The 71,807-nt window shown below is 35.3% G+C and overlaps 6 protein-coding genes across 7 annotated transcripts; 3 read left to right on the top strand and 3 right to left on the bottom strand.

The window, feature by feature from the left end:
- Positions 1-12,425: 12,425 nt before the first annotated feature.
- Positions 12,426-15,660, bottom strand: LOC125870310 (rho-N domain-containing protein 1, chloroplastic). Its single transcript, XM_049550712.1, has 2 exons — positions 15,505-15,660; positions 12,426-13,654 (listed from the first exon to the last, which is right to left on the bottom strand). Exons 1-2 carry the CDS (start codon positions 15,563-15,565, stop codon positions 12,570-12,572), a joined length of 1,146 nt encoding a protein of 381 aa, XP_049406669.1. The 5' UTR covers positions 15,566-15,660; the 3' UTR covers positions 12,426-12,569.
- A 1,635-nt stretch (positions 15,661-17,295) lies between these two features.
- On the bottom strand, positions 17,296-26,511 carry LOC125870324 (uncharacterized). Of its 2 annotated transcripts, none has more exons than XM_049550725.1 (5): positions 26,254-26,511; positions 22,124-22,296; positions 19,607-19,790; positions 17,782-17,891; positions 17,296-17,693 (listed from the first exon to the last, which is right to left on the bottom strand). In XM_049550725.1, exons 1-5 carry the CDS (start codon positions 26,323-26,325, stop codon positions 17,612-17,614), a joined length of 621 nt encoding a protein of 206 aa, XP_049406682.1. In that variant the 5' UTR covers positions 26,326-26,511; the 3' UTR covers positions 17,296-17,611. The 2 variants fall into 2 exon arrangements, with proteins under 2 accessions (XP_049406682.1, XP_049406683.1); XM_049550726.1 differs by having other exon boundaries at positions 17,782-17,888.
- Positions 26,512-28,015: 1,504 nt separating this feature from the next.
- On the top strand, positions 28,016-36,318 carry LOC125870309 (TOM1-like protein 2). The gene is made up of 3 exons (XM_049550711.1): positions 28,016-28,614; positions 30,133-30,354; positions 35,687-36,318. The coding sequence occupies exons 1-3, from the start codon at positions 28,114-28,116 to the stop codon at positions 36,113-36,115; spliced, it is 1,152 nt and encodes a 383-aa protein (XP_049406668.1). The 5' UTR covers positions 28,016-28,113; the 3' UTR covers positions 36,116-36,318.
- A 691-nt stretch (positions 36,319-37,009) lies between these two features.
- On the top strand, positions 37,010-39,005 carry LOC125870304 (patellin-4-like). Its single transcript, XM_049550706.1, has 4 exons — positions 37,010-37,877; positions 37,983-38,107; positions 38,440-38,581; positions 38,671-39,005. The coding sequence occupies exons 1-4, from the start codon at positions 37,071-37,073 to the stop codon at positions 38,932-38,934; spliced, it is 1,338 nt and encodes a 445-aa protein (XP_049406663.1). The 5' UTR covers positions 37,010-37,070; the 3' UTR covers positions 38,935-39,005.
- Positions 39,006-39,368: 363 nt separating this feature from the next.
- LOC125870296 (11S globulin seed storage protein 2-like) lies at positions 39,369-41,302 on the top strand. The gene is made up of 3 exons (XM_049550697.1): positions 39,369-40,178; positions 40,316-40,777; positions 40,865-41,302. The coding sequence occupies exons 1-3, from the start codon at positions 39,585-39,587 to the stop codon at positions 41,243-41,245; spliced, it is 1,437 nt and encodes a 478-aa protein (XP_049406654.1). The 5' UTR covers positions 39,369-39,584; the 3' UTR covers positions 41,246-41,302.
- A 1,080-nt stretch (positions 41,303-42,382) lies between these two features.
- On the bottom strand, positions 42,383-44,365 carry LOC125870300 (11S globulin seed storage protein Jug r 4-like). Its single transcript, XM_049550703.1, has 4 exons — positions 44,005-44,365; positions 43,620-43,879; positions 43,055-43,528; positions 42,383-42,967 (listed from the first exon to the last, which is right to left on the bottom strand). The coding sequence occupies exons 1-4, from the start codon at positions 44,291-44,293 to the stop codon at positions 42,566-42,568; spliced, it is 1,425 nt and encodes a 474-aa protein (XP_049406660.1). The 5' UTR covers positions 44,294-44,365; the 3' UTR covers positions 42,383-42,565.
- Positions 44,366-71,807: the final 27,442 nt, after the last annotated feature.

The raw sequence follows: 71,807 nt of genomic DNA, 5'->3' as shown, positions 1-71,807 counted from the left end.
AATCTCTCAACTAATTGTGTTACGATTAACTATGAAGTTTATAAATTACAATTTGATTTCTTATTTTGAAAGTGTAAAATTGATTGATTTTTTACCACGTGATAATATTATTCAAGCTACACTAGTTGTGGTCCAACCATTCAAGCTTAGCCACAACATAAGAAGTCAAACACTAAATGCACCAATTGCATCTTGTTAATTGTTATTTACTTTCATATGTCCTAATTATTTGTTGGTATTTCTTTTTTTAGTTGTTTTTAATTACTTGTTCATTTTGACAAATCAAGAAAGTATAATTTTTTTTTACTTATTATACCTTCAATTTATTACTTTGAAAAAGGTAGAACTTGAAAATCTTATAGTTTTAATTCATCTACTTCATAATTAATAGAGGTAAAATGGTAAATTAACTATGTTAATTATTGTTTTCTTAATAGGTGTGTCAAATTATAAGTAGACAAATAATTAGGGATTGAGGAAGTACTCTGCAATTCACTTTTAGTATTGGACTTTACCGGGGTGTTAAAAATTAATGAGTAATTTTTTAAAATAGGTTAAAAGTAACAAATAAAATGAAATTTATATTTAAAATAATGAATAAATAAAGTAAATAGAAAGAATACCTTTTTTTTAAAAAAAAAAGATTAAAAGGTTTAATTATGGTAAGTAATCATTGACAACAATATGTGGCTAAATAATAAAGTGTGGTCGCTTTAATCACGTTGCTTTAACAAATTGTCAAAAACCACAACATTCTCTCTATGACGAGTGACGACTTAAAAGGTCTCAAATCTTCTTCTTTTTTCCATCGAGTCAAAGCATCACTTATTTATTTATTTTATTTTCTTATCTGTTTAAAATTTCTGTATTATATAAATATTATAACTAAATATTTTACTTACTACATCATTCTTTAGAGGGACTAGGGCTAAATATGATTGGACTTTAAAAAAAGATTTATTTATGTCATTTGTTAAAAAAAATGGTTTATTTTTATTATTTTTATTTGAGAAAAGGTTCATTCATGCTATTATTTGTTAATTAAAATGACATAGATGAACCAAACTCTTAACGTAAGACATTAATGAGCCCTTTCTCAAAGTTTAATGACATAGTTGAGTCTTTTCTCTTTAAATGAAATAATTTAATTAATTGTTCGGTCAAATCATAATTGACCACATGATTTTGCAAAACTGAAATTATTTTTCAGTTAATAAATAATGACATGAATGAGACTTTTTTTTCAAACAGAAATGGACATAGATGAATCAAACTTTTAACAAATGACATAGCTAAAAAAAATTTCTCAAAATTCGATAACATAATATTTGAGTCTTTTCCCTTCCTTAAATTTTGTTTAAAATAATTTAAAATGTTCTATTAGTAATTTTATTCATTTATATTTCCCAAGTTTCAAGAATTTAAATCTAATATATAGAAGAAGAAAAAAAAAGTTAACATGAAATATCTTTTCTGTCAAGTTAATTTTTTTTATATATAATATTGAATCAGTCTATATTTTATACCACATTTATATTTTAATTTACATAAATAGAGTACTTTGTTGTTGAAGCTGAACGTGCAAGAGGGAAGTCAAAGTTTTGACAGATGTCAAAGTATATTTGTTGTAGGAGTTTATTTAATCTCAACCACAATAAATAAACTATAATAGTATAATAAAAGTTATATATATTTTAAACAAGGAGATGACAGGCTTTAATTATCTATTTTTAGTGGCTGACCATACCACAAACACCCTTTTTCCAAAAAAATAAAAATAAAAATTGTGGATATTAAATTTAGAGCAAGGACATATTGAGATTTACAGTAAACATCATAATTGGAGTATTAAATTTATGCACTTTACTAATATTACTACCAAATTAGAAACCCAATAATAACAAGTTGGCTTTTGCTAACGTCAAATCAAAACTACTCTAAAGTTGGCAGTAGGGACATAATAAAATTAAATAAAATTGATATCATATAGTATGGCCCCATATAATACGAATACGTCTATGACAAGGAAATCTGTTTGTCATAAATTTTCACCTTTTGGCAACCTGCATGTGTTTCAACAGTTTTTTTTTTTTTTCACATTTTAGAACCGACTAAAATTTTTACACTTTTATAATTTATATAATAATAAGAAGAATAAATTGAACATATAGTATGAGTTTATCATGATATGGGAAAAAAACTTGTCATCAAGCCAAAGGACAGGAAGCCAATACGGGTTTTTGTGTATTGAGTTTGTCTAAATTTAATATTTTTAATCGTTACGTAAAAAAATGTTAAAATTTCATGCAAATGGTGAATTCAGCTAACTATTTAATTTCTTGAGTGGTACTTAAGAATTTAGTTTGAACAAGAAGTTTTCTTTTTTCCTCTCTATTTAAACTTCAATATTCCCCCATCATGTCTTATAAATAACTTTTACATATCCAGTAAGATAGTAATTTAATACCATTAATTTTTACGTGAGTTATTTTACTAAAAGATCCTATAATATATGGATGGGAAAATATAAAGAAAATTCTAAAGGATTTCTTTAAATTTTTTAAAAATATTTATAAGATACAGGTAATTTTGAGTGGAAAAAAAATAGTACTTTCTTAATCTGTTAAAAATAATTACTCATTCCGAAACAAATTAATAAAGATTTGTCCCATGCATTTAAATGGTCAAAGGAATAAAATTACGCTTTTATCTTCATTTTGAAATAACCCTTTGTAAAAAAAGATATTTTTGAGCTACTTGAATAGTTGAAGGGCACATTTGAACTTATAATTGACTAATCAGGCAAGAATACTTTGTACCAAAAAAGTAATAAAAGGTAAAATTGATATATTTTGAATAATTCAAAAATAATTGTGATAAATAATTTATTTATTTATCTTAGAATAGAAGGGCCCTAATCAAGTTGCTTACCAACTTTGGGCAGTAGTAAACCATAGGTACTATAAATAGATTGTTTGATTTTGATTGTAGGGGCCTCCACTCTTTGTCTTTATTCCTATCTTTTTATTTAATTTTATTTTGATGAGCTGTGAGTAAGTGTTTTGATTTAACTCCTTGTCCAACTTTGGTCTCTAGTACAAATTCAGGGGTTACATGCAAAAGCAAAACCTCAAAAAGTAACATAAAATTCTAACTATTGCAATTTTACCTAAGATAAATATTAGTACTAATATATAAAATGGATACAAGCTTCACATTTAATGGTATAGTGAAATTTTGTGGAACTCTACGAGAGAGGTGTACAATTTTGATTAGGACTTTATAAGATGTATTTAATTTCAGTTAGAATTTTTTGAGGCTATTATATTCTAAAATAATTCAAGTCTTGTATTTGAGTTTCATCAAGTCTAATGTTCGACAAGTCTTGAAGTAGGGTGCATTTGTAGTCATTGAAATTTTGTAGGACTCTACTAAACGCGTACAATTCTAGTTAAGACTCTACGAGATGTATTCAATTCTATTTAGAATCCTTAGAGGCTACCTCACCCTCAGTGGTGGACCCATGATTTTTGTTCAGGGGGTTCGAAAAATAAAAATATAAACGTGTAAATAAGCCTTTAGAAATGGAAACCTTGAATTCTTTTGGGTTTAAAACCAAACTTTTAGCACATTTTTTAAAGTAAAAAAAAAACTAAAAAAAACTTGAAAAAAAGAACTGAAAATTTAAAAAAACTGAAACTGAATAAGTAAAAAATAAAACGTTTTCATTGGGATTTGAACCAATGACGTACAACATAATTTTGGAGGTACTTGCCACTGCGCCATCAGTTTCTCTTTGTTATTTAGGGGGTTCAAAATATATATATCTACAGAAATACAGAAAATTTACCTTATATATATTGTGTAATTTTTTGCCGAGGGGGTTCGGGTGAACCCCTGTATACAACGTGGGTCCGCCCCTGCTCACCCTAAACCCTAGTTCACCCTATATAAAGATTAGAGTATTATATTCCTTCCAAGAGACATCTCAAATATTTCGCAAATTCATGAAATATTCATAATGAGATCAAATTTAAATCATTCTAGTTCCAGAAATACACCACTAATGAATCTTATGAGAGAAGAGTCAAGTGAGGAACAGAAAATTGTACACATTGATTTATCAACAAAAATACTCTTATTTTTTCAGACTTTATTTATGGTTGATATATTCTTCATATATTTACAATTTGTTTCAAGCAAATAATTTTTTCAAAATTAGATAAAAATCATTATCTTTAAACAAATTAAATAGAAAATAGATCACATAAACTGAAATAAAAAGTTGTTGAGTATCCAAAACTTATCATCCGAAATCCTATTTTCTTAAAACGAGTTGAAGGGTTATGCTTTAGTAATAATTATTAGTTATTATTATATGGATAAGAAGGAGATATATCAATTTTAAAAATATTAAAATAATGATGATTAGGCGAAGTACTTGTGAATGAAACATTATCTAAATTATAAATTAAGGTTTTGACTTTTGAATACAGGATTTAGCATAGAGATAAAAGGGAAATTTGTCTCTGGCGGTCCCATATTAGGTCCAAATTATGCAATATTTTTTGTTAAATGTTGGTTAGGTAGGGGGAGAGATTAGACAGCAAAGAGATTATGGGAATCGTAACCACGCTTAAAAAACACCTAAACTAATACTAATACAACTATACTGACTTTGAATAATAATGACATACAAAAAACATATAAATAGATGTTTTAAAGTGATCAGAAAATAAATTACAATCGCAAATAAAATATGATGAAACATAGTTTTATTGATAAACAGTGAGGGTACAAATCCGTTCTTCCCTTTATTATTTCTCTCTTAAAATTTTTCCATGATTCAAAGGTCATTAATGACGTATTTTTTGAACTAGGATAATTTGGATTTTTCCATAATTCGAAGGTTGTTAACGTATTTCTCGAACGTATGAGGTCATATTTTGATCTATTTATGAATATTCCATGAATTTATGAATTTTTCGAGATGCCTCTTAAAGGAATATAATACCCTTTATATAGGCATAAACTAGGGTTTAGGGTAGAGTAGCCACCAAAAATCCTAAGTGGAATCGAACACATCTGGTAAAGTCCCACAAATTTTCAGTGTCTACAGATGTATTTAAGTTTAGTTAGCTAAGTAGAGGGGTGTTTGTTAGACTATCAATAGTGCAGAAATAAAACTAATAATTTACGTCAAGTTCATGAATATTTTCCATACTATCCTCTTTAAATTGAGATAGAAGGAATAGTAAGGAGCAAATGGAGGGTCTTTGACTATGAGAGCTCTACAATGGTGTTTCTTGATTAAATATCATGAAGATCCAGATGCCCTCTCTTCTGAGAGATGGCCTATTTATGAGCCAAAAAGTCAAGTCTATACTGGAGTATGAAAAAACTACACAAATAAGCTAAAAATGCTAGTATTCTACAACACTCAATTAGGTCCCTTTTAATGTATTTAAACTTTACCTTTTATATTTTGGGTATAGTTGGGACTTGGGGCCTTGTCATTGACATTTCCTCTCATGTTATTGTTATAGAGGTTCCATAAGCACTAGCCTAATAATATTAATTATGCCATAATCTTTTTCATTGATGTCTCATATTTCATACATGTATATATCCACTTATGCATGTAAGGACGATGTTGATTCACTCAGGCAGAGGCAGTCATAGCCATATTCACTGGATTACATCCATTGATTTTCTTACCTCAATTCATTACTTAATATGATATTGTGTGATTTAGTATAATTTAACATCAACCATGCATGAACCTTTTCTCTCATACTTTGTGAATATTCAAAACGAATATGTATATATTATATATCTATTTGTTAGTTTTTAGTACTAATATGTTAAAAAGAGTAGAAAGATATTCAAACATATTCAACACAAATGCGTCAAAAAGATTCGATAACAATTATGGACATGACAATATCCTATTATGTTTCAAGAAAAAAAGGAAGAAGAATCCCATCAAACTTTTAATTGAGTCAACAAATGCCAACTCACTTGCAGCTGCAATATTAACACGACAAAATAAAAACGTAATAATAATGTGAAGAAGAAAAATATTATGAAATTTGGGTTCGAATTATTGTTTGGTTATACCAACTTTATTGTCAGTATATATATATATATAAGTGCCTGTGCTAGTATTTATTATATTTTAGAAAAATTACTGAAATACACGTCTTATATTTCCCTTATTTCTAATATTCCCTTCTATTTCTAAAAATCTCTAAAATCCCTTATTTCTCTCCTAATTCTAAATTATTTTATAATGTATCCGAGCTAGTTTTTAATGTATCCGATCTACATATTATGTATTCGGTTTATTTTATAATGTATTCGAGCTAGTTTTTAATGTATCCGAGCTACATATTATGTATCCGGTTTGTTTTACTTTTTCAGGGATTAATGTAATTACAAACTAAATAGGGATAGATTGTAATTTCATATTAAAACTATGTGATTACTAAAATTTATACTTATATTCTTGTCTCACTTTATGCGACATAGATAAAATTTAGAGAGTCAATTAAATTTTGATATGATTATTAAATATTTTAAGTTGTTAATTATTGTAATTTCTACGTAATTTTTAAATAATATATGTTACTTTCCTTGTCCCAATATATGTAGCACAAAAAGAATTTCAAGAGTCAATCTGTTGTTAATTATTGAGATTTACAATACTTTTTACGTATTTTTCAAATTAAATAATACATGTTACTTCTTTTGTCCCATTTTGTGTGACACAAATATATTAATTTTAGTTGTCAATTATCATGATTTAGAATGCAATTTTTAAATATATAAAATCTTTTTACGTAGCTTTCAAATTAAATAATGCATGTTACTCTACTTCTTTTGTCCCATTTTATGTGACACAAATATATTAATTTTAGTTGTCAATTATCATGATTTATAATATGTTTTTATGCAATTTTTAAATATATAAATATTAAAAAATAAGATAAATAAATTAAAACAAAGAAAAAAATAAACAAATATAATATATATATATATATATATAAGTGTGGAAGCAGGCATGTTAACCGCTACCTATGTGGTTATCCACACTTATATATTAGTAGAAGTAGATAGAAGTAGAAGTAGAAGTAGACATATACTATAGGTTGAGCTCCTTCAAATTAATTTTGCACATCTTTATTTGGTAAGAGCTCAAATATTTTAGTTTGTATTGTAATCAAACTCTTTTCTTATTGTCATAAAAATAATTATTTGTTATCTGTAAAGGAAAAAAATAAAAAAATTGTTCTGTTATCAACATATATCTATGGACCTTAATAACCTTATTATACAAATAATTATAACCATGACGTAAACGGCGGTTCGCAAAAAAAAAACAAATGTTCTCCAAAAAAATAATATAAAAAAAAATTTAATGTTTTTTCCTTCCAAAACGGTGACTTTTTAACTCCATTAATTTTACTGCGTTCTAACTATAAAGTGATCTCGAATCAGGGATTTGCTATGATTTACTTATTGTAATTGAGTTTTTTTTTTAAAGAAAATTATAATTTTTTTATACTAGACTAAAAAAAATTGCTTTAGGAGGAAAATGATCTCTTTTATTGTTCGATTTATCGTTTTTAAAGTTTGCTTAATTAACTTTCATATGCACTTGATTATGATTTATCATTTTTAAAATTTACTTAATTAACTTTTATATGCACTTGATTATTTTGATTCTAACAAATCGTAGATAAAATTGACATTTTATTTTTAAAAAAATAAATCACATACTATATAGTATATATGAATTTCAGCTCCACCAAGAGTAGCTGCCAAATGTTAATCCTTTCTAGATTCTTTAACCACATGGGTTTTAGTGACATTATAGTTTTTAATAATAGCACAACAAATGTGTCGTTTAAGTTATGCTACCTTGTTTTCTAGGAAATAATATATTTGCGGAGTAAAATGTTGAATTATAATTAAATTTTACTAATTGTTTTGTGAATAAGAAGTGCGTCGCATTTGGGTACAAGAAAATAGATATTATTGCAGAACATATCTATGATTTTAAGTTTATAAGTTTTATATTGTATATTTTTTAATTCATTAGTTTTTTGATAGATTATTTATACCTATTAAATATAATTTTAGATTTGGATTAAAATTACTTGATTCTTCTGAATTCACAACTTATATGATAGATCAGTTAGTTCCTCAACAATAACATACTCAGTAAAATCACATTAAGTGGAGCCTTCATCAGACAACCCCTATTTGTCATTAATTAACAAACTTTGAGCGAGGACCAGGGGCAAACCCACCCTAAGCCGGTGTCAAGCGACACTCCTGAAAAATTACATAATTTTAATTTAATAAAGATATATACAAGTATTGACATTTCTTGACACAAGATAAATATTTAATCATTAGGAAAATTCCTAGATGTTGGCGAGGACGAATAATTTTCTAACGAAACAATAATTTATTTGTGTCTCACCGTGTACCAATTTTTCTATCAACCATGGTCTAACAGAAAGAATATTTTTCCAACAGCTTCTACGTTTTCAAATAGAGAAAATGGGCAAATGACCCCCCAATCTAGTACCGAATTTTTAACTACACACTTAAACTTCACAGGGGTCCTATTATCCTCCTGAGCAATTTTAAAGTGGAATTATTTCCCCCCTAAAATGTCATTACCAGACATGTGTCTTGTGGTGAAATACACGCTCTTGACACGTGTATTTCACCATTTAATAATTTCTTTTTTAAAAAAAGTTCCCCTCCTTCCTCTTCCTTTCTTTCCTAATCATTTCTTCAACTCTAACTTATAATAAACACCATTTTTTATCTCAATAAATTTCTATATCTCTAACAATTTGTAAAAACGAAATTTCAAGTCACTTTTTTATCTACTCTGAATCTATAGAGCCTAGAAGATAGCGGTCCTAATCAAATCTTTCATTCAACCAATTCAACAATTTTTCTAGATTTTTTTACATTTCGTTCGATTTTCTTACTTAGACAATTTCAGATATACATTAAATGGGTCATGAACATTCAAGATCAAATTCATCCCAAGATTCCGTCGACAGCTCAAAATCATCGCGGATGAGAAGACCAATTTGTGACACCAATTTGAGAAACCTCTCTCTTTCTCATTCTTTATTCTTTCTCCCTCTAAAATTTTCATGATTAATTTATAATTTGAGTTTTTGATTTTGATTCTTCATGGATTTTAGGAGAACATGTAGGATCCTTCTTTAAAAATGTAGAAGAAATTGTTTTGTTTTAGTTCCTTTTAATAAGTTTGAAAATATTTTTTAAAATATACAATTACTTCACTTTGATTTTGTTACTCTTGAGTCCATGACTTTAAAAAAAAATTAATTATGGGTATGTTTTTTTAAAAAATATACTTAATTTGTTAGATATGATCTAAATAAGTCTATTGAAAAATTATTTATTCATAAAATGCATTAGTTGTTGAGAATTTTTATACCAAACATCCATTAAAAAAGTTTCAACAATGATAATGGTGAAAAATGTATAGTTGTATAGATAAATAAGAAGAAAGAAAGAGAAAGAAAAAAGAAAATCAGAAAAAAATGGAAATTAAAAAAAATAGGCAACTCACTCTCTCAAAGAAACTGAAATACACTNATTTTCCCCCTAAAATGTCATTATCAGGCATGTGTCTTGTGGTGAAATACACGCTCTTGACACGTGTATTTCACCATTTAATAATTTCTTTTTTAAAAAAAGTTCCCTTCCTTCCTCTTCCTTTCTTCCCTAATCATTTCTTCAACTCTAACTTATAATAAACACCATTTTTTACCTCAATAAATTTCTATATCTCTAACAATTTGTAAAAACGAAAATTCAAGTCACTTTTTTATCTACTCTGAATCTATAGAGCCTAGAAGATAGCGGTCCTAATCAAATCTTTCATTCAATCAATTCAACAATTTTTCTAGATTTTTTTATATTTCGTTCGATTTTCTTACTTAGACAATTTCAGATATACATTAAATGGGTCATGAACATTCAAGATCAAATTCAGCCCAAGATTCCGTCGACAACTCAAAATCATCGCGGATGAGAAGACCAATTTGTGACACCAATTTGAGAAACCTCTCTCTCTTTCTCATTCTTTATTCTTTCTCCCTCTAAAATTTTCATGATTAATTTATAATTTGAGTTTTTGATTTTGATTATTCATGGATTTTAGGAGAACATGTAGGATCCTTCTTTAAAAATGTAGAAGAAATTGTTTTGTTTTAGTTCCTTTTAATAAGTTTGAAAATATTTTTTAAAATATACAATTACTTCACTTTGATTTTGTTACTCTTGAGTCCATGACTTTAAAAAAAAATAAAATTATGGGTATGTTTTTTTAAAAAATATACTTAATTTGTTAGATATGATCTAAATAAGTCTATTGAAAAATTATTTATTCATAAAATGCATTAGTTGTTGAGAATTTTTATACCAAACAATCATTAAAAAAGTTTCAACAATGATAATGGTGAAAAATGTATAGTTGTATAGATAAATAAGAAGAAAGAAAGAGAAAGAAAAAAGAAAATCAGAAAAAAATGGAAATTAAAAAAAATAGGTAACTCACTCTCTCAAAGAGACTGAAATACACTCTTTATGCCAACACATCACTTAAGGAGTTATTTATTCTATTTTAAAATATTTCAAGGGGATAATAGGACTCCCGTAAAAGATAAATGTATAGTTGGAAATCCGGTAATAGGCTGGGGTCATTTGGCCATTTTCTCTTTTCAAATAAATAGAGATCAAACAAGTTGACGATTTGACGTAGTATAGAGACATGCATACTCCACAATAATAATGTAATATAATTAAGCATTGAAAAGTTGTGATATCTAAAGAATTTGAAAATGAAATATATATATATATATATAATTGCTGCAAAGGAATTTAAAAAAAATGAAATTTAATTACTGCAATATATTCTTGTATATATATAAATATATGTACGAAAGGTTTAAAAGATTCCACGCATAGGTTCATGGGCAGTGTCCCCTTGTATGGTCTGAATCTGGCTCTTACACGACATATATAAAGCCAATCGTACGTGAACCAATCCAATGTAGATTCATATTTATTTTTCATGAAAGTTGTTTGCTCTACAAAAATGATGTCAAATGTCCCACGTTGTCGAGGAAATAGGTTGTTGTCTACTTCTATGGTTATAATTAAGCAACTTTTCATCAACTCGAGATTTAGATTTTGAGGTTAAGTTAAAAAGGCACAACTTTCATTCGTTTTGATATGATGTTAGACTAGTTCTCAATTTTAGTTATTTGTTTACTCGATGTCAGATCTCAATGTTATGTTATTCACGTTTTAAATATTAGTTCTTGATGTGCGGAAGGGTGTGAAGTGTTCTCAATTGATTTTTATGAAATAAAATGGTATCGGCTTACATGTGTTGTACATTGGGTAGAAACACACTCAATCAATCAAGATTTAACAAGTGGAGAGAAGCATAAAGTGCCTATATTGTATTTATAAGACTTTTCTATTCCCTCCGTTCACTTTTACTTTTCCTATTTGGACGAATAAGTAATGCTAAGGGTATGTAATTGTTTGAGTTTTCCCTTGATGACAACTTTATATTTAATATGAAAGTGTGTGTGTAATCAAAGAAATTTAGTACTATATACTGGAGATATATCAATGCGTTCAGAAGGGACATATATTTTTATATATATCAGAAAAGACTTGGATGTTGAATATATTTTTATCAATTAAAGGCACCATGAACAACAACCAGAAATAAAATCAACACAATCTTACAGTGTCAAATATATGTAACGTTCAGTTATATTCAATAGTATAACACTAGAGCATAAATAAATACATCATAGTCACCGAGGTGACACATGAACAGTTGGAAAGAGGAATAAGATGAAATAGGAGAACGAATACCCCTCCAGAAGTCATGAGCCACTTCACTCCCTTCCTGGTCCGGCAACACTAAAGATAGCACAAGTACACACACTTTACGGAGAGTTGAATCTTCATTTCAACACTGATGATGCAATAGTTGAGCATCAAGCTTGAGAGAAGTAAACAACACCAAGCAGCACATACATTTGGTTGAGCTGAATTGCCAGAATTACGAAAGGGAGGATATAACACCCCATTATAGTCATAGCAAGTATCTTAATCTCCAAAATGAAAAATTCAGAACAATAACATGCTCACTCATACTGCACTACTGCATGCGCGATGATGTCTCTCTACTTTTAACAGTCAAAAGAGTCCAAGATACGCTACTTTACAGTTATCAGAATCACCAATAAGTATGATGAACATAAGATAATGTGATACACAAAAAGGATTTTAAAAAGTTAGTCAAATATGTATATCAGGGGAAGTGATCACTACGTAGATGAAGTAAACAAAATTGTCCAATTCGACCACAGAAACCGCCATCCGGAGAAAAGTACTATGTAAGTTGAACATTATGCAAAACACAAACGAAAGAATGTGCAACAAAATTCTACATCATCTCTTCATTTTACTTGCAAACCATATCAGACTTGATCAGCACTAAGCAACTCAATGAGCTCTAGCTTTTTCAGTTTTGAGTATCCCCTCAAACCACGGGACTTTGCAATTGCTCGCAGTTCTGTTAGCTTCATTTCAGCTAATTCATCATGTCCAACTTGATTGTGTTCTTCATCATCACTAGCATCAACACTTTCATACATTTTGGCAGTATCATCATCAGCCATTTCATCAAACACATGCTTATCTGAGAAAATAGGCAGAGTGTCAGAATCAACCTTACTTCTGGGAATTTGCCCAAGTTCAGCATCCAGATGTATGTCTTCTTCCATCTTATCTGGAGCAGAAGAGGCAGCAGGGTAATCAGTACCTCCCTCATGATAAATAGGCTGAAATTTGATTCGCGGAACTGGAGATCTACGCTGGAAGTTTGACTTAGGTCGGTTAACAAATGGGGTGCCACTTTCTTGTGCCACATGGTTCACATTGCTATTTAGTTCAGTGAGATTGCTAGCTCTCTTTTCAGAGAATACATTGCTCTTATCTGGCTGGTCAAGGACAAAGTTGCTACTTCTACTGCTACTGGTTTTCTTCCCTTTCTGAACTGAGTGTTTCCTTAAAAGCTTGAGAAGGGAATCAACAGTTTCACTCTCTTTACCCTTTCCTTGCAACTCTTCAGACTTTTTCTCCTCCTTGATTGCAGCTTTTTCCCGAAGCTGAGCCTGGACCTTTCTAAATAGTTCAACAATCTCCTTTTCCCTTGGACCTGGAGTGGCTGTAGCTTGGAACTTCGAAGTGTTTGATGTAGTAAGCAGTGGCCCATTTCTTGAAGATAGCATTTCAGATTCTTCTATATTGTCATAACCATCTCTGTCTTCATTTTGCCTGTTCCGCCCCCTGGAGAACCCATGCTTGTTTTGCCTCGAAAAATCTGGATTTCTTTTATGATTGCTGAAGCTACTAGCATTACACATATAAGATGTGCTTTTGTAAGGAGATTTCAAGTTTAAAATCTTGACCTTGGAAAATTGCTGATATTCACCATGAGAAGTGACTGTCCTCCCTGACAGTCCTGAGCAGGGAAGACATCTGCCTTCTGGGGAACTAAACCCTGAAATAGTACAATAGCATATATAAGTGTTTAAATTCGATTTTACAGATACAAAAAAAAATTAACTTATGTATAAGAGAATGTTTCTAAATAGTCGTCTCTTTGTCAACGGAATGATCAACATGTAGGTCACGACTGATGCATTTACATTGCAGCTGAAGCTTAAAACTATGTTGGGCTCCATGTGGAAGGGTGACTAAAGAATAGGATCACAACTGTATAGGGATAAGATGCATAATCTCAGAAAAGTTACTTAATTTACATCTTCCAAGTAAGCATTTCCATTTACCAATTAAAGAGCACTCTTTGGGACAACTGTACAATGTTATATCTATCAGGTTCCCTCCTCTGCCTGACATTTTATGTATGACATGTCCTAAAGCTATCTAGAAATAAGAAGTTAAAAAAGTCATTAATTCTGCTTCTATAAGAAGCATTTGCATTTTAAAAATGATTTTTTTTTTTTGAGAAGGCAAGCATTTGCATTTTAAAAATGATATTAACTGTTATCACTACAAGAATTAGTAGTATTAAAAATAACAGAAACGACTATTGCGATGAAAATAACCTTGACGTCATCATGTCAATCGATACCAACGATGCACATATCATACACTAAAAAGAGAGGGGCAAAGACATCTAGAAACAGAATAAAGACAACGAAAAATGGGGCTTAAAGAAATTTATTGTGAACAAGACAAGATTTGTGCCACTGCTAGCACCTCACAGACAGAAAAAGAGGCTGGAAGAGTTCTAGGCATGACCAGGGAATCTATGAGATTTTCTTAATTTATGCTTACGTGTGATCAAGCTGATGTGTGAACTACTGACTTAAAGTAAAATTGGAAAGATCTGGAACCTAAAAAGAATCGGAAGAAAATATAAGTTCCACTAAATAGGAACTTGCAGAGTTTGAAAAAAAAAAAAATTTACTCCAAGAAGAGCCAATAAGTTGCCATACACACCAATAATCCTGCATATTTGCCACCTCAAAACCCCACACCACCCAGAAAAATCTTCACATTAAACTATTCCAAGAACAATGCAAATGAAACCACCTGCTCAAACTGTTCTAAAAAAGCTCCACCACTTTAGCCGAATCAAATGCAGCCAAAAATAAACCATCTTGACATTGGAACCCGCAAGGAATTCTAGCTTATGTATTTATTTATCAATAGCATCAATAATAAACATCATTAAATTCTTCTTTGTTAAATGAAAAATTACTAAGCATCATACTGAAAGCATCCAACTAGAGCCAAAATGGATGTAGAGAATTCAAATAGCCGACCTCAACTAGTTCTGTATGAAATAAAAGACTAGTTACCACCATTACCCTTGTGATTATTTCCAAACTATTCTCTTAAAAAATGTAAAGTAGTTCAAAACCTCATTACATAAAAGGTAAACATAGAAAAAGGTTTCAACTACTCCCTTAAACTTTGAAGGGATTCACTTATTTTAGACTATGATAAAAGTCCTAAAAATTCACTTAATTTGAACTAGAGGGATTAGTTTGCAGTAGTTATTAAGCTTGCTCTTATTAAATAGTGTTCTGACATAACTAGGCCGTTAATAAGAAGCAAACTAATTAAAGTAACCTCTTTTTTAACACAAACATTTCATCAAACACCTTGTAGACACCCAATAGGACATCAAAAAATAAGAAATCGAAAGGGAAAAGACAAATGAAAGCATTCTTGTATTCGCCCAATCAAAAGAAAAGAGTACATTAATGACATCTCTCTTTGAGAAATTAGCTCAAACAGTTAGTGTGCATGTTTGTACCCAACCCAACATAGAGCTCTTACATATTGAACATAAACAAACCCAAAAAAAAATAAAATTACCTGGAAGGTTCTTGAGAGTGAAATCAATGGCGCTTGACATTTTTGGAATTTGAGAGAACATAAGAAATAGTGTTGCAGTCTCAATCAAACTTTCGCATTCTCGATTTTAGCCTTTCGTCCAAGAAAAATAGTCTTGCACACTGATAAGGGGGAGTTTTATATATTCACCATTTTCGTGGGGTTGGAAAAGCAAAGTGTGAAATTTCAAAATCTAGTCAATTGCGGCCCGTTTTGGTTTTGAAATCTATCACTTTACCCCCTCATAGTTTTGATTTCTTACAATTTTACTTTACTCATATTGGTTTGGATTTTGGATTGGATCAAATCAGACCGTTTTAATTGACTTATTATTTATTACTCCCTCTACTTTAAATTAATTGAATGATTGATGTGTTTCAAACCCTTTAAGAAAAGAAGATTAAGACATAAATTAGACATAACTTTTCATTTTTATCCTTATTAATTATTATCATATTTATGATTAAAATAACTAAACATTAATTAATAACTAATTCTAATACTAACTAATGAAAGATAAAATTGGAAGAAAATTCTAAAAGTAGTCTTGAAAATTGTACGATTAAGTTAATTTGAAAAGTGAAAAATGTCTCAACAATTTAATTAATTTGAAATGGAGGGAGTAGATTTCTTTTAGAAAAAGATTTTTTTTTCCGATTTCCCACCCGATGTCCAATACCCACATTGAAGCCCGACTAAATCCAAATTCACGCCGAAAAGTCCCACATTGGGGGTAAAGCGCTCCCTAGAAAAAGAGTTCACATTGGAAAGTTTTAGCATTTTTCACCTTTGTGACTTTTTAGTTGGTATCTCAAAATTTAGTAGTAATTTTTATGTTTGAAAAAATAATTAGTGTTACGTATACGTGAAATTACCCTCCTTTTAACTCCTTACACCAGCTATTTATTGTTTTTTAAATACTTAAATTTGAGTTTCATATCGTATGTGATACAATTTACGAGTTGATCAGTTAGAGATAGTTGAATTTGTAGAAGTTGATATGGAAAGGCCAGGGAGCTAAAATTTGTTTTCATTGAATAATACCACAAAGAGTTGGTAAGGTAATTTTTCAGGTGGAGGGGTCGGCAATCAAACAAAACAAAAGGAAAGGTACACCTCTCGTAATCTCTTCCCATAGGGGCAGACTGACTTAAATGTTTTGAAAAACGTTTTACAAATCAACTTATTTTTCTCAAATTTAAGGAAATGACTTTCCTTGAAAAAAATAAATAAGAAAAACATTTTTCAAATCTACTATAATATTGATCGTGATTCGTGTCTAAGTTTGAGTGTCAGGATCAGGTCCCAATTCGAATGTTGCATCTCAGATCAAAAGTTTGGGCCAGGTCCTAGGTCAGATCTCATGATCGCATCTCGAATTGGTCAGATCCTGAATCGATTATCAAGATTGATTTTCGAGCCAGAAACTATTTTCCTAAAAAATATTTTCTACTCGCTAGCCAAAAATAAAAGATATTTTCTAGAAAATGTTTTTTCATTCACCGACCAAACACTAAAAAATATTTTCAACTCAACAACTAAACATGAGAAAATAAATTAAAAATCAACTTATTTTCCAAGATATGATTTTCTAGAAAAACATTTTCCTTCATACCAAACACACCCTAAATGTGTTCAAGTGTAAATGTTCTTATTGTTGAACCTATTATATTTTCAAGGTTATGGATTCATATCTACTCTTTACCGCGACTTTAGTATAGTTCAGACAAATGGAAAGAAATCACTCAAAATAATTTCTCAAGTTACTGCAACAAATAATCCTCTCTTTGTCAATTGGCTTCAGCCTGGATGAAAGTGAATCATATTGAAAATCTTTACAGGTTGTCCCAAACTTGCATACTACAGCTCCAGCTTTGAAATGCATCCTAAATAGAACTGAAGACCTCAAAGTTTTACAGTTCACTCATTAAGAGGAAAGATCATCACCTGGGAAAATGTACCAAAATCACTAATACAACTTTATTTTTTTCCCCAATGAATTTTGCTCAGATTAATAAGAGGAAACAAGAAAGGGAGGGTACAACCAAATCAGTAATTCTAGGAAAACCTTTCACATCCAAAGCATGACCTATGCTTTGTGACTTTTTGCCATCTCATCAACATCCAGTTCTACTTCTAGGACTGGTGAATCCAAATCCATGCTAAACTGACTGATAAAGCAAGAGACGAATAAATCATGATCAGTATGAAAGCTCTATTTGATGCATAACGAAGCAGATTAGCAATGACGCAACAAACCTGTTGTTAACAGGACCATGATCTACTGCCGTCCTCAGGCAATATATAGCTCTGCCAACTATGTCTTTTAAGGAAACAGGGCCAAAAGTTCTGCTATCTTTGGCTTCCTGCTATTGAAGAGATACGGAAAATATCTAGACTTGGTTAATATTAAGATAAAAAAAAATATTTGCACAGTTGTTATCCTTCCCTAATGCATGAGTAGGAAAGCCCAGCGATTACTATAAATATGGACAGCACAGTGCTGTATAGCTGATAATGCTGAAAATTTAGCTCAAGTTTTATGAATTCCATCGAACAATTATTTCATTTAATAAACTTTACCTCTTCACCATAATTCAAGGAGTTCTACTATTTGAAAATGCTGAAGTTTTAGGTCAAAACATACACATCCAATAAGAGGTTTGTTCAGATTTACTACTCACAATATGCAAGTGCCTTACAAGAATCTGCAGCGAAGGGTAAGCTTAAACTAATATATAAGATCACCGGTAAAATAAGGTTTCAGTTATGATGAAAACTCTAAAGTTATAACACATATCTAGACTTTATGATACAATTTTTGCTGCAAATAAATTGTATCTACTATGCAGTGAGCGAGTAATCAAGACTCCGATCAGATATGCAGAAACTTTAAGTATACAACAAAAACATGATGCTCATAAGTCAGAAAATGATCAAAATGGTCCCTAATGTATGGAGATTACTTTATTTTGATCCTTAATATATTCCACATGATCAATATAGTCCTTAATATATTATAAAAGGTACTCAATTTGGTCTTTGCCCTAAAAGTAACACATCCATCCGTTAAATTTAACTGATGGCCCCACTAAAATATAAAATACCCAAAGCTCCCTTTCTCCTTCATCAACTGAAAAGCTTTAGCCTAATTTTTCCCTTTTTCCTTCTTCTCCCTTCTCTGTTCTCCGGCGATCACAATGTTCTAAGCTATTGGAGCACCGCCGCTAGTCCACCAGCCAGCCGCTGCTCTCCACTTCCGTCCCTCCTCCACCCCTCCTCTGTTCCCTCTGTTCTAGCCCTAATTCAAAGATAGGATTTCTAAAAAAATTAAATTTATTGTTTAGTTAGAAAATTAGTTTGTTTTTGACATTGTTAGGCAACATTTTTCAGCTTTTTAAATTTGCCACCAGGGGCTGATGAAGCATCAACCAAGCAAATTTCATGTTGAAGGTATTGCAAAAATGAATTCACAATTTATATAACAAGATCAAACTCAGTCCTTAAATTTTTATCAAAAGCAGAACTCAATTATTTGAACCAAATTTTTGAGATGTAATAGTCTTAAAAGTGGAAGAGGGATCCGACTGTGGCAAAAAATAAATAAATGCACAAGTTCTCTGAAACAGAGCTTTTGATGGGAAGACATAGAGAATGAGGGAGAAAGTAAAGCTTTTGGCTGTTTTATTTATTTAGTGGGGTCGGTGTTAAATTTAACTGAGGGATCTGTTATTTTTAGGGTAAAGAACCAAAATGAGTACTTTCTATGATACATTAAGGACCATATGGATCATGTGAAATATTTTAAGGATCAAAAACAAGCAATCCCTATATATTAAGGATCATTTTGATCATTTTCTCTCATAAGTCATAACAGATAATGAAACCCAATACAAGGATGATACAACATATTGTGTCGGATTGTTGGACTAATATCATACTACAATAAGCACAATATTCTAAAATTGTAACATAAAGTGCAAAGACAAGTTCCACGATTTGCACAAGAGAGGATTTGAGAGAATACAGTCAAATGATATCTTATTCCGGAGGAGAAAAGCAATCTATTGTGAGGATCATATACCTTAGGTTTCACATTTTCATTATCAGCCAGCACCCAACATTGATCTTTTTCGAGGACAAAAGGCTCATCCTTTTCATCGGTAGACACCATCTCATAGCCTTCAATCGCAGCCAATCTACGGACAAGGTAATCCTCTGAGTTTATAGGGTCCTTGAGAAGCACAACATCCCCAACAAATACTTTCCTACGAGAATTAGAGACATGAAGTCAGCAATAGCAAAGAACAACATATGCAGAGACAGATCCACATTATTGCTACCATCAGAAGGAAACCAACAAAATAAACTAAATCAAAGAGGCGAAATGAAATGAACAGAAACAATAAGATAGCAGTGCCATCACCTCCATATATCAATTTATGTTGGTAAGATTTCCTTGCATATCACATTTTCCAGGAAAAAAAAGGAAAACAGGAAGACTGCACATCACTCCAAATCATATATGCCATTGGATCCCCAATTTTAGTCAATAATTAGACCAACAACATATGTTAAAATCTACCCAGCTGAAGACATAAACCGCATCATGTTTGACACAGAAAACCTCCAGAGAAAGGGGGTTTCACTGTGCAGCAAGTGCTACATATGCAGTACTAATGTGGAAGGACAATGACCAGCTCTTTCTACGCTGCAAAAAGTGACTGGACATCTGTGGGATCTATTACTGCAGATATTTGGGTAGAGTTTGGTGATGCATAGATCTCCTAAAGAACTGTTTTGTTGCTAGGAAGGCAGCAAAGCTAACAAAGGAGCTGAAGATTATTTCTAATACCATTCCAGATTGCATTGTTTCTGTATCGACAAAAGGCACCAGAGATGTTGCGAAGGAAGGTCTATGGATGTTCAATCTTTGAATTTCAAGTGCCTTAGTGATGTAAAATAAAATACAAGATAGTGAAATTCAAGAGAAAGCTAAGAAATCGAGGGAAGATATAGAAGAAAAAAAGAATAATCTTGAAATCGACGTAAATTAGAGACCAACAAGTATATAGATCCTCTAATTTGAACAAACAACTACAAGATTAAATTCAAGGGAGAAGAGGATTAAACTAATACATGAATAATCTCACCATGAAATATTCAAAAGCGATTCAATGTAGATATAAAGGGATAAAACCCACAAAACTCACTAAAAGTGTTCATACATCAATATTGTCTAAGCAAATAATCTCCATCCTATTCTATTTATGCTAGTAGGGTTAACTAAGATTAAAAAAAAACCATAAATAACCTTAATTACATGTACATCATACTATGATCAAAAGGACCCTAAAACATAATATTAATCTTTCTTGTATTAGTTCTTGGTTTCCATACTCTCTTGAAACACTCTAAGTTCTTGATAAGTAGAAGTTCTTCCATGTCTTAATTTAAAAGAAAAGAAGTTCTTTCATGCAATGAGTACTACCCGGACTTGCATAACTTAGTTTATCGGCATCTAGCTTAACTCACTTTTTGCAGGATGAGGATAGCTGTTAGAAGTCATCGACTCTTAATTGAAAGAACACTTGTGAAGAATGGATACCTTTTTGTAACACCAGAATCAACTTGGTACCAGGCATTTGTTTCAATCGAATAAAGATGTTTGCTAATTGATTATTTATTTATTTTTAAAAGGAGAAGAGGTAATCAATTAATTAGAAGCCATATCTCTAAGATTGTAAGTTTTAACTTGTGCCAATGAAGTTGTATCCAAGCTTGATGTCCTTTCACAGTTACTGGTAAAGACAACAGTGTGATCAATGATCCATAATGCAAAAACTAATAAGCTTTGACATTACCACGAAACCATGTTATCAAAATGGACTTAAAGAGGAAGATCCGAACTTTACTAGGTCATGGGACTGGCTGGACATCCAAAGCTACTATAATAGAGTTTCACAAATAATCTGAAGCAAGGGGTGGTGCAAGCATAACTGATCTGATAGAAGATGGGACGAAGATAGAATACATACAACAAAAAGGATTAAGTCAATTTGAGCTGAGTAACCATACAAAACGGAGGTCAAAGAACTCTATATTATACCTAAAGGTGTGGCCTAGCGATCAACAAAGATGGAATCAACCATGAAGGTTCAAACCTCAACAAAGCTAAAAAGGAAATTGGGTAATTTTTTCCCATTTGTCTAAACGTCGATGGCCAGAGTTACCCAGTAGGTAGCAGGTACATGGAGGATTAGTTGAGGTGTGCAAAAATTAACCTAGACACAACATTAGCTACAAGAAAAAAATACTCCCTACAATACTACAAACCTAAATAAGTACAGTTTTCTCTTGTACAACTACAAGAAGAAAATCTCAGTTGAAAATGACAGAAAATTATAAAAGAAAATAGTAACAAAAAAACAATAAATAATAGTAAGACAATTCTCTGTTGCTTGTTAAAAGATTAGTCAAGTGAAGATATTAGCAATATAAGGAATTAGTATAAAGCAACAATGTATTCCAGCACTAAAGTAGAGAAAAAAAACCATGCATAAGGTAATTGGCCACATAGTTGCATCAAAGGAGAAATTACTTTGGATCAACCCAAGGTATCTTCCGAACAAGAAGTGTGACGCCCTGATCTCCTAGTGTTGGTGCCATCTCCTCTCCCTTGTTATAGTGCAAGCATGTCAACTTGCCCTGAAAGAAGTTCTTCCATATGGTATCACCTAATTCTCTATCTGTAATTTCACCTCCTTTGTAGTTCTGCATAGCATTAAAATCCGGTTAAGCTTTTTCCTTCTTCCCCTGCAAGGGGGATGTACTCAAGAAGTAAAGGCAAGTAAACACAAGTGTAAAATATAGAAGCTTGCTTGATTTTAAGTGCAGAAAAGCAGATGATATTTCAACATGTCAAAGCTTGCTTGATCCCATACAGCTTGTGTCTTTAACTTCTTACTTAACCTAGCGACAGTTGTTAGAATGTTTTGACATGCATGTTGTACCTTATAAGTAGTAAGCTTTCCTAGATTAAGTTGGTTCGTCATTCCTTTTAAGTTAGGGAAGGTTTGGACTCCATCAGTATCATTACCCTCCATTCAGAATTTGTAGGCTAGTGATTATAGTATTCTAACAATAAGTCAATAACAAGACATGCATTATTTACTATTCCTCTCTGTGCTGGAACTCAAGTTTCTAATGTTGAGCACCAAGTTCAAATCTCTGCCAAGACATTATTTACTAAAATACTAGGGTTGTTTTTACATGTAGATAAAGTTAAGAAGGTAATTACTGATTTCAAGCTATCGAAGGAATACTTTTCAACATAGAAAATTGCATCTTAAGTTAGATATCAGTCGCACCATCACACCATATTAGAGGAATTCTTAAACTAAGTTTCCTTGCTTCTTTTGGATTAAAATAAATGGTTGTTGGTGTTGCTTATATTTTGATTGTTCTTTGAGTCAAACCTATATGCTTTCTTGTTGTGCTGTGATTCTTGCAAAATTACCTCATACTCTCGGTAATTCGGTTCAAATGTTCTTATATAGCAACTCTTTTTTTAGTTAAACCATCTCAACATATAGAATGATAGCAGAAAAAATATACAACTACTCAAGATTCATGATTAGTGTCAAGAGGAATCCAAGGACAAAGTCTAAGATGGAGAGAATGAAAGTTGTTCCAGAGCCTGTTTCTGGAACTATGTAGTCGAACTTAATTTTCAATAAAAAATTTGAAAGAGCAGTATCCCTTAGTAGGGTTTGTTAAATGAAGTAAGAGATTTCATTGATGGCGTCCAAAAAGTAAAAAAGCTAATAAGTACAAAAGAGAGTATGTCAGCACCACTACAGCAAAGGCGATACTAAGATCAGGGAGCTAACAAAGTCCAAAAGATTATTACGGGAATTTACCAGGAATTGGTTAATACAACTAAAAAAGACACAGGAGACACCTAGCCTTAAGGGACTGATTTGGGCTTGATAGTCCATCAAATATCTGCAGTTTCTTCCTGTGCAAGAACACTAAAAAATACAAGTAGGGATTGTTCTCCAGATTATCCTGATGGCTCTACCAACTTTCCAAAAAGCCCAGCTTACGAGGGCCACTTTGCATTAATGAAACCTACCAATTGTTATTACTATGAACTAAAAGGCCAAAAAAATGGATTTAGAAGATGATTACAGCATGACCCAATTGAGTCCAAAAGGTAAGTAGACCATATTCCAGAAATCTGAACTTCTATAGCAATTGCACAGTGGAGAAATAGTTGGTTGCTGATTTTGATATCTTTGTGAGATATATAACATCTATTAACAATCTGTCTATTCCTTTTGCTTAGATTGTCCATGAGTCAAGCCAAGCTTAATAGATTGACAAATAACCTCAATTGGCAGTTGAGTTTTCCAAATCAACTTACAGAGCCAATTGTCAGCTATTTCATTTTGAGCACAAGCGTGTTAGCTGCCTTTAGCCTTTCGTTTACCGAGTAAAATCCTTTGTTTGTGTCGCCTCATTTTATTTTGTCAACAGACAACTCAATGATTGGTGCAGTTGTTCAGTCTAGCAAGCAGGACAAGAAGATTTTCCAATTCCCAATCATGCACATTTCTCCGGAAGAGTAGACTCTAGATGTTGCTATCTCTGTTCTATGAGATGAAAGAGTCTTGATCATAACAGATCTGGAAAAGGTTAGGATATTCCTCCATTAAAGATGAATTGACAACAATCTGACCTTCCTAAATTTGTTACGGAGACCATTACCTACCTTGAAAGAGATGTTCCAGGAGAACCTTTCAGGGTGGCCCAGTGGTTTGGGTTTGGGACTTCCATGTTGGAGGTCTCAAGTTCGAAACCCCTTGCCAACGAAAACAAGGGGTTTGCCTTCTAGGTCGAGCTCGTCGCACTGGGCTTGCCTAGTGCGGGTTACCTCTCCTATGTGGTTTGCGAGCTATTGCATAGGAGCGGGGGTTTTACCCTGTGCGCACTCATAGGGTAGCGGCTGCGGGTTTCCCTTGTCATCAAAAAATAAAAAAAGAGATGTTCCAGGAAAATTAACCCCAACTTCCATAGACAAATGCCATGTCGGGTATTTGATGGTTTGGTGTACCATTGACTTTGAGCTCTACGATTTGTCCTTAAAATCTCTTTCCCGAGACTAGGGTCCTCCTGAATATACCTACATAGCCACTTATTATCATGCATTACTATGAGTAGTCAGATCCTTAAAGCTCAGACCACCAAGGCATTTTGGTTATGCGACTTTAGAACAATTGACCAAGTGAAATCATGCACCTTGCCGTTACATTCGCATAAAAAGGTTCACCTGATCTTGTCCCATTGTTTCTGCACCTTACTGGGAATGGGGAAGAGTGCAGGTGGGAATGTTGTTCAGGACACTATTAGTAAGTGTGAGTCTACCTCCCATTGAGAGATGCTACATTTGTCAAGTAAACAAGGCTTCTGCCAAACTTCTCAATTATACCATTCCAAATTTTTGTTGTCCTGCATTTAGCACCAAGAGGGAGCCCAGATGTGTTGGTGGGGAAGAACCAAAACTACAACATAATATTCATGCCAACCCATTCAAATTGGGTATATCATTGACTTAGATGGCACTTTTTAGCATGTTAATGTGCAGTCCTAACAAGCTTCAAAAATGTGGAGAACAAGGTTAAGTAGAGAATCTTGGATTTTTCTACACCACAAAAGACTAGTGTATCATCTGCATAGAGCAAACGAGATGCTGATGCTGTATTCTCCCATAAAACCTACATATAAGCCCCTTATCTATTGCATTTGTTTGGCTATATCAAGCATTTTCTAAGGCCCTCCATAGCCAGAATAAAGAGGAAGGGAGAAAGGTGATCACCCTACTTCAGACATTTTGGTGTTGAACCCCCACCTCATCCCACTCCCCAATGGACTTCTACTGATTAGATGGAGTATTTAGCAGTGGGAATTTAGAACTTTATACACTTGATCCACCTTTCACCAAATCTCAATTTCCTTGACATTATCATAAGAAGGACCAGTTGAGTTGATCAAAATATTTCTCAATATCTAACTTGCAAGTTCATACCACAATATTTCCCTCTCCAAATTGGTATGAGGCCAAATACCCCATGTGTTCACACCACCTGAAGGAGCCTCTTGGCACTTAGGTTGGAATACCAAAAAAATCAGCTTAGTTATAGGTTTTGTTGTCCCCTCCTCTAAGAGCAGGATACTTAAAAGAAGTACTAAGATTGCAAGCTTTAGATTCCCAAACATTTAATCCAGAACTCTGTACTAAAATTGTTGCATACTAATTTTAGCATTTTATGAAGATTCCACAGCCGACATTAGGCTGAAAGAAATCATATCAAATGTATAAAGTCAAAAGACTTCTGGTTTGGCACAGGAATAATATATCCACGAAACAAGATGGTAAAAAGCTTTCCTTTCAATTAGCCTTGATCAATACAAAAAATTCAGATGGAAACTCAGTAAGCAATATACTTAAGCTCATAATTTCATATTAAAAGCCTCCACGCCCTCCAATTTCCTCAAAGACCTAATCTTTAAGACAAAACCACAAAATCCCTTAGCCTAAACCACACATATTTGCTATATCTATATAAAAAAAAACCTCCCGGCGATTCAATACAATGAACTCTATAATCATGGTATGTAAATAATCAAGTGTGATTCAAAATAGAAGAAATAGGAAAAGAAGATGACCTTCCAGCCAATAGAGGCAGAGTATTGAAGTTTTCCGACTGCGTATCGGATCCAAGTTGCTGCCGAAACCATGGCTGAATGGGCTGCCGTCGTCTTTGTCACCGGCGTAAAGTTTTTAGTATTCCCCTCTCGTAATTTCTTAAACCCTCATATATCTGTTTTCTTATTAAATGTTTTGTTTTTCTTCTAATTTCTGCTAAGTAGAAAAGATTAAGCTGCTAAACCTTGTTGGGCACTGATGTGTAGCGCCTATACGCCTCTAACACCTTCACCTAATCACCTTAAACAAAAAACCAAAATAAACCTATACTAATTGTAATGTGTCACAAACTTATTAAAATGACATAATTACCCCTCAAAACTAGATACAAAATCAAGTCACAAATAATTTTTTATTTATAAAATTATGTCAAATATACACGGCTAATATAATTAGAAAAAAATATGAGGTATATTAAAAAAATTACAATGTGTCTCATTAATTAAAGAATTTATTAGTATTATTATTGTGTTTATTATATCAAATAGAAAGGTCAAGAGGTGAGTCGCTAAGGGCATTATAATCATTTTGTGAACTATATTCATTGTTGTAAAAACTAATTATATAACCTCAAAGCTTTGATATAATAAATTTCTAATGCAAAACAATCAAGCATCATTTTTTATATATATCTCTAGGAGTTTTAATACATAATTGCATTAATCTTTAATCTGATACTAATAAAAATAACTAATTGTATATTAATCTTTTTCTTTCATATGATACACACATTTAGACTATTGCTACGGTTTGATTTTTTTTAAAAAAAAGGTATTAGTAAGATGTTTTTTAATTTAACACTTATTTAAGAAGAATATTTTAAAGTAAAGGAAATAAAATTGGGTAGAAATTCATTTTTTTATTATCAAAAATCCACTTAAAACTTCAATAAAACTAAACAATAGCCTTGCATAGAATTGAACACACCACAACTGAGCTAAATTGGAGGACTTTTGCGATTGAGTTATGGTAATTAATGGTTTCTAAGATGTGATGGATACCATATAAATAAATAAAAATATGATATTTTAAAAATATTTTTTATAGAATTTTTCGATAAAAAATATTTGACTTACCATCATAATTATAATGTAGCTCCGCCCTTGCTTTATTCTAAACTTTTTAATAGTCATAATCATATCTACTTTTAACTTAACCTTATAAAATCACGTTTTAAAATTTTTTTGAAGGTACTTTGTTGAATTCTCTCTAAATATAGTTTTATTTATTTAGCCAAATAAAATAAAATAGAATATATACAAAAAATAATTTTATGATGTTTTCTTATTTTTATTAGATCATTCCTATAAAAATAATTGTCTAGATACTAACTGTCTTTCTGATTCCTAAAGAAGTAAAATTCCAAATCTTTCCATGGGAGTGTTTCACCCTTAGCTAGAGGTCTCGGGTTCGAATACGGGATATGGAGAGAATCTTGTTGGGAGCGTCACCCTCGAATAAGTCTGTACTGCGTGTCCGAATTTAATTGGAGCTTCAATGTGGGCTCCGAGAATCAAAAAAATAAAATTCCAATCTTTCTAACCCCCCCCAAAAAAAAAGACATTCGAATTTTAGCTAAACATGGCAATTAACCAGTTTTAAACTTGGTCAAACAGATCCAGGTCTAGTCTAGAGTTTTATTTTATTTTAGTAATTAGTAAAATTTAACTAATTATTTTGAATTTCGTAATGGAGAAAAGTAAAACATAAATATGACTATTACAAAAGTCGTAACAGAAGATTGTGTCGGTAAACCTTTGAATCCCAAATTGTTAAAACTGAAACCCCAAATTGCTCCAATTTCCATCTGATCAACAAACATGAACATGGACAAGCTGAAAATGGCTTCTTCATCTCTGGGCGAACGATTGAAGACAGGAGGAGCACAGATGAGCAGGATGGTTAGTGCAAAAATGAAAGAAATTCTGCAAGGTCCAACTCCAGAATCAAAAATGGTAGATGAAGCTACGTTAGAGACTATGGAGGAGCCTAATTGGAGCTTGAACCTACGAATTTGCGGGATGATCAACAGTGAGGAGTTCAACGGGACGGAAATCGTAAAAGCGATTAAGAAGAAATTGGTTTTGTCGAAGAATACAGTGACACAGAGGCTGAGTTTGGATTTGCTGGAGACTTGTACATCTAATTGCGAGAAAGTGTTTTCAGAAGTGGCGTCTGAAAAGGTGTTGGATGATATGGTTAAAATGATTGATGACCCTAAAACTGACAGTGGGAATCGGATTAAGGCTATGGAGCTTATAACTGCTTGGGGCGAGTCTGAGGACCTTAGCTACTTGCCTGTGTTTCGTCAAACTTACATGGTAAACCCCTAGTCTATTTTGCAGGAAATGTTTGTATTGAATGTATATAAGATTTGAAGGGGTTAATTTTGGATGAGTTTATCCCATGTGAGTTGGGATAAAATTGCGAAATAACTTATCACGGATTAGTTATCCCGGGATTGTAGTGTTATCTTTATCCAACATTGAGGGTGGGATATCAATCCATATAACTAATCCCGGGATAACTTGTTCCCAACCAAAAAAGCACATGCATGTTCTTACTTTAATTTGTGAATCTTAAGGTTACATTACCTATTTATACAAGTTTTGTGTTTCTTTTGTGTACTTGCTGTAAGTATTTATGCAAGTGGAAAGGTCAAGTATTGTATGTGGATTTTGTATTCTTTCTCTTATTTTTATCATGCTTGCTTATTATGTTTGAAATGCCTTGTAGCAGAACTTATCAACATTCAATCAATCAACAGAGCATCTAAGTTAGAGTTGGCTATATGAATTCTTTGTAATCATTTCACTCCGTTCGAGTCCAAATCATTTTAATACTAGTTTGCTCTAATTGATCCTTTTTAAGGCAAAGTAGGATTTTTTTAAAACTAGCGGTACAGGCATGTGTCCAACATTTGTTTATATCAGCCTTATATAGGGGTTTTATTTAGGCTGAGCACCAGAAGCAAAAGAGATGATGGTTTGAAGTTTATATGGTAGGACTCTGCAAATATTAATGGACTAGAAAATATGCATATTGAGGCAATATCTCAAGCTGGCTTTTTGCTCATGCAACTAAAGAATTCTGTTATTGTTTCATTTATTTTCCTAGATTATTTTTTTTTGAGGTGAGAGAGAGAAGATGTGGGACAGGAGGTGTTGTTTAGGGATAACAAGAAGTCCTTGGAAGTGTTTTGTCATGTATTCTAGTGAAAAATAGGTGAATCTGGAGTATTCTCTCTCTCTTTCTCTCTCTTCCATTAACCTTTACTGTTGTGGATGTGGTGGTGTTGAAAGTGGGGAGCGAAAGGGTGAAAAGTCTGCTTTCCTCTATTAGATGTAGATGTCAGGGAAAAGACAACACGTTAGACGTTAGTTAACAGTGGAGAATATATAGCCGTAACGTCTCTGCAAGGGCTAAGGAGCATGAGTGTGATAATTGTTGATTATGCTTGTTGGAGATGCTATCAAAGTGCTCGTACTACATTGTTTTGATTATTGCTTGATTCTTTTGTATGCTACATATTCAGTTTTATGCCTTCTCTCAAATGTGTCTGCATTGAGGCCTGCTCTTTTCATTTATAGTGTTCACCTGATGAAAACAACTGTGTGTGGTGGAATGGATTGGACCTTTAGAGGAGGGGATGGGGCAGCACATGGTAGACCATTTAGGTGCATCTTATGCCAGTGTTTCAGACTACATGAATATTGATGTGTGTTGGTAGACTAGCAAATGATGTTTGAGTTCATGAATCATGCCTTAATTTACATTTGCATATTGCATGCCTTGTTATCCACAGGATAAAGGTGCTTAACTTTCTTTCATTTTGATAGAACTTGAAGAGGCAATATCCCCTGGAGTCGCATATGAACGAGCAGCTACTCTCACCACCTGAAAGCTACCCTATTCCTGATATGGGGATGCGGAATCATGAGCAAACCACTTACATTGGTGAATCCATTGAAGAGAAGAAGGAATTTCTTGTAGTAACACGGAACAGTCTTGAGATCCTTTCTAGCATATTGAATTCTGATGTTGAACCAAAGCCCATCAAGGTTACTTTCTTATCTCCTCCATTTTGTTGGTTATGCTTCACTAAGTTAAAGATTTTTAGTTCATTGTGGTCCTCTGCCCTTGGTTTCTTCCACTTTTATTCTGGACCTATGTTTTGTTACCCCATTACTTGGACTAGTACTGTTCAACTTTTCAATAATCTCTGATCTTTTACTATATAGTAGGAGGACTTAGGTCTCTTAGCTCATCCACCTGTGAAATGCCTGTCGAACCAAGTTGAAAATTGAAGAAACTCTTGTATATTAAATTAATATGAGGGCTACATTTACTTATCCAAACAAACAAACAAACATGACAGCTATATCTTAACCTGCTGAACTACCATGTTCTTGAATTTGCTACATGATTTCGGAAACAATTGAAGTTACAACTCTATAGCAAGTTACCTTCCTTTAAACAAGGAGTTTGTTCAATTCTGGTTCAATAAGGAACCAATGGTTATTTTTCTTGGTAAATCAACAAATTTTCATTAATAAACATTTTAAAAAATGTAGCCGATTTGTATATGACTCTTCTTGAATTTGTTGCATGAATTTCTGAAAGAATTGTAGTTAAAGCTCTAAAGCAAGTCAATTTCCCATTAGAAACAACTTTTGTTCATTGTTGATTCCACTAGGAAACAACGTCAGACTTTTCTCTTTCTGGGTTATAAGTTAACAATTCATTATTGAACACCAAGTCAGTGTAAAAAAATTGTATAAGATGTATATGGTCTACTTGGTTCTCTTAAGGAACCAAATTTTAGACATGGGCACCAACTGCTTTCTTAAAATTCTTTTTTACCAACTTCTTTGTGAAGTTAACCCCACAACAAATATTTTCTCCTATTATCTTTCGCCTCTATTTCTTACAATCTATTCACTTTCAGCACATAAGGGTTGTTTTTATTTTGGGTCAATATCTTTTTCTTAAAATTATTTTGCTCAATATCTTAGACCTCTTCTCCTGTAGTTTAAGAAAATAAGTAGACCTCCGCTCTAGGTTATAAATGAAAGTAAAGGAATCTCTTACTTATGTCAGAGTAGAATGGCAATAATTTTACATCCTTTGATTAACATTTTATATCCACATTAAAATGTCATTTACTTGGAGTTCCTTTAATTGTAGTATTGCCATAGTTCTCTGGTGAGAACATGAAAGAGTGTAATCCAAAATAGCATTTGGTGTAGTAATTTCAGCTTTTAGGATATTGTTCTCCATCTGCTATGAATAGGGTGCCCAAGATCCTATGAGGGGCTACCTTTTCATGTGATACACCACCACCAGCATCATCCAAGAAAAAAAGCGTTAACTTGATTCCCTTAAGGAATCAACGTTTTAGACATGAGCACCTACCTTTTTTTTCCATCTCTATTTCTTACAATTTATTCACTTTCAGCACAAAAAAGTTTCGTTTTTATTATGAGTCAATATATATATATATATATTTAAATTGTTTTGGTCGATATCTTTGACCTCTTCTTTTCTAGTTTAACAAACCCCTCTAGTTTAAATAAAATAGAGAAATCTCCTGCTAATGTCAGAGTAGAATGGAAATAATTTTACGTCTTTTGATTGAAGTTTATATCCTTATTAAAATGTCATTTACTTGGAGTTTCTTGAGTTGTACTATTGCCATGGTTCTCTTGTTAGCACATGAAAGAATATATACCAAAATAGCTTTTGATGTAGTCATTTCAGCTTTAAGATTGTTGTTGCATCTGCTATGAATATGGTGCCCAAGATCCTATGAGGGGATATCTTTTCCTGTGATAAACCACCGGCAGCATCATCCAAGAAAAAAAAAACTTGAATCCCTGGGCCAAAAAGAAAATAACAAGAAACAAAAACTAGAAAACCTCTTAGTGCACCCTCGCAGAAAACTCAGATATGCAACTCCCCAACTAGCCACAGAAGGACACCATTAAAAAGGTTGTCCATAGATATTCTGATGCTACACATACTCAATGCATATGGAATAGATCAGCAAGATTCTGATTCATGATATAACTGAACTACATTTCTGTGCAATAAATTTTCTTCTGCTTCCTAGTCCAACAACTTGCTTCACCCATCTTCAAATTGTTGAGAAGCTTTTCTCCTATATTTTTCTTCCTTAACCCCTATTAGAATGTCCCACATTGGTTGTTGAAGGAGTGAGTCTACTTATATGATCATGGGCAATGCTTACTTTACAAGCTTACTTTTGTGGTTGAATTTTTGACCTATATCATTGTATCAAACCAAACCCAATATGGGCCTTATATTGTTCACATTCCAGATGTCTAGCCCTGGGCGAGCAGGAGAGGGGAAGAGGGGCTTAGAATGCCCACAGTGGCTGAGGGAATGAGTTGTTGCTCCTATGTGGTCTTGGGAAACCCTCACATGACAAAATAGCTTCTGGGGTTGAGTCAAGTCCTAAGTCCTAAGTCTATCTTCTCACCAATCCCCAAGTACTTGAATCAACATTCTTTTACTTCCACCAAAAAGCATAAGCCAAGTAGATCCAATACCTCATTTTTGTTCAATCATAATAATTATATAAGATGGACAAAAGAAGGAAAGAAAAGAAAAGAACAAAGAACCTAAAGGGGTTTCAGGATGAGAAAAACAAGACCAACAACGCTAATAAAAAGAAAAGATAAAGGCAACAGTGGGGCCATGATAGGTATTGAGGACTCGAGGAGGATTTGTGACAATAGTTAAGGTCTAAAGGATGGCGGTGTCTAATGTGAGTTCACAAGGGAATAGAGTTTATGTGTGGGCAAGGGGATCAAATCTCAACAGGGAAGAGAAAAAAAGTGTCTTTTAGAAGGTGTTGATGGGATTAAAGTTGAGCATAATAGCATATTGATGACATCAACCATTTAAGGGAGCTTTTCATAGAATATATATATATATATGAATGTCTAATTTTTGAGAGACTATAATGTTGTTTAAACTAAAATGAAGGACTAATTCGTTTCCCTAAAGTAGAGGCGAGGCTCAAACAATTGACATTATATTTAGTTATTCTTTTATGTCATGCAGGGTGGTGGGGGTGGGTAGGATGCAAGAAAAGGGGCATGTACATATTTTTCAATGTCAGGGATGCCAAGTAAACTACATTTTTAAAGATTCCAAAATAATAGAATAAACCAAAAATTCAGACATCTGACATCTGCACACTTGTTTTCCTTTATAATTCTCATGTTCATGCCAGCCCTTTTCTTTTCATAGAACAATTTTCATTATGGCGCGCACAGTCTTGTTAGAACTTCTGTTCTTTGTGCAAATAATACTTCCGGTTGACCGTCGTAGTACCTCCTCTTTACTTTTCAGAAATACACCAACCTTCTCTTTTGTTTAAGATGGCATCACCAAAACCTCCCCTTTTTAGCCATATTGACTCTTAAATTTGAAGACATTTCAGCAATTATTTTTTGATTAGAGTATTGTCATAATTATCAGTCTCCATTCTCTGAGTGTCTTGAAAGAAGCACTTCCCTTAAGCACAATCAGAATATAGTGGCATAATAGTCATTAATACTATACTAAAGGGGTGAAAATGTAACAATTCCTTGTAATGTTCCTTAATTGATCAACATAATGATATGGAGAGGAAGTATTTTTTTGTGGTACCTTAACAATAAGATTTATTAGGTAACCTGAATTAATAAGAGATAAATCAAGTATATTTACTTAGTTAACTTTTAAAATGAAAGTAAACATAGTATGATTATTGAAGTAGGTTGAACACCATGAGGTTTCAGCCTTTAGGTTCGAATCCGAGCAGAGACAAAACAATAGGTGATTTTTTCCCATCTGTTCTAGCCTCGGTGGATAGAGTTACCTGGTATATGTTGCTAGTGAGAGATGGCAGGTATCCTGCGGAATTAGTGGAGGTGTGCGCAAGCTGGTTTAGACACCACGGCTATCAAAAAAAAAAGAAAAGACCAGTTTAAACAAATATAACTACTTAAGGGTTGCAACATTGAGTTGGGTATGCTATTAAAACTTTGAAGCTAGCTGAAGGTTCCTTGACTACATCATAAAATGGAAAGGAGGTCAGTGTAATTAGCCGTAAAAGTTGAATATGATCATATCTGAATGTGAAATACCAGGTACTCGGTGAAATAATCGAAGTGCACTATTGTTGGAATTTAAGGATAAAAACATACATGCCAGCGGAAGAATAAAAAGGAAATTTTCTTGAATCCCGTTGTGATCATCCACCAAAAGTGGCCCAGACACCAATACTACAAATTAAAAAGTGAAGCAAGAACAAAAATCTGGTGATAGAATAAACTGACCTACAAATGGGATTAATGCTTAATTCTAATCACATCACTAGTGAGTTGTATTGTCCTCAAACGCACATCCAAGTATGCACAATCAATAAATAATAAGGGTGAATCAAGTGTCGTTTCTACGGGGACTTTTGATTAACTTTTTACTAAATTAAATTATTCTAACATCTAAGTAAGAAAGGTTAGAAGGTCATTTGTTGACTTTTGAAAAACTAAGAATTGCAAATAATCATGAACTAAATAAATGGATGCTTGAAGATTGATGATTATGATGAATGAACGCTTCTATAGTTATGGTGGTCTCCTGACAATCCTGCTAAAGTTTTCAAATTATTTGAATCTTTACTTTATTTGGACTATTAATCTACAACTAGAAGATTTCTACTTGTCTTTTCATGTTATTCCAAACCCTATATATTTCTATGGGGTAGAGATATAAATAATGCATTAAGTCGTTGGTTGTTGGTTAAAGTTATGCAGTTATTTTATGTATTAGTTATTCCACCTTCTATTCTGCATAAAATAATACATAGATTCTCTCGGAATTTATACATTGCGCTTCTCTTCCATGCTTAGGAAAATTACACTCTCCACTATACTTGTGCTATACCGCGAGTATAGCACTTCTTCTTGTTTTTTTCTCAAATTTTGCTTCTTTTCAGTCCAAGTTGTTCTTTTTAATGCTCCGATTCATTTCTCTAGCTTTCTAAACAACAAAAGTAAATGGCATAGGCATTCTAAAAAAAAGTAAATAGCATAGTTAGACATATTTACTACTAAGATCACCCAAAGGACGATAAATGTAAAGGTCAATTGACATTAAAACAATTGGAAATCTGCCAAAACATCAAGTTGATCGAGCCGTGTTACTAAATTTTCACAAAAGACGTTCTGTTGTTCAAAACTTTCCGTTTTGTGTGTGATTTAACTGTTTATGTTCCATTGAAGAAAATGAAATTCTCTGTGTGTGTCTATCAGTTTGGCCTTCTGATGGGCGGGGTAACCTTTGAGACATGAATGAACTGATAAATTTGTGTTGCTGAAGGATGATCTGGCAATGAGCATGTTGGAGAACTGCAAGCAGTCTTTGGCAGTTATACAAAGAATTGTGGAATCAACCTCAGGTGATGAGGGGTTGATGTTTGAAGCTTTAAATCTTCACGATGAGCTTCGACAAGTCATTTCTAGGTACGAGGAAATGGAAGCAGCTCTAGATTCGGGAGAAAGACTGCCTAAAACACCTGAAAATGGAACTGGCCTGCCTAACACAGCTCCAGAGTCTGGAGAAAGACCGCCTAAAACACCCGAAAATGAAAGTGGCCTGCCTAATCTTGCTGATACCAGTGAAGCCAATTTAGAGAAGCTGTCTTTAAATGCAAGTGAAAGTCATGTTGTAGCACCTACAAAAGGAGATAGCAATCAGTCACTCCACGAGGTTGTAAAGCCGGGTATTTCAGGAGAGGAGAAGGCTTGATTAGAATAGGCAAACAAGGTGCTGTAGTGTTTCTTGTTTCTCCCTTCTAGTTTACAAGTTAATGTTGTTCTGCAGTTTGTTTTTAGTAACGAGTACATCTGTTTTGTGTATATGTATTACTAGACATAATTTGCAAACATCAGCTTGTAATAACTACTAGATCATGGGATTTCAAATTATAATTCCTGAAGTGGTACTTCATCGTTATTCTTTTGTGGAAACACTAGAAATCATGAAAGTTTCTTTTAAAAAACACCAAAAATCGAGGTCTAAAACTCCCACAACCTTGTTACAAACAAATAGGTTCGAAATGAGGATTTTAATCTGTCCAAGCCCCTTCTTCGTGATCGTGAATCAATCCTTCACAATTGCAGTATTTCCTCAATAATTTTTTTTTTCCAAAATGTATCCAGAATAATACCATATATTTTTTCATAAAAAGCACCAAATAATTGGTCAATGAAAAAAAAAATGTATCAAAATAAGGCCAGGAAGGGGGGTTATTGTTTTTAACAAAAACTTTTCGTATCGTTTAATTTGTATTGTATAGTTTTAACGCAATATATGTGAACAAAATAAACGATACGAAAGGTTTTTGTTTCCAAATATAGTTTATTACTACTTTACGTGCTTGCACGTATGTAGTGACTAGACTTGAGAAAGACATAAAAAAGAAAATCCAAAATGTCCCTCTCCCACCCACACACACATAATAAAAAAGAAATATCCAAATTTTGGTCAAACATTTATAATATGTGGATGGTCCTCTTAGCTCCAATAATATCAATGGTTTTAAGTAGTAGTAGTTTATATGACTCTTTTGAACAAAAAAAACATAATCACATCCTCTGGTTTATTGATTCCATAAACCAGAGGGGAAAACCAAGAGACTTTTTTGATATGGCCTAATCTCATTGTGTATCAAATTCTTAATATTAATTAACTTTCTTGAAGAATGCGGGAGGAAGTAGTTGTTCCTGTCGCTGAAGAAGACATTGTTGATGATATCATGAGCAGCGACAATGATACAGAATCAGACGATCATTTGGATCATGATGATGATCATCAACCTATTTTTGATCAGCCTGGTCAATTAGTTTCTCCTCTCGACATTAAAGCTTCAAGAAAAAACGCGTTGCTTAGATTAAGATGTAGGGTGGAAGATGCCATTCTTGGCGGATACATTTATGGTAAAAACAAAAACAAGTCTCTCTCTGTTAAAACTATAACAGAGGATTTGACTGGAATTTCATTATGGGGTGTTCCATTATTACCAAGTGAAGATAACACGAGGACGGATATTGTTTTGTTGAATTTCTTGAAAGCTAAGGATTATGGTGTGTATGATGCGTATAAGATGATGAGGAAGACGTTGAGATGGAGGAGGGAATTTAGAGTTGCGGAGATTCTTGATGAAAAATTATTTAGTCCTGACCTGGAGAAATTGTGGTACAATGATGATGGTAAGGATAGGGAAGGAAGGTTATTATGTTATAATGTGTTTAAGAATATCAAGAATAAAGAATTGGAAGAGGAGATTTGGGGAAGGCATAATCATCATCATGAGTGTCTTAGATGGAGGATACATATTTTGGAGAAGGCAATTCAACAACTTGAATTTAAACAAGGAGGGGTTAATTCTGTTTTGATGATTACAGATTTGGGAAATTCACCGGGAAATGCTTGGAAAGAGGTTCGTTGGATTAACAGGAAGATGATGAGCTTGGTTCATGATCATTATCCTGGAATCATATACAAGAATGTACGCAAAATTTCTCCCCTTTTTTCTTGTTTAATTGTTTGAACAATTGGATTGAATTTTCTTGAAATGTGATTTTGGATTGAAAATTTGATGGTAATATTGCAGATATTTATTAATGTTCCTGTTTGGTTTTCCACGGTTCATGCACTTAACCTGCGAATGATCACACAAAGAAGCAAGAACGCCTTCATATTTGTGAAACCATCTAAAGTTACAGAGACCCTTCTCAAGTAATTACTCCCTTCGTTTCAATTTATTTTGTATTATTTCCCTCTTTAGTCTATTTAAAAAAGAATGTCTTCCCTTTTCGACAATTCTTTAGTTCCATATGAAACACATGTTTAAGACTACAAGATTGAAGGATAGGTTGACACATTTTACATTCCTTCATATTACGACTATATAATTCAGAAGTCCTTGTTTAACTTTCTTAAACTCCGTGTCAAGTCAAAATCAGACAAACAAATAGAAACAGAGGGATTAGTAAGCTTTTCTTTTAATTTGCTCAATGATTTGTGTTGAATTGATAATTTTCTTGTATCATGTATATATATATATATAGATACATTAGCCCAGAGAACTTATTAGCTGAATATGGTGGACTCAAAAAGGACAAGGATGTTGAGTTTTCAACCGATGACAAAGTTCTAGAGATAAGCATCAAACCATGTTCATTTTGCCTCATTAAAATGCCCGTCAAAGAGGTTGCATTTGCTGCAATGCCTTGTTTTCATTTCCTTTTAAGTCCATTTATGGATCCACGCATTGCTAATACGTGTATTAATTCTTATAGGTTGAGGTGACGATAACTTGGGATTTGATAGTGGTGGGGAATGAAGTGAGTTACAAAGAAGAATTCATACCAGATGATGATTGTTCATACAGAGTAATGCTTCAAGAAGATAAGAAAATGGTGGAGAGTGTAAGGAATTCTTTTCATATTAGAGAAGAAGGGAGGATAGTTATCACTATTGATAATCCTACTTACAAGAAGAAAACTGCCTTCTACAGATACAAGACTAAGCCTAGTGTACCAATGTATATGTGCCTAAAGTAATCAACATTTTTCTTCTCAGTTATCTTGTTTTAAGTTTCTATCCTACTCCCATTTTTCTGAATTATTGTAAAAGAGAGCCAAAAAAGAAAAAAAAAATTTAGGCCATAAAAGAAAGTTGTACATACATATATCTAATCTTAAATACTATTCCCTCTGTTTCAATTGTTTGTCTTACTTTTCCTTTTAGTCAGTTTATAAAAAGAATGTTTCTTTCCATCTTGTAACTCTTTAATCCTAACTCTTCACGTGACATGGTTAATTAAAACCAAGATTCAAAAGTGTTCTCTACGATCTTAACTTTCATGTCAAGTCAAAATCAGAAATCACGATTAATGCTTTAAAAATTGTACTAATAAGCAATTGAAATCGTAGATGTTAGAGTTTTCTGTTATATTTATGTAAGTTTCCCTATAAAGCCCACAAAAAACCAAACACAAAAAGCTAATACAGGTGATTTGCATGTAGTGACTGTCTTTTTGAACAACCATGGCAAAGTGTCGAGATGAAGACAGCTTCACCATGCAATAGAAAACAGGATAATCGCCACGAGGCCTTCCTACTTGTTACCCTCCAACGCTATAAGAACAGAGGCCTCAGTCTCTCCAAATCTCATCGGTATTGAATTAACAATCAAAAAATCCTAATTAGCGATGGCGGTCACTACTAGGCTCTTGCTAGCTATACTGTTCTTTGCTTTTCTCTTGTCTGCAGCAAATGCAATAAGAGAGTATCAGGGTCAGCAAGGTCAGGGAGGCACTCGTCTGACTCAAGCTCAACAATGCCGCTTACAGAGGCTTACAGGAAGCCAGCCCTCTGATCGAATTGAGTCAGAGGGCGGCTTCACTGAGCTGTGGGACGAGAACGAGGAGCAATTCCAGTGCGCTGGAGTTGCTCCTATGAGGATTGTTATCCGCGGTAATTCTCTTTCTCTTCCTAAATTTCATCCCATGCCTCGCTTGGTTTACATCCAGCGTGGACAGGGAATAGTTGGCATTACTTACCCTGGCTGTGCTGAGACTTTCCAGTCACAGACCTTCCATGCCGGCCAAGAGCCAAGGGAAGAGAGCCCCCAAGGCCGCAGAGGCGACCAGCACCAGAAAGTCCACCGTATCCGCCAAGGTGATGTTGTGGCAATTCCAGCTGGTGCTGCTCATTGGTGCTATAATGACGGTGAGGAAGAGCTTGTAGCTGTAGCCGTTAACGACCTCAACCATCGATCCAACCAGCTTGATCAGAACTTCAGGGTAAAATCTTTCGTGCTAATTTCTACAATTTAATGAATTTTTTGTTCATGATGCAACTTCATATATAATGAGTTTTAACCTATATACACACTTCACATAATTTGTTATATCTTGGTTGGCTATGTTTTGGACTTTAGGCATTTTACTTGGCCGGTGGAGTACAAGAAAGTGAAAGCCAAAGAGCTCAAACTGGTCTAAGAAAGCAAAGGACACACAAGTTCCAGAACATTTTCCGTGCTTTTGACACAGAATTGCTGGCCGAGGCCTTCAACATCCCCACAGAGATTGTGAGGAAGATGCAAGAAGAACAGATCGAACGTGGAACAATTGTCAATGTGAGGGAAGGAATGAGCATTATTAGGCCCGATGAAGAAGAAGAAGAAGGGCGACCACAACGAGGACAACAATGGTGGGAGGAAATAATTGGAAATGGCTTAGAAGAAAACATTTGCACAATGAAAATCCGGACCAATATAGAAACTCAAAGACGAGCTGATATCTTCTCAAGGCAAGCCGGCAAAGTTAACCATGTTGGTCGCCAAAAACTTCCCATCCTTGAATACATTGACATGAGTGCCTCTAAAGGAACCATTTATCCGGTAATTAAATCAATCATTCTTTTCCAAAAATTTCTGCTGTTAGTATGACTTAAATTGATTGAAATTGTACTTAATTGGTGGATGCAGAATGCATTGATGAGCCCTCATTGGACATTGACTGGCCACAGCGTGGTATACGTTGAAAGAGGAGACGCACAAGTGCAGGTAGTAGATCAGACCGGGCAACAAGTGATGAACGACAAGGTGAATCAAGGAGAAATGTTTGTGGCTCCTCAGTACTTCCCCGCAACGATTAAAGCAGGGGAGAATGGATTTGAATTTGTGGTGTTTAGGACAAGTAGTCAACCAATGAACAATCAACTTGCAGGTTACACATCAGTGATTAGAGCAATGCCTGTTGAGGTCCTCACAAACGCGTACCAGATATCGCCAAATGAAGCACAACGCTTGAAGATAAACAGGGGAGGAGAGAGCCTCCTTCTATCTCCTCAACGAAGGTCCTCTTAAAACGGCATCAATGTCGATTAGTACCTAGTGTAACTTGTACGAGGCGTTTGTTAAAATCAATAAAGTTCCTGCCTTATTGTTACTGAGTGAAATTATGATTCATAAGTGGTACCAACAAACACAAATTGAATGAGATTTTATCAATGATCTTCCTGTTCTCACTTGCCTCTCGACTCAAAATCAACTCACCTTTATCAAATCTCTCATGATCATTTGATAGTATGGTAACAAAGCAAATATTGAACCAAGATTTCAAGTTGATAATAGAAATCGTGAGGGTATTCAATTGAATATCACACAACAATAGTCGAGATAAAACTTGTGTTAATTACTCCATTTTTTATCAATATTTGCACGCATAATATAAAACGTGTCCTTCAACAGTATCTTATTTTCATATGGAGTTTACTGTTTTTATATCACAAGATAATATTGTACAAATGTTAATCAAGCTCCACTTGCTTCTAAACTAAAATTACTCTACTCGTAAGCATGAACTCGTACCCGACTCTGAATATGGAACAGGTAAAGCTTATTTTCACAATTCTTATGATAATTTCCTTTTCCTATCAACATAAATTATTCTTATGATAATCTCTTTAAAGTTCGTTTCGTTTCCTATCAACACTAAATTGATGGAAGTGGTCACTTTTGTAGAATGCACAACAAACATTCACAATGGATATGCAATAAACATTCACAATAAAGAATTTCACAAACATTCAAATCACAAATATATGTATATCAAAACTCATTTAATACTTCATTTGTGAATGTTACAAAAATGAAAAAGAAGAAGAAAACCAATGAAAATACATCAAAGCCTATGTAGTCCCTTGAGATCTAGCATAATCAATAAAACACATCTTTGTGAGTTGGCTTAATCAATAGGTCTGAAGCTATTTAGTTCATTGTGTACTTTGATCTAAGAATAATCAAACAATCCAGGCTCCAGCTGATTTATAAGTAGTATAAAACTGCTGCATATTTCAGATAATACTTCTTTTCATTCAGATTATGTTGGCAAAAGAATGAAGTTTCTTCTTATTGTTTCTAACTCGATGCTATAATTTGATGTTCACCTATCAATTATACCATTGTTGTTCGAAAAAAGGAAGACAGTCCAAATTAGCTCAAAAAAAGGCGAAAGCGTAGTGCTCCTTTTATTTGCCAAGGTACAAGAACTTGCCGCATATAGATATACATAACAGTTGCCATTACATCATTAGAAAGATGACCGTATAAGGTCCTCTGTTTTATTAAGTACGCTTTTAGCTTAGCTTATTACATAGGGGAAAAAAAGCAAGCAAAACGTTGTAATTAAGCAGCAGCAACTCTCCCATATTGGCTAGATTTTTCTGAACAGCTGAAAAGTAGAGTTTCCTCCCTGTTAAACTTGAGCCTCCTTGCCTCTTCCCTTGTAATCTGGTAAGAATTGGCTATCACATCCACCGGTAATCCTCGAATAGCAGAAGTACGGCCACTGAGTGTGTTGATCATGGCATTGTCATTGGTATTGAATACGACCCACTCAAAGATTTCATTTTCGGCATGTTTCACCACGGCGAAGTTCTGTGGCACTATCACAACTTGCCCCTGTCTTACTCTGTCATCTAGCACTGCTTGTCCTCTGTGATCAACTATCTGGATCCTTGCTTCTCCCTTTGTTACGTAGATTACGCTGTGTGCATTTGTCCACCAGTGTGGTGCCATGATCGAATTCTGCACATTACATTCGTATCAAGTCAAAATCAGACAAACAAATTTAAACAGAGGGAGTAGCAATAGCAATAGCAAGTTGTGGCTTACTCTGTAAAGAACTCCTCTGGCAGCGCTGAGGCGGAGGAAGCTGAGGATGGGTAGAGTGAGGCTGTTGACAGTGGTGAAGCGTCCAGCCTGAGGATTGTAGACATCAGCACGAGCGGGGTTATCGATGTTCTGCCTGAGCTTAGCGGAGCAGATGGTTTCCTCAATTCCGTTTGCACGAGGACCGTATTGTCCTTGCTCTTGTCTCTCCTCACGCTCCTCTTGTTCTTGTGAGAATGGTGGTCTCACAACTCTAAGCCCTTGATCAATGTTCACAATGTGGCCTCTCTGGTCCTCCTCTCCCTGAAGCTTCCTTGCTGTTTCCTTACTTACGCCGAATGCCTCGGCCAACAGCTCTAATTCAAAGCCCCTGAGCACATTTCCAGATTGGAATTGCTCTTTCTGGAAGCTGCGGGCTCCTCCTTGTTGTCCCTGTTGCTGTTCTCCTTGTTGCGGGTTTCCAGCTATGAAGAATCTCTGCAAAAAACGAAAATCAGATTAATTTATTTATTAAAATTAATACTTCACTTGATTGAGTAGTGTTGTTAACTTTATGTAACGTACATACCCTTGAATTTTGATCAAGCTGGTTTGCACTGTTACCACTATCCTCGAAACAAACAAGAACAAGCTCCTCATTTCCTTCGTTATAAGCCCAATGAGCAGCTCCAGCAGGGAAGGCAATAATGTCTCCCTGTTTGAACTGTCCAATCTTCTGATGACGATCTTGGAATCTTGATCCTGCACCCCTTTCACCTTGCTGAAATTGCTGTGATGACTGGAAAGTTTCAGGGCATCCAGAATTCATAATCCCAAAAAATCCCCTACCTGTACATTAATTAGTTACAATCACTTTATCAATGCAACAACTAACATAACCAATAGAGTGTACGTATACCTTATCATTACCTGGTGACAGAAATCAAAAAGGTAAAGAGTATAATGTTAAATACCTTGTTCAACATAGGCAAGGAGAGGAGTATTAAGGTAAGAAGGCAACAGCATGCCTCTAGACTGGATAACATGTCTAACGAGTGAAACACCAGCACATTGAAACTGTTGGTTATTTTTGTCCCATAACTCAGTAACCCCTGCTTCAGCTTGAATGCGAACAGTTGGTTCCTGAGGGTTAAGTCTATTAAGCTGACACTGACCTTGTTGCTGTTGGTATCTTTGCTGAGCAAAGGTACCATGCAACACTAGAAGAAAACTAAGGGAGAAACAAAGCCAGCTAGAACCCATAATTGATTGATTGTAAGAAGAGAAGAGGAGATATATGATTAATTAAATAAAACTGTTGATTGCTGATGGGAAGTGGAGAATGGGAAGTGATGGTATTTATAGGAAGGAGAGGTAAGGAAAGGATTGACACATTGCACTTTGCATGGCTATGAAAGCATGCTGAGTTACACCTAATAAAGTTAACACTCATGCATGTAGAGTTTAGGTGGCTTCATTCTTCTGTAAACAATACAAAAACTGATTTTGTTTTAATCTGAAGGAGTTCTCCATTACAAGGTATCTACAGCACATTGTTTTCAGGATGGATTTCCTTTTTCTGTTTCTCATTTTGTATTTTATTTATTATTATAATACAAGTGATTTAACGAGCTAATTAATACTTTAACCTTTGCAAATTTATTAGGACTTGAGTTTGGCTGTTGGGGTATTATATAATGTTTTTTCATGTCTCAATTTAAGTGTCTTATTTTATTTTATTATTTTAGTTTGTTCTCAAAAAATCTCTTTCTTTAGTAAGTTTTTCAATTTTAATATTTTAAGACAAGTTTAAGATCATAAAATTTGAATAACTACGTATATTTAATTTAAGATTATAAAATTATAAAATTAAAAATATCTCTTAAATATTTAAATTTTATACTCAATCAAATTAAATTACTTAAATAAAAATGGAGGAAGTACTCTAAAAATCATGCGTGCAGGCTGCAGTATTGTAACGACCCTCAAAATAAAGTAGGATAAAGTAGAGCCTCACATGGGTTTTATGCATTAATAACTTGTCAAAATAATAAAGAATAGCCTTTTAAGTCAGATTTAAAGAGTTTGGAAGTCAAACATCAAGGGACGACCAAGACATTCAGAAACTAGTCTTTTACGTGTTGGTGTGTTCTAGTATGTTGTTCATGTTTTTATGTGTTGTTTGGAGTCTAAAATCAGTGGAGGTGACCCTAGTGTCTTAATAAATGTTTTTAGGGTCAAAACATTTGGATACGACGCCCCGGGGGCCACCTAAGGGTCCCCGAGGAGGACCCCAACCTTGGCCAAGCAAGCTGCCAAGGCAGCTTGAAGTTGTGCTTGGAGGGAGCATGTCCGCGTCGCGGACTAGCTCCACCAAGGGCCAAATGTTTGGTCCGCGTCGTGGACATGTTGCGGACTCTACTGTCTCGAATTTAATTTCCAAAAAACTTGTGGAAACACCTCCGCGTCGCGAACTTGTTTCCCGACGAAATCTATGAAAATAAAACTCAAGTTTGACTTGTTTAAAAGGTCCAACTAAGTGAGGGGTAGTTTGGGTACTTTGGGGAATTATTATAAACGATTATTCTACCTATTTTAGGGTATTTTAAGTTGGTTAAAACCCCAAAACCTAAAATTAGACCCCATTCTTCAAATTGACCCTTCCCTCTCAAAATAGATTCTCTCAAAAACTCCATTGAAGACCTTGATGAAGCCCAAGCTAGAAGATGGGTTTTCAACTGATTTCTTCTTCAATTTCATGGGTCTTCAATAATTAAGGTATGGTGACTCTTGATTTTTGAATAGCCTTTTATTCAAGGAGTTCTATCAAAGATTTTCAAAAGTGATTCAAAGACCAAAATTCCCAATTTTCAATCTAAACATGGGTTCCTTGTCAAACAATTTTCTAAATCATTCTATTGATGAATTAATGTGGAATTAAGGTTTTTAAGATAATTTTCAAAGGAATTCTTAAAGAACCCATGATCCCCAAATTCTCAAAAATTGGCCTATGATGTGGGTCTTTGTGAATATGATCTCTATTGGTGAAATTTTGTTTAGATTAGATTGTATTGATGTTTCTTATGATTATATATATACTTGTTCATGTTGAATTGTTGGTATATTGATGAGTTGAGGATTATGGCCTTATGGGCAAAGTTATGGGTTGATCCCTTTGTTTATAGAATTGTACTTAGATTGTGTTTATGTTATTGAATTACATTGTTGATTCCTATTACTATCTATGTCAATTGATTATGAATTGTTGAGGATTGATCCATGGTGATCATGGCTTGGAGAATTGGTAAGTTGACCTAACTTCTAGTATGTAGTATGAGAATTGATGTTGTGTGGTTTTATCCACTTATGGTGGAGGTGTTCACTTATTGTCTATCTATGCATGTTGAGATCATGTCCTTGAAGGCAATAGATGTGAAGTGAATTGATGATTATGATGCATATGTTTATGAAGTTGTGCTATGAAGGTTATGTATGAAATCCTCAATGCTAGCATGATGTTTAAAGTGTGTTGATGATGAGGAGTAAAATGTGAATGATAATGTTAGGGATAAGGTGTGGTCTACATGATTGATTCTGTTAAGTACTATTACGGAATGACCCCTACCTATATGACCCCTATATGAATGTTTGATCATATACATGTTAGGAGTACCTATTCAATGTTGAATGTGTCCTTGTCTCCTATGATGAAGTGTGGGTGTGTGGTCTAGAATCCCTAAGGGCTTTATATGTGAATTGCTCATGATTTGGGGACATTGTGAATGTATGGTGATCCCTTGAAGGGAAGTGCACTCAATATCAATGTTGTTGCTATTATGTCACTATGAGGACCAATATGCACACACACTATACATGTATAGCTATGAATATGATGTGTTATGGTGTCTATTGAAAGGTGAACTCTTAGATGCACCCTTACATCTTATTATGCATGCAAAGTGTATGATTAGCAAGGTATGAATATGTGTTGTATAAAGGTGTTTATGTGAAAGGCTTTCTCACATATGTACACACACACATGAATGAATGAATAAGGTTTATGATAATCTAGTGAAAGTGAGTCTCTTGAAAGGTTTCCTCAATTATACTCTAAACTAGACTATGTTATGAATATGGTATGATTATGTGAAAGGTCATTCTCACATAATGTAGGTTTTATGATGAAAGGTCATTCTCATCTTAGAAACCTTTGAGCTATATGATATGAGGGATTAAGTCCCTAAAGCCTACTTTATGAACTAATGTTAAATAAAGGCTTAAAGATGTTTAAAAAGGGAGTTGGAGCATAGCACCGAGTGAACATGAAAAATGAGAGTGGGGGCTTCACGTTTAGCAAGTTCGGCTTCCCACAAGAGAGCCTTCACGTTTAGCAAGTCCGGGTTTCCAACATAGATGTTGTCTCATGAGATGGAAACCTCCACGCTTAGTAAGTCAAGGTTTTCTAGTAGAAATCTCCTTGTTCCATAACTACGTGCCCCCGTAGGTATTAGCTTAGTGGATCCACTAGATATCTATTATGTATGTAGGTCCTACTTTGGCAAGTAGTACCCTCTCTTTTCGGTGTGGGAGTAGAACACCGGATTCCAACATTTCGATACATCACTCCACCTTTATCAAAATACATTAAAACTTTGTTTGTAATATATTTTTAAATTGTGCTAATTGATAATAATTTAGTCCAAAAATATTGTAGTTAGTAATTTAGTTTTAAAATAGGAAAAATTATATAATTACATGACTTAAATAATGAATCCATAAAAAATTCTATAATTTGAATTAATTACAAAAGAAATAAAGAAGATGCTTTCGTGAAAGTTTTTTGGAGAAATCAATTAGTTGAGAGTTCTACTTGAGAGGCCGAGACCAATATGATGTCCCGTTATCCTCATCTCTTTTACTCCGTCCCTACTCATACTTGATGTATTTAGCTCTTTATGGCTTACTCATTGGGTGTCATGTGTCTTACATATTCTATTGATTTCCTCATTATGCATATTCACGAAAACCTTAAATTTTGAGAAAATGAGTTTACTCGATTGATTTCACCATGGTTATGTGCATTTGAGTATGAGTTACATATAGACCTCATGATGTTTTGAAGCACAGGGGGTGAGGGTGGTGCCTCGGGGTGCCCCCATCCCTCGTGCCTCAGGGCCTCCTGCCAAGAGGCATCGCCCCCGTCCCTCCGTACCTCAGGGCCGCCCACCCGGAGGCACCGTCCCTATCCCCTTGTGCCTCAGGGCCGCCCGCTCGGAGGCACCACCCCCGCCCCCTTGCCTTAGGGCCACCCATGTAACACCCCGTAAATCTAATGACCTAAGCTAGAGCCTAACATGTAGTCTAGTAGCCTAATGAAGTTAAAACATATGTTTAGAGTCCTAAAATAACTTCCCTAACTTAGTACTAGGGTTTTAGTGCCTAAACGTCAAGGCATGACCCCCCTAGGAACCCCCCCAAGGGTCCATGACGAGGACCCAATAGAAGGTCCAAAAGCTGTCAAAAATAGCTTGAACCACAATTGGGCACCCACGAGTCGTGGGTGGAACCACACTCCGTGGTTAGGAGGTGTGGTTCGAGACTTAGTCTCCCCAAGTTGGTTCCCCAATTGCCCCTCTCTGACCCAAACCAGGGCCAGCAAGGACGGTCCATGGACCCATCCATGCTCCGTGGATCAAGCCCTGTGTTGCTGCCTAGGTTCGGCCTAAGTGGGGGTAGTTTGGTAAATTACTAATTAAATTAATTAAGGGTGGGGACGGTTATTATTAGTTATTTAAGATATACTTAAGTAATTTTAACTATTAATAAACCCTTTTAACTCTCATAACTCACAAACTCAAAACTCAACCAATTTCCCTCCTCTCTAAATTCTTCTCTTAGAACTCCATTGAAGAACAAAGAAGGAGAACAAGGAAATCTTGAAGGAAGGAGATTTTCAATAAAAATTTGATAGGATTCTACACCTAAGGTATGGGAGTCCTTCATCCTTGGGAAGCTATCACCCAAGGAGCCCTTTCAAAAGCTTTTATCTTAATTCTTGAAAACCCAATTGGCTAGGGTTTCAACTCAACTCCATGGATTCCTTTTAAAGTGGCTTTTAAAGGTTGAATTATGTTTGTTTATGAATGTATGATTGATTTTATATGATTTTAACTCAAAATCCTTCAAGAATCCATGAGACCCCCAATCCTAGCTATGGTTCTTCTTTATGTTATGTGAGGGCTTTGCAAGTTGGTCCAATTGATTGGATGTGAGTTAATTATGATGTAGTTGCATGATCAAAGTATGATTCTAAATGTATACTTGATTAACCTAAGATTTCTAAGGTGAATTAATGTGATTAGGGTATGCCATGAAAGAGGCTAATTGAGGGTTTATATGTGACCTTTTAAGAATGATAAACTTCTTGATGAATTTCCTTAGATTAGATCACCTAGGCATGCATTGGTCTAGGGTAATGCTTCTAAACATGAATTGACTTTATTATGATATTATATGCATGTTTATGAATACTTTGAGTATAAAGTGCCTATATGATATGGCGAAGGTATTAATGAGTTGTTGAATCATGGTATTACCTTATCTAATGTGCTAATGCTATATGTTTGGGATGAGTTGATCCATAGACCTTCAAGGGCATATTATGAAGGTTTGTACATGTTGACAAGAATTGTGTATGAACTTATGATTCACTTGAAAGGTAAAGATCCCATGACTATTGTGTAAATTGTGGTATTGATTGAAAGGCCATTCTTCTCTTGCCCTTACACTTGCTTATGTATGAATTTTCTAGGATGATGATAATGTTGTTGTTGTGTCATTGCAAGGATAATTACACACACCCCATGCATAAATATGATTATGATGTATTAATGGTGTTAATTGAAAATATAGTTCTCATATGGACCTTTACACATTATTATACATGAAATGTACATGACCATGATGATCCTATTGTGTTGATTGAAAGTCCATTCTCATGAGAACACATGATATTGATGTGAAAGGTTTACTCACATACTAATGTTGATTCTAAGGTTGAAAGTACATTCTCACTTTATTGAATCTATGAGCTATTTTATGAGTTGTATTGAATGAAGGGCAAAATATTCCTTCACACATGTAAATGCAATTCAAAACTAATTATGTATAATTTGGGAAACAATGCTTAGCACCGAGTGGATATGGTAAATGAGGTAGATGCCCTTCCGTCAATACAATAGGTTGGGTCATCTAAACTATTCTCATGAGATGGAAACTCCGCCAATACAATAAGTCGGGTTTCTTGAAGCAATCTCCCTATCCCATAACTATGTGCCCACATAGGTTTTTAGCTAGTGGATCCACCTTATAGCTATACATTTAGTTCTACCTTAGGCAAGTAGGACACCTTCTTTTGGTGTGGGGTTATACGACACTGGATTCCATGTTGCTCACATGGTCTATGTCGGTTAATGCTATTTTCCCTATATACCAATAATATGAATTATGATAAGAACATGAGTTATGTCTTTACTTTTATGTTTTAGACTTATGTAAGGGCCATGTCCCTAAGATTGTATTTCAAGAGTTTTATTCCAAGTATAATAGATGGTTTGAGACATAGTATCATAGACTTCTCTTTCATTTTTTAAACGACTTCGATTGTAAAGAAAAGTTTTACATTCCGTACTATTTTCCTATGCTCTTATGTTCAAAATATGCTATGAGGCTTGTATGCGACCCCTTCGGGGTCAAGTATGCCGTTTTACATCTAGGGGGTACCCTTGGATCATGACAAATGTGGTATCAGAGCATAAGGTTTTTGGGATGGTTTTTAGGATGTCTCAAACTACATCTAGTAGAGTCTTATTCATAAATATGAAGCGCGCCACATTTTATGAATAGGAGTCAATAAGATGTTAGGAAAACTTCACTTCTTTATTCTCAAATCCGTCCCCTAGAGTTTAGCTTTATTAGACCTTTCTCCTAATGTGTTCCCTATGGTTTTCAGGATATGACTACTTCAAGGGCCTACATTGAAGGGATTGAGAAAGACAATGTGGACCAAAAAGTTCCACTCCAAGCTCCTCTCCAAGCTCCAATTGACCCTATAGGGGATACTGTGACTCATGCGGACTTTAGGTCCGCTATCCAATTGTTGGCTCAAGCCTTGACGACGCAAGTCAACAAAGAGGTTGTAACTCCGGCAAATCCTATAAGGGGGATGGTTACTTCTAGATTGAGGGAGTTTTTAGGGTGGTATCCTTCTATGTTTTATGGCTCCGAGGTGGGAGAAGATCCTCAAGGGTTTGTGGAAGAGGTCTCTAAGGTGTTAGACCGTATGGGGGTTACTTTAAAGAGTTTGGAAGTCAAACGTCAAGGGAGGACCAAGACGTTCGGAAACTAGTCTTTTACGTGTTGGTGTATTCTAGTATGTTGTTCATGTTTTTATGTGTTGTTTGGAGTCTAAAATCAGTGGATGTGACCCTAGTGTCTTAATAAATGTATTTAAGGTCAAAACATCCGGGTACGACTCCCCGGGACCACCCTAAGGGTCCCGAGGAGGACCCCAACCCTTGGCCAAACAAGCTACCAAGGCAGCTTGAAATTTGCTCATGGATGGAGCATGTCCGCGTCGCGGACTAGCTCCACCAAGGACCAAAAGTTTGGTCCACGTCGCGGATGTGTCATAGACTCTTCTGCCTCGAAATTTAATTTTCAGAAACTTGTGGGAACACCTCTGTGTCGTGGACTTGTTTCCCGATGAAATCTGTGAAAATAAAACTTAAGTTTGACTTGTTTAAAATGTCCAACTAAGTGAGGGGTAGTTTGGGTACTTTGGGGAATTATTATAAATGGTTATTCTACCTATTTTAGGGCATTTTAAGTGGTTAAAACCCCAAAACCTAGAATTAGACCTCATTATCCAAATTGAACCTTCCCCTCAAATAAATTCTCTCTCTAGAACTCCATGGAAGATATTGATGAAGCTTCAAGCTAGGGGATGGGTTCCTACTGATTTCTCCTTCAAATTCCTAAGAAATTAATCACAAAGGTATGTGGATTTTATCTTTGATTCTCCTTTCAATCAAAGAGCCAAATCAAAGTGATTTCAATGTTTTTCGAAACACTAAAAACCCCAATTTCAATTCTAAGCTTGGGTTCTTGCATGAAAGTATTTCAAATGATGATTTATGTTAATATTGATGGTTTTAAGATAAAAAACTCCATGAACCCTTGCATATCTTGAAATCCTAATTTTTTGGTCTAAAGTGGGTCTATTGATTATGAGCTAATAATGTGATATTAATGTGTAGATTGTTATGGGCTATTGATTTATGTATTGTTCTATATTGAATTATGAGGAATTGATAGTCAATTGTGTTATATTGGATGTTGGCCTTGAATGGGCTATTGTGACCTAAGGTTTATGATGATGATGAAGTTGTGAATAGATTATTGATTCTAGTATTATATATATATATATGTTGTAGATGTTAGAATTGTGAGGTTTGATCCCTTTGAAAGTGGGGAGATGTTTAATTTATAAGCATGTTGTGATCATGGCCTTGTAGGCAAAGTTGGATGATTGTTGTTTTGAGTAATGTTGATTATGTGAAGGTAATGTGATATGATGTGAATTTGTGTATGGTCGAAGAGTATGAATGGTGACCTTGTGTAGAGACTTTATGTGTTATGCTTGGTTGTTGTCTTCTTTGAATGACTTATAATGAAGGTGAGGTTAGGATATACTATGTTTACCTACTCACTACAAGAAAAACTGTTATTTAAGACCAACATTTAGGGACGAGTTAATAATCTCGTCTCAAAAAGTACATGTATTAGGACGAGATTATATTCTCGTCCCTAATTCTATATGTTATTGTGAAGGTACGAAATTTAGTCCCTAAAGAAAGTTCTAACTGGTCCCAAAATCAAAATGTGGTGAGAAGCGGGAAAAAGTGCATTTTTAATTTTCACAAAAACTCATCAGGCGCCAAAAATTTACCCAAATAATTAGAACTCTTTTTTTTTTTTAAAAAAAACCCCTCTATTTTGGCAATAGAAAGCACTTAATTAAGTTGCTTCATATTTTTCAATACACTGAAGCCCTAAATTGACTTCATCACATATCGATGCAGCAGCTCTTCAAATTGCAATTCATAATAACCTAACTTATCTTTCTTCCTTCTAGATTCCTGCAGAAGAATAATAGTGCATTTTTCCTGTTGACGTACCATTCTGCCGACGGTTCTGGTGTGGCTGTCATGAATGAGGAAAACTGAGTTGGAACCTTTCTTGTGCAATACTTTCAGTTTTCATCTGCACATTCTCAAATTAGAGAAAGCACAAATTGTAGGTCATCAAGTTCGACCCTCTTCTGTGAGTTGATATATATCTAATCAGTTCTTAGGTATGCCTCCTCAACAACATTGAATTTTGTTCTTTTCTTGATTTCCTTTTGTATTTGTTTTGTTCAACTATCTCTTTATATTCTTCTTTACTACCTGATTGTTTTCTGTATGTGTATAATTAGCCAAAGATTATTGAGTTGGGATTCTGAGTTAATAATCTTTTTTTTAAGTATATGCTAGTTTGTAGCCAAAACTTTATTCATTGAATTGTAGATTTGAAACCTGTGTATATTTGACTATTGGAATTCCATAGAATATATTGGCTTTAATACCAAATAATCCTCAATAAAGTAACGAATATCATTTATTCAGATGCAAACATCTAGTTGAATCAATTGTCATAGAAGGCATAACAATTTAGTATTTTAAGAAAACTATTATAAGTAGCATACTGTAGAAAAAAGATATGCCTCTTACACCTTGCCAAAATACAATTTAATAAATATCTTGTATATGCAATGTGTCACAATTATTTGATCAAATATGTGAGCTAGTGTAAAGAATGAAAAGTACATGTAGTCTGTTGTTCCCTGAAAGTGACACCAATTTATAGAGACTGAGATCACACTTAGATTTTATTGCAATATTGAGAATAAGATAGAAGGTATAGAAATCAACTGGAGATTTGTTATCTAATTAAGTCAAACGAGAGAGATAACTCAATTCGTGATCGTAATATGAGTTCATTGGGAGTATAATCGTGGAGTGGTATTAAGCAACAAAAACTGGATCACGTGTGGATAGTTGTAGAGGTAACAAATGTAGTGTGGGCACTTGGCCCTTTTGTCGTGGTTCTTAACTTCCATCCAAGTCTAAAATACTATCCGTTCTTACGTTCAAAGGTTGAATTACTATCCACTCTACGTTCAACTTGAGAGGAAAATAATTTTTTTAATGATCGCTTGTCTATCATAGAAATCGAGATAGAAAAAAGAAGAAAAAGGCAAGAATTCTTCACTGCTCAAAAATCACATATCTCGCATATGACATCATTTGTTTAAACTGAAGAACCAATGTTTCATTTTTTCTGATCAAGTAAGTAATATTATACTCTAATTTTTAATATATTTTGTTGATTTGTGTATAGTCACTTTAGAAGTTGCTCAACTTCAACCGTCTATAGTCACTGCTTCACATACTCTTCTTGCTCTACTTTAAATACGCTTCATTGCATAGCTGCTAGGCATGTTGTTGTTTATGTTTCTTGCATTTGTAATTTTACAAGAATCAATTGCTTAACAGAGGAAAAATTAGTTAACATGAAAGAGGCTAATTGAGGGTTTATATGTATCCTTCTAAGAATGATGAACTTCTTGATGAATTGCCTTAGATTAGATCACCTAGACATGAATTAGTCTAGGGTAATGCTTCTAAACCTGAATTGACCTGATTATGATATTATATGCATGTTTATGAATACTTTGAGTATAAATTGCCTATTATGATATGACTAAGGTATTAATGAGTTGTTGAATCATGGTATTCCCTTATCTAATGTGCTAATGCTATATGTTTGGGATGAGTTGATCCATAGCTCTTGAAGGATATTATGAAGGTTTGTACATGTTGACAAGAATAATGTATGAACTTATGATTCACTTGAAAGGTGAAGATCCTATGACTATTGTGTAAATTGTGGTATTGATTGAAAGGCCATTCTTCCCTTGCCCTTACACTTGCTTATGTATGAATTGTCTAGGATGATGATAATGTTATTGTTGTGTCATTGCAAGGACAATTACACACACACCCCATGCATAAATATGATTATGATGTATTAATGGTGTTAATTGAAAGTATAGTTCTCATATGCACCTTTACACATTATTATGCATGAAATGTACATGACCATGATGATCCTATTGTGTTTATTGAAAGGCCATTCTCATGAGAACACATGATATTGGTCTGAAATGTTTACTCACATACTAATGTTGATTCTAAGGTTGAAAGTACATTCTCACTTTATTGAATCTATGAGCTATTTTATGAGTTGTATTGAATGAAGGGAAAAATATTCCTTCAAAATGCAATTCAAAACTAATTATGTATAATTTAGGAAACAATGCTTATCATCGAGTGGATATGGTCAATGAGGTAGATGCCCTTCCGTCAATACTATAGGTCGGGTCATCTAAACTATTCTCATGAGATGGAATTTCCTCCACCAATACAATAGGTCGGGTTTTTAGAAGCAATATCCCTATCCCATAACTATGTGCCCACATAGGTTTTTAGCTATTGGATCCACCTTATAGCTATACATTTAGTTCTACCTTAGGCAAGTAGGACACCTTCTTTCGGTGTGGGGTTATACGACACCGGATTCCATGTTGCTCACATGGTCTATGTCGGTTAATGTTATTTTCCATGTATACTAATAATATGAATTATGATAAGAACATGAATTATGTACTATGGTTCCATAAAAAGTTCTACTTAGCATGGATGGGGGTATGGGACTTCATTCATGCATTGCACAAATGGGCTTTGAAAATGATTGTGGTATGTTCTCTTATGATATGATGATTATGAGTTAAATATATGTTTTATATGAATTATGAACATGAACTATACTTATGACTTTTTAATGAGCTTTACTTAGTGTGAGTGGGGGTATGGGACTTCACTCATGCATTGCATATGTAGAATTATAAAAGGGGCTGTGATGTGGGTTCCTTATAGTATGAAGATAAATGAACTTATATATGCATTATATGAATTGTTGGGATGAGGGTCTTACTTATTATAAGATATGAACATGAATGTCTCCTTGTTTATGAATGTTGGCAATGGATGAGGTCATGGTATGTTATGCATGATCATGGTGGCCTAGGAGTGATATTTAATGTAGATAGGATTATGGTATCCTATTTATGCATTGCACAAGTAAAGCTCAAGGTTGCTTATGTGATGATTCTATTATGATGAGATAATCTTGGTATTTGTCTATGTGTATGAACTATGCCTTGTGGAGATTGGGATATGTATTATGTTGATGTTGGAGACTATGTTTGTTATTATAATGATATATCTTATGTTATGATGAAATGTATGTGAGTTGCCTTATGGGTTGTATTCTCCAACTATTTCAAAGATAATGTTAAAAAATGGCATAGGTCATGATTTCAAATGAAATGTCCCTTTTATGCATGTTTTAAGGTTTTTGTGCATGGCTTCCATACTTAGTACTTTATGTGCTAACCCATTTCTTTCTACATTTTCTATAAGCGTAGGCTTTGGAGATATTGGATTACATCCTTGTGGCTAGGTTCATAGTAGATCAAGAAGAAGAAGATTGGTGAGTCCTCATTGTATTTGAGGGCTCAACCTTATGTCCTTTATGTCTTTACTTTCAAGTTTTAGGCTTATGTAAGGGCTATGTCCCTAAGATTGTATTTCAAGAGTTATAATCCAAGTGTTATAGATGGTTTGAGAAATAGTGTCATAGATTCTCTTTCATTTTATAAGAGATTTCGATTGTAAAGAAAAGTTTTAAATTCCGCACTATTTTTCCTATGCTCTTATGTTCAAGATATGCTATGAGGCTTGTATGCGACCCCTTTGGGGTGTAGTACACCGTCTAACATCTACAGGGTACCCCTGGGTTGTGACAACCCGCCCCGAGGCACCAACCCCCGCCCCCGTGCCTCAAGGCCAACCGCCCACACGCCCCGAGGCACTAACCCCCCTCCCCCCGTGCCTCGAGGCCGCCCACCCCAATGCACTACTCCCCGCCCCCTTGTGCGTCGAGGCCACCCGCCTTGAGGCACCACCCGCCTCTCCCTTGAGGCTGCATGCCCCGATGCACCACCCCCGCCTTCCCTCCCGTGACTCGAGGCTACCCACCCCGAGGCACCAACCCGCCCCCCTCCCGTGCCTCAAGACCTCCCATTGATTTCATGTATCAGGACACTTCTTCCAATTCTAAGTGCCAACGATCGTTAGTCAGTAATATAACCCAACTAAGTGAGTTGGGGTCGAATCCTAGAAGGAGTGCAACGTGCTTAAGATTCAAGAGCCAAGTGCAAATATGTTCAAGTCAATCATAGGTAAAGACATTTACGAATAAAAGCATAATTCAAATTAAGGGTGACACAAGTGTCAAAATTGGGGTTTTTGATTGTAATTATCAACTACAACAATAATAAATAACACGAATAAACAAGTAAAAGACGAGTTCTTGGGATGTGATTGGATTATATGCTAAGGTAGAAAAATGGATGATTGCAACTGATAGTAAATAGATGTAAATTATTGAATAAGCTTGACTTTAGTGGGGGTAAACTTTCTCTTGAATAATTTATCCCGAATCAAATTGGTTTCTCTCGAACACCAATAAGCAGCAATTAAGAACAACCTATGCTTTAGTCCATTCACTCTCGAGCTGAATGTGTGGAAAAGGGTTTAGGATTCACTCTCTCGAGCTGAACCCATGACAACCCAATACCTACGACCATCAAATCAGTAACCTTGGTTTTAAAACCTCTCTCTCGAGCAAGCCGAAAACATGAAGTTAGAATTGCATTTGCAACTATAACCCTTTAAATTAAACCACAATTACTGATTAAAATCACTTTTAAACAACATTTAAACTATCAATTAACAATACCCAGCAGCTAAATCAACCCATAATCACATAATCACACCCCAAGAATTAGGGTTTTAGCTAGACATCATAAAAAGATAAAATTCGTTACCAAATTGTGTTTCCATCAACAGAGTATGATTAATTTTGTCTTTACAAAGGTAAAGATTGAAGAATCTCAAAGACCCACTTCCAATTTCTCAAAAATGGAAATCTTCAAATCTTCAAAGCTAAGGAAAATATTGTCTCTAAACTTAGAGTTCTAAGTTCCAAACTTGAAAACTGAATAATAATGAAAACTTCATTCTAAACTAAGAATTTAAAAATATATTTATAGTCGCTAAGAATATGCTGCGAAGGACCATTCGGCGCAATAAGTCGGGATCGCTGATCCACTCGGCGATTTGCCCTTTGGTAAATTCGATTGCCTTTTTGCTTTGGCCTTCAACATGTTCAAGTTCTGTAACTTTGGGCGATCTAGCGCTGCATCGTGGAACCATTCGGCGACTCGCCGACTACTCCTTTCTATTGCCGACTTGATTTTCTCCTTCAGGGGTAGGCACACTGGAACTTTAGTCGAGATCATGGCCATTCAGTGACTCACCCAATGGGTTAGGCGATCAACATGCCCTCTTTTCTTCGTTCTTTCATTTACCTTGTTCCTTTTTGCTCATTAGTGTTGATGCTTTGTTCCTCAATCCAAATACCTGAAAATCAAGGATTTACATTTGAGTTGCCACTTTTAAGCACAACCTCTGCCTTAGCTCATTCACTCTTTCGAGCTGAATGTGTGGAAAAAGGCCTAGGATTCACTCTCTCAAGCTGAACCCACGACGACCCAATAACCACCGGCTATCAATTTAGTAGTCTTAGTTTTAAAACCTCTCTCTCGAGCAAGCCAAAAACACTTAGATGAAATTGTATTTGCAACTACAATCCCATTAAGTTAAAACATAACTACTAAATGAAATCACATTTAAACAACAAATAGACTAACAATAAGCAATACCCAAAAGGAAATTTAACTCATATTTATAATATCACACCCCAAGAATTGGGGTTTTAGCTAGACATAGAAAAAAGGAAGAAAATGATACCAAATTGAAGTAACATCAATTGGGTATGACTTATATTCACTTCAATCGAGTCTAAGATGAAGAATCTTCAACACCCATTTCTAATTTCTTGGAATTGGAAGTCTTCAAATCTTCAATAGCTAAGCAAAATGTTCTCTACTTGAAAACTTAGAAAAATAAAATGTTGTGTCTGAAATTGCATACTAAGACAAAAATTCAAACAAGTATTTATAGTTGTCAAAAAATGTGTTGCGAAGGATCACTCGGAACAGTTAGTCGGGATCGCCGATGCACTCAGCGATCCGCCCTTTGGTCTGCTTTATCGCCTTTCAGCCCTTTCATCGCCAACTTGATCTTTTCCTTTAGGGCTCAGTACACTGGAACATTAGGTGAGATTAAGGCCATTCGGCTACTCGTCTAATGCTTTAGGCCATCCTCAGGCCTTCTTTTCTTCGTCTTTTCAGCTGTTTTATTCCGCTTTGCCAAGTAGTGTCCATGCTTTGGCTCAAACTCTAAATACTTGAAACTTAAGGATTTACATCAGTTATTGAGACAAAATATGCATTTGAGGACACTAATTCTATTAAAATGAAGCCCTAAATGAGTCCAAATTGTGGATTCATCAATACCCCCAACTTAAACTTTTGTTTGTCCTCAAGTGAAACTCAAGTTCGGCAGTTCAAAAAGGATGTCTCGAACAGTGCTACACAAGACTCAATCATGAATGCACCTATAAGACTCAATTTACTTATGCGAAGATCAATTGTGTACTCAAAGTTTCAAGTTGTGACACACCATTATCAAAGAATATCAAGCTCACCAAACTTGCTTCAAATGCAAGTTCAAGCTCAACTAAAATGTTCAAATGCCCTTACAAAAAGAATGATTCCATATTCACACACAATGGTTCAACAATTTAAAGTTTCAGAATCAATGCAACGCTCACACTCACAAAGATGAACATAATGCACGACTTCATCCATTGGTTTGCCCGTATTTTCCAATCGATACTTGGTTTAGCTCACTCAAGATCAAAAAGGTCTTTTCAAGACTTGTAATGGGGCTGAGTGCAAAGGTAGGGTCATTTAGGCTCAGTGATTTTCATTCTCATGAAATGTGGTGCTCACAACACTTCCTTTCCTCTTTTTTCATCATTTTCTTTAGTGCTCATAAGTCATCCCATTATTCACTTTTCATGGATTGTTCAGAAACCCCATTTCTTTTGTACTTTATTTCATGACTTTTTCTTTTTCATTATTTTCTTTTCTTTTCTCTTTTTTTTTGTATGGAGGGGTTCCATTTTTCTCAAAACCATGGGTTAAAGGAGACTTTTCTTGCACTTCTTGACTTGCCTTCTCTTTTCACCACATCTCTAACTTAGGCTTTTGGCCTAAGTTGGCTATTCAATCAACCACAAGTCAAGAGGATTATTGGTAGTGGATTAAGGGAGGTCATGTTTTCATCAAGTTTCTTCGAAAGAAAGGTAAGGCTCAAGGGGTGTTCAAAAGAAGTTCACACACTCACAAGGTAGGCCACAAAAGAGGTATACGTCAAATTGGCTCACACTCTTCGAAGTTGCCTAAGATCATATCAAGAGATAGCTTTACTTAGTCGACTGGACCAACGAGGTAAATTCTAGGTGTTATCATGCATGATTCACAGTAAGCTTTCACAAAAGGCCTTGACACCAAGGTCAAACAAGACTCCACATTTTCGCTAGTGTGCAACGATCATCACAAGAGACTCGATTCGATAATTGGCTAGTCACAACGAGATGCAAAGAGTTCACATATTGTCTATGCAAATTCATTTGGCCTCGTCATAGCCGCACATTCATGTTTGTTCGATTATGAGCACTATTCAAGTCATCGATATTGATAAAAACTGATACTCAAATTTACAAAAGACCAGCCACATTCAACACATACAAAAGGTGGCAAACTTTTTTCGAAAGGGTCAAAAATCATTTTCAATTAAAAGCAAGGAGCCACAAGCTCAAACCTTTATAAAAAGCAGTGTAACACAAATTTAGCACAAGGCCCAAATAGATAAACAAAATAGATATGCACAAAGGTGGGCCTCACCCCACCACAAATGAAAAATATTTGTCCTCAAATGCAAATAAAAATTATCCAACAGTGAAATAAAGCAAAACAAAGAGGGAGGTAAGGAGGGGGTCTTGTCTACACAATCGCTCCGTTTGTATAGGCATCAGTGCCCGAGGTGACCTTAGGAGGAACAACAGTGCCTAATTCACCAAGGTCTGTTGAGTGTGAGTCCGCTAGAAAGACATGTACCGCTCTGCAAAATCCCCGGGCCCATGAAGGAATATTAGGGTCTAGGGTAATGGCTTTCCTGGCAAAAGTGGGCCTCTTGCCCTTTCCTTTCCCACTAGTTGTGGATAGTTTCGTAGCTTTACTTTTTGACGTAGCTACATCATTATTTATCGTAATCCCTTTGGACTTCTCTTGGGCTAGTGTTATTCTTTCAGCAGCTTTTGATTTAGTCATGTTTGCAAAATCTCGAAGAGAAGTTAGGAAAACTTAAACAAAACCACAGCAGAACAATTGCAGACAGACTCGCTAAACCAGATGGCGAATCGCTGAATTTCTTGGGGGAGCTAAATCAAACTTGCCGAACGAATTAGCTCTAAAACTGCAACAATTAGGCGATGGGGGGAACCACTCGATGTGTCGTCGATAGCTTTCGGAGAACAAGGACAGGCTCGCCGAAAGTTATAGTGCAAAAAGGGTTCAGGGGTGCAAGCAAAACAATGATCAAGAAGGCTTTCGGTGAGTCGCTGAGTGCTTTTGGCGATCTCAATCTTCTCGCCGAAAGCTACAAGATCCAACATTGAACAAATCTTGAAAATAAAAGCGAGATGAGGAACTTTGGTGAACCGCCGAGTGGTTCGGCGAGCTCGACCCATCTCACCAAATGACCCAACGTGCTTACTTTCAACCCACTTCTCAAAATTAACCCTAGCAACCTCCTAAAACAAAATTAAAGCACGCATTAATGAAATAAAGCTTGGACCCATAACACCCAAACACAACGCCTCAAATTTTAATCCATTTTAAGTCATACAATTATGGAAATTCAACAGTCACAACTACTCGGGCAAGATTATCAAATTAAATCATGCATGTAAACAATCTAATCCTATCAGGCAGGACCGAAACACTTCAACAAAATCAGGCTATTGCAAATGAGTAAAAGTTTTGATAAATTAAACTCAGGGCATAAAAAACCAACCTTTGGTGTTGATTAAAAGAATATTGAAACGCTAGGTGGCAATGTAATCCAACTCTGAGCACAAATCAACACTAAAAATGCGAAAATATAGGAACTGGCGTGCGAGTGTGAGTTTGGGAAGATAAAAAGTGAGGGTAAGTGAAAGGGTTTGAAATTCAAATCCTTGGCTCGTTTTAATACCGTCCAGTTTTCCCCCACTCGGCGATATTATTCATGTTTGTTGAGTTACTTAACGATACGCCGAGTGGTCATTTATCCCACTGAGTTTTACAGGAACTCCAATTTACGTGGGGATTCAAACGGCGGACTCTGTCGCGATCGCCGACGAGGTTGGCGACTTTGCCAAGTTGCTCCTGGGCTCGTCGAGTTTTATAGGCTCCAAGTTAAAATTACTTTTGAGCCAAACAGCGGACCAAGTCGAGAACGCCAACCAATTTGGCGATTCACCGACTAGTTTGTTTGTTCTCCAATTTTGCACTTTTCAAACACTTTCCACACTCAAACCTACACAATCAACGCACCATTAGTTAACGTGTCAAAAATAAAGCATTTTAAGGGGTTTTGGGTTGCATCTCAAATAATGCCTTAGTTAACATTGTGGCACGACGCAAGTCACCATTCAAACCTCATTCTCGGGGTTTGCCATAGTCTCACTAGGTAACCCCTCTTTATGCTGTGAGTAAAGACATGACAACACTTGGCCTATTTGGGAGTCACTGAATGATCATGGAACGGGAGGTCGTCATCTGATTCAACATTTTGACATTTTCTTTTATCTAATTCAACACTCTATTTTGTTCCTCAATTTTGTGTAGAATGAGTGAGAGGACCTCTCCATTTTGTCCACTCTCATGCTGCTTCATCTTTTTACACTTAGGAGGGGGAAGGTACTTGCTCTTCTTTTTAGACCTTACTTCTAACTTCTTTACCTTTTTGGACAGATCATCCAGCTGAATCAATAATGCAACCCATTCTTGGTCCTTTTCTGCTTCCTTGTTGGCTTTAACCATACCATCAAGGTGTTGGTCTACCACTTCATAGGGTTGTTTTGTCAAACACCATGTAAAGAGTCGATCAACAATGCTTCTATTTTTAGAACCAATGCCTCTATAGAAGCATTATAGCAACAATTTATCAGGCATCCCATGAGTTGGGCACTGCTGTAGTAATGCCTTAAACCTAGGCCACATCTCATGGATAGTTTTACCCCCTACTTATTTGAACGTTAGAAGGTTGTCCCTAAGATTCAATAATTTCAACAGGGGGTGATCCGTTTGATACCCAGAATTACGATTCACACTCATCGTCCTTGTTACAATACACAAACAAGCAAAACACAACTAAAAATTAAGTAAGTAAACTACGACTAACAAAAGCAAAATTCGACTCAACTCGAAGTTCTCAAGTAATACCACTCCCCGGCAGTGGCGCCATTTTGATGTTTGCGTAATCAAGACACAACTTCCAATTCAAGTGTCTACGATCGTACAATAGTAATATAACCCAACCGAATGGGTTGGGGTTGAGTCCCAAGTGAACGATTTCTGAGAATTAAGAGTTAAGCGCGAATATGCTAGAGTTAACCATAGATAAAACTATTATAGAGTAAAAACATAATAAATTAAGGGGTTGACACGAATGTCAATTATCAATGGGGGGTTTGTATTTAATTAATGAACAAAAACAGCGAAAATAAGAAGATGCGAATTAGGGAGATAGGATTCTTGGGATGTGATAGGAATATGGGATAAACTATATAATCGGGTAAATGCTATTGTTAGTCAATTACTGAACATTTGTCATTAGGCTAGACTTTAGTGGGGGTAAATTTTCTCTCGAGCAACTTACCTCGAATCAACTCGGTTTCTCTCGAACACTGAGTTGCCGCTTTTAAGCACAGCATCCGCCTTAGCCCATTCACTCTCTCAAGCTGAATGTGTGGGAAAATGCCTAGGATTCACTCTCTCGAGAGCATGCCAAAAACACTTAGATGAAATTGTATTTGCAACTACAATCCCATTAAGTTCAAACACAACTACTAAACGAAATCACATTTAAACAACAAATAGACTAACAATAAGCAATACCCAACGGGAAATTTAACCCATATTCACAAAATCACACCCCAAGAATTGGGGTTTTAGCTAGACATAGAAAAAAGGAAGAAAATGATACCAAATCAAAGTAACATCAATTAGGTATGATTTATATTCTCTTGAATCGAGTCTAAGATGAAGAATCTTCACCACCCAGTTCCAATTTCTTGTAATTGGAAGTCTTCGAATCTTCAAAAGTTAAGCAAAATGTTCTCTACTTGAAAACTTAGAAAAATAAAATGTTGTGTCTGACATTGCATACTAAGATAAAAATTCAAACTAGTATTTATAGTTGTCAAAAAATGTGCTGCGAAGGATCACTCGACGCAGTTAGTTGGGATCGCCGATGCACTCGGCTATCCACCCTTTGGTCTGCTTCATCGCCTTTCAGCTTTTGCCTTCAACATCTTTACGTTCTGGATCATTGGGCGATATAGTACTTCTTCACGGAACTGTTCGACGACGTGCCGACTGCTCCCTTTCATCGCAAACTTGATCTTTTCCTTCAGGGCTCAGTACACTGGAACATTAGACGAGATTAAGGCTATTCGGCGACTCGCCTAACGCGTTAGGCGATCCTCACGCCTGTTTTTCTTCGTCTTTTCAGCTGTTTTGTTTCTTTTTGCCAAGTAGTGTCCATGCTTTGCCTCAAACTCCAAATACCTAAAACTTAAGGATTTACATCAGTTATTGAGACAAAATATGCATTTGAGGACACTAATTCTATTAAAATGAAGCCCTAAATGAGTCCAAATTTGGACTTATCACAACCTCAAGCATCTCATCATCTGTCTCCACCTCAGACTCGGGATCAACCGTTTCTCAACTCTAACATCATCTCTAGTGGTAGTCGGAGGCATACCTGGCTCTATTGGCACATTCGGGATATCCACCATCCCAAAAATCATGGACATGCCGGTGGACTTCAGCTGTTCCACATCTCTCCTCAGTGCAGCAATGGCGGTCTTTAAAGTTGTCACCTTCTCGGTGGACCCTTGGCCATGCTCACACACCGCTATCCTAGTTGCAAGGGCATCAATGGTAGCACTCAATGGTGTCACAACATCAACAAGGACTGCCTGAATCATGCCCGAAATGGAGGCCTCAAGTCCGGCGGCAAGACGATCAGCAGAATGGGCTAGTTGCCCCATTCAGAGTAATTCAGCCTGAGTGAATGGGGTCCGGGAAACAACAATAGTAGCAACTCTGGGAGGCAATGTAGCAGTAGACGAACTAGGGGAATCAGAAAGAACAACCCTAAATGTACCTGAAGGCCCAAGGGCCGGAGTAGGCAAAGGTGCCTTTACAGGTAATGTTTGAGGATCAACAACCGAGGATGTATCCACAGAGGCTGCCTTTTTCTTCTCTGCATCATCCTTTAAATATTCTGGCTCGATCATCCGAATATTAGTGGAAGATGTGGGAATCACTTTCACATCTTTCTTCGCATCTCTAGGAACCCACACTTGTCTGCACAGCTTGGTGATCAACACCAGAAATTGAAAGGAGATTTGTCGTTGCTTGGCGCTCATGATCATCTCCTGTGCCATAGTTATCCCTAGATTTATTCTCGTCTCATTAATAATGCAACCTAAACAGGCTGCCTTGGTTAGGCAGATAATCGACTCATTCTGGGATGACATGATAGTGCTGCTGATGAAGCCAAACCAGAACCTTGCAGCTATGTTTAAATCATTCTTTTCAATCTATGCTCCAATCTCCAGCCACTTAGGAGTGCCATCTGATATTAGAGGGGCCAATCACTTCTTCATATTTTCTAGTGTCTTTGTCCTTATTAGATGTTGGCAATCGTCATCGATATTATCAGGACACTCCATAACAATATTAATAGCCTCACTGTCATACTTGACCTTCTTTCATCGGATAACTACGTAGTCAACCGGTTTAGATGCTGCTTCCTGCTTCTTTCACTGTGGTATCAAAGCCCCATAAGCAATGGAGAACTCCCAGACCCAATTTGGACTATACGGGCCACGGGGATTGGTGAAGATCTGGAATTTATCTGACTTCAAAAAGCTCATAATCTCTGGGTACCTGTCGATGACCCCATCAGTGGACAGACACTTTTCCTGAATGATTGTCCTAAGCCCTTCAGTCTTTAGTTTGTTCATAGACTTGGGAGGAGGACCCTGCACTGGTGGTGCTAGGACCACGACCTGTGTTGGAGCTGGATGAGGAATATTGGTGGCCTGAGGAGTCCTGATCCTAGACGGATCATTCATTCTTTTGGACTGCAGCTCGGCCTGTTGTGCTACTAACAATTCATCTTCTCGAGCTCTGAAACTGCAGCCTGCTGCTCTTGGTGCTCACCCTCACTATCAGAAGTAGTGAGGTTAGTGGCGTAAATCCCGTCACTATCGGAGCTGGCCTCCAGTGATGCAAATGCCTTCCCTTAACCTTTGCCTTTCCTACAAGTTGTGGGAAGTTTGGTGGCCTTGCTCCTGGATGCTGCCGCATCCTCATTGATAGTTATCCCCTTAGCCTTTTTACGGGGTGGCATGTTTCTATTGGTAATTTTTTTGTCTTGCCATGTCTGCAAAAACATCAGAAAAAGAGTTAGAAACAATTCAAACAAAAACACAGAAAAACAGTTGTACACAGACTCACCGAACCAGTTGGCGAGTCGCCGAATCTCTTTGGCGAGCTAGATCGGGCTCCCCTAAAGGATTGGCTCAAAAATCTCAAAAAAACTTGGCATGTCGGCGATGGGAAGGCCTTTCGCCAAATTGGTGATAACATTAGACGAGCAAGGATTAGCCTGCTGAAAGTTACAATGCAATTAAGGGTCGGGGGGGGGGGCAGAGAAAGGGCGATCAAGAAAGACTTTCAACGAGTCACCGAGTGCCTTCGGCGACCCCAGGCTTCTCGCCGAAAGTTACAGAACCAAACTTTACATATAGCATGAAATTAAAGGCGATATGGGGAACTTCAGCGAACCACTGAGTGGTTCGGCGAGCTCGACCCAGCTAGCCAAACGACCCAACATGCCTACTTTCAACCCATCTTCTCAAATTCAGCCCCGTAAACCCTGAAAACAAAATCAAAATATGCACCTATCAAATAAAACTAAGACCCATTACACCCATGCCCCCGGGATACTCAGACTGCTCCCGGTTTGGCCAAATTTGGCCATTTGACAACTTTTACCCTTATAAATGACTACAACCGCTCCATCATTGGGTAAAATACGTCATTTGGCACTAATATGGGTTACTTAGACTTCACCCGACTAGACCCAACAACATGCAAGCACAACCCTACAAATTTTAACCAATTTTAAGGCAAAAAACTCGGGAATTTAATATTAAAGGCATTTAAGGCATGATAATCAAATTAACAAAGGCACACACAAACACAATTATGATCAGAGAGGTCCAACACACGAAAATAAGACAAAATCAATTGCATAAGAGTATAAATTGCTAAAAATAGGATTCGGGGTTCAGAAAACCAACCTTTGATGCCGATTAGATAAGTTGAAATGTTAGGCGGCAAAGTAATCCACTCCGAACACAAATTCGACGACTAAAATGTGGTATAAATACAAAAATATTGAATGCTAACGTGCGTGTGTGAGTTTAGGAAGTTCAAAAGTGAGAGAAAGTGACAGAGTTTGAAAGTTTAAACCTTTGGCCTTTAAAAACCGTCCAGTTCTCGCCCATTCGGCGACATTAGTTTTGCTCGCCGACCCACTCGGTGACACCTGAGTGGGCACTTACCTCACCGAGTTTTACAGGACCTCTAGTTAATGTGAGGGTCCAAATGGCGGACTAGATCGTGATCACCGACCTGGTTGGCAATTCACCAAGTTGCCCCTAGGCTCGCCGAGTTTTACAGACTTCAATTTTTAAAATTGGCTTGAGTCCAACTGCGGTCCAAGTCAGGCTCGCCGACTGAACTTTTAGCTCACCAATCTCTACCTTTCTAACACTTCCTACACTTCAACCTGCACAATCAACACACCCTTATTACTAAAACAAAATAAAGCGATAAATATTTGGGTTGCCTCCCAAGAAGTGCCTTAGTTAACGTCGTGGCACGACTTCCCAACTCAATCTTGATTTATGGGGTAGAAACGAGATAACACATGACCCATTTGGGTCTCCAACTGCTGAACAGATATGGAATGAGAAGCAGGCATCTCATTCAACAGTGAGACATTTTCTTTTATCTCATTCAACACTTTGTAGTGATCTTCGACTTTGTGAAGAATGAGAGAGAGTATATTTTCAATTGTCCATTCTCGTACGTCTTGGGCTTGATACGCTCATGAGGGGAATGTACCAGTCTTTATTTTTGTCCGGTGCTTCCAATTCCAAGATCTTTTTGGCCACTAGATCCAGCTGAGTTAACAGTATAGCCAAGATCTGGTCCTTCTCAGTCTTTTTGTTGGTCTTGGCCATGTGATCAAGGATCTAGGCTGCTATTGCATAGGGTAGTCATGAGAGACCCCCCGGAGACATTTGGTCAGCCACTCCTATGTTTTTCGGACCAAGACCTCTATAGAAGCAGTCTAATAGCATGTTATCTGAGATTCCATACTCTGGGCATTGCAGTAATAATGACTTAAATCTCAGCCATAGCTGATGGATTGACTCACCATTTATTTGCTTAAAACTTAAGATGTTATCCCTAAGAATCATCATTCTTAAAGGAGAGAGGTTCATTTGGTCACCATTGCTACAAGACATGCTCCTTTGTGTTGCTTTAAACAAGCAACACGAAAACGAAAACTAAAAATAAGTTCAACTATAACTAACAAGATAAAAATTCAACTTAACTAAAGAATCTTAAACAACACCACTCCCCGGAAGCGACGCCATATTGATTTCACGTATCAGGACACTTCTTCCAATTCTAAGTGCCAACGATCGTTAGTCAGTAATATAACCCAACTAAGTGAGTTGGGGTTGAATCCCACGTGGAGTGGTACGTGCTTAAGATTCAAGAGCCAAGTGCAAATATGTTCAAGTCAATCATAGGTAAAGACATTTACGAATAAAAGCATATTTCAAATTAAGGGTGACACAAGTATCAAATATGGGGGTTTTTGATTGTAATTATCAACTACAACAACAACAATGTCACGACCCAAGGGTACCCCCTAGATGTAACACGGCGTATTTGACCCCGAAGGGGTCGCATACAAGTCCTTAGCATAATCATACACACAAAGCCATAATAATGATGTGGAAAATTTAAAACTTTACAATCGAAGTCAAACTTCTTTTTCATAAAAGAAAATCATAAGAGTCTAGACCTTGTCTCAATCATCATCTAAAACATAGGAATACGATCTTAGGGACATAGACCTTTACATCAATAGTCTTGAATATAGAAAGTATAATAGAAACTAGAAACAATGACATCTTGTCCTCAAACTTGAGGACTCACCAAGCCTAGGGAATAATCAACCCAAGCTTCACTTGAAGGAAGTAAAAGTACGTCTCAACGATCAAAACCTACACTTATAGTAGATGTAGAAGAAATGGGTTAGCACATAAAGTACTAAGTATGAAAGCACGCATATAATCCTTGAAATATGATAAAAGGACATTTTTGTTCAAAAGTATGCATTTGTCAAGTTTGGAAATCAACATGCACTCTCAAGGTGAAACACAAGTCATAATCACATTTAACTTCAAAACATAGTAAAGCCATCACCTTAGCAACTCTAAGGAACACTTGTGCAATGTATGGTTGGCATCCCATAATACCAACCATACTAAGTACTCCTTTGAAGCTGCCTTAGTCATACATATCATCTTTAGGCCTCATCATAATAAATAGTCATAAATAAGGAAATAGTCATGTACATTACTTTAATATAAGGAAATTCATTCATAGCAACTATCCAATCAACATACATGCATACATTCATGTCTCATCATAACATAAAGAAAACCATCCCATAATACCTCACTAAGTCCCCTTGTGCAATGTAAGAGTGAAGTCCCATACCCCACTCCTACTAAGTAAACTCATCAAGAAGTCATAAGTATAGCTCGTATCATATTCATTATATTGTCATATAGGGAAGAAGAGCCATAACTAACATAGACCATGTGAGCGACAGGGAATTCGGTGTCATGTAACCCCACACCGAAAAAAGGTGTCCTACTTGCCTAAGGTAGAGATAAATGTATTAGCTTTTAGGTGGATCACTATCTAAAGACCTATGTTGACACATAGTTATGGGATAGGGAAATTGCTTCTAGAAACCCGACCTAATGTATTGGTGGATGAGCTTCCATCTCATGAGAATAATCTAGATGACCCGGCCTATTGTATTGACGGGAGGGCCTTTACCTCATTGACCATATCCACTCGGTGCTAAGCATTATTTCCCAAATTATACATCATTAGTCTTGAATTGCATTTACATATGTGAAGGAATACTTTGCCCTTCATTCAATTCAACCCATAAAATAGCTCATAGATTCAATAAAGTGAAAATGTACTTTCAACCTTAGAATCAGCATTAACATGTGAGTAAATCTTTCACATTATTGTTCATAGTGTTTCATGAGAATAGTCTTTCAATCTACACAACAACATTATCATCATCCTAGAAAATTCATACATAATCAAGTGTAAGGGTAAGGGAAGAATGACCTTTCAACAATACCTCAATTTACACATTAGTCATAGGATCTTCACTTTTTAAGTGAATCATGAGTTTATACACAACATTCATTAACATGTACAACCCTTCATAACTTACCCTTCAAGGGTCATGAATCATGTCACACAATCACACCTAGAAATACTACATTAGGCATGATTTAAACAAGATTCAATAACAAAAATATCATAGATATCATTCATAGTATTCATCTTGCATCAATACACCCATCACAAATTCATAAAATTGGGGTCATGGGGTAATTCATGGGTTCATGGGGAGTTTTACTATAAAAATCACCATTAAAGATCAACTCATCCATAATATAAGACAATTACCCCAATGAAATCATTTTTAGGAAGAACCCATGGCTAGAATGAAAACTCTAGTTTTTGAACAATTTACCAATTTTGAAATTAAGAGTTGAAGGGCTTTATGGAAAGAAACTTTCCATAAATCAAGACTCCCATACGTTGATTGAAGCTTTACCCACTAATTTGAGTTGAGAAGATGGATTCTTGAGCCATATTCTTCAAGTTCTTGCGCTTCTTCAATGGAGGAACTCTAGAGAGAGAAATATTGGAGAGGAGAGGAAGATGAACTTTTTATTTTGAAGTGGATGTTTGTGAAAGTGATTTATTATGGGAGTATTTTGATATAAAATACCTTATATGGTTATTTAAAAATAATATAAAATATAC

This window comes from Solanum stenotomum, chromosome 7, assembly GCF_019186545.1.
Source record: "Solanum stenotomum isolate F172 chromosome 7, ASM1918654v1, whole genome shotgun sequence".
NCBI lineage: Eukaryota > Viridiplantae > Streptophyta > Magnoliopsida > Solanales > Solanaceae > Solanum > Solanum stenotomum.
Note: the sequence above shows the minus strand (reverse complement) of the source record. Positions and strands in the feature narration are given on the sequence as shown.

Excerpts from the sequence above, each read along its gene's own strand:
- LOC125870310 (XM_049550712.1), bottom strand. The coding sequence starts at position 15,565 with ATGTTCTCTCAAATTCCAAAAATGTCAAGCGCCATTGATTTCACTCTC. Across the intron at positions 13,655-15,504 it reads CACTCTCAAGAACCTTCCAG|GGTTTAGTTCCCCAGAAGGC; the intron begins GTAATTTTATTT and ends GTACTATTTCAG.
- LOC125870324 (XM_049550725.1), bottom strand. The coding sequence starts at position 26,325 with ATGGTTTCGGCAGCAACTTGGATCCGATACGCAGTCGGAAAACTTCAA. Across the intron at positions 22,297-26,253 it reads CTGCCTCTATTGGCTGGAAG|AACTACAAAGGAGGTGAAAT; the intron begins GTCATCTTCTTT and ends AATGCTATGCAG. Across the intron at positions 17,694-17,781 it reads CATGGTCCTGTTAACAACAG|TCAGTTTAGCATGGATTTGG; the intron begins GTTTGTTGCGTC and ends TTGCTTTATCAG.
- LOC125870309 (XM_049550711.1), top strand. The coding sequence starts at position 28,114 with ATGAACATGGACAAGCTGAAAATGGCTTCTTCATCTCTGGGCGAACGA. Across the intron at positions 28,615-30,132 it reads TGTTTCGTCAAACTTACATG|AACTTGAAGAGGCAATATCC; the intron begins GTAAACCCCTAG and ends TCATTTTGATAG. Across the intron at positions 30,355-35,686 it reads TTGAACCAAAGCCCATCAAG|GATGATCTGGCAATGAGCAT; the intron begins GTTACTTTCTTA and ends GTGTTGCTGAAG.
- LOC125870304 (XM_049550706.1), top strand. The coding sequence starts at position 37,071 with ATGCGGGAGGAAGTAGTTGTTCCTGTCGCTGAAGAAGACATTGTTGAT. Across the intron at positions 37,878-37,982 it reads CTGGAATCATATACAAGAAT|ATATTTATTAATGTTCCTGT; the intron begins GTACGCAAAATT and ends GTAATATTGCAG. Across the intron at positions 38,108-38,439 it reads GTTACAGAGACCCTTCTCAA|ATACATTAGCCCAGAGAACT; the intron begins GTAATTACTCCC and ends ATATATATATAG.
- LOC125870296 (XM_049550697.1), top strand. The coding sequence starts at position 39,585 with ATGGCGGTCACTACTAGGCTCTTGCTAGCTATACTGTTCTTTGCTTTT. Across the intron at positions 40,179-40,315 it reads AGCTTGATCAGAACTTCAGG|GCATTTTACTTGGCCGGTGG; the intron begins GTAAAATCTTTC and ends TTTGGACTTTAG. Across the intron at positions 40,778-40,864 it reads CTAAAGGAACCATTTATCCG|AATGCATTGATGAGCCCTCA; the intron begins GTAATTAAATCA and ends TGGTGGATGCAG.
- LOC125870300 (XM_049550703.1), bottom strand. The coding sequence starts at position 44,293 with ATGGGTTCTAGCTGGCTTTGTTTCTCCCTTAGTTTTCTTCTAGTGTTG. Across the intron at positions 43,880-44,004 it reads CCTTGCCTATGTTGAACAAG|GTAGGGGATTTTTTGGGATT; the intron begins GTATTTAACATT and ends ATTAATGTACAG. Across the intron at positions 42,968-43,054 it reads CCAGAGGAGTTCTTTACAGA|AATTCGATCATGGCACCACA; the intron begins GTAAGCCACAAC and ends TGTAATGTGCAG.